This window comes from Primulina huaijiensis, chromosome 4 (genome assembly GCF_012295235.1).
Source record: "Primulina huaijiensis isolate GDHJ02 chromosome 4, ASM1229523v2, whole genome shotgun sequence".
Taxonomy (NCBI): Eukaryota; Viridiplantae; Streptophyta; class Magnoliopsida; order Lamiales; family Gesneriaceae; genus Primulina; species Primulina huaijiensis.
Window position 1 is genome coordinate 5,143,736 of NC_133309.1, and position 72,089 is coordinate 5,215,824.

Here is a 72,089-nt window from a genome sequence, read left to right on the forward strand (position 1 = left end):
TCAATCGCTTATCAAACCTAAATTTGCAATATTTCAAATATAAACCTAAATCTAACATGCTCTCAAAACCACTCAAAAGCATCATAAAAATCTTTAACGTAAACTTGAATCATAAACTTAATTTAAATTGCGGAAAACTAACGCTGGTCCTCGGGTTGTGTGCACCTTCAGTCCAACAAGATCAACCATTAAGTCCCTCAACAACATCACTATCATGCTCACCTGCATCGATCACACCTATTGAGTCTAATGACTCAGTATACCATAATCATAGTAACAAGTAATACATATACAATCATATGCAACAGCGAAAATAATTTTACTTAAAATAACATTTCTTGAACATACATAAACATAAAAATTTTCCTTTAATCATATATTTTCCTTTTCATTATATACGTATATGTTTCCTTTTTATTGAATTCGGATCGTTAATTGTGACTTTCGTATTAGCTGAAGGTCGATGGATCCATCTACGTGTAACCACAATACTGAGCGACGGAGACATTAGCAACACTCTCACCCGTCAACTAAGCTTTGGCCTTACATATCATCGTATCATCATAATCATCGTATCATCGTATTAGTCACAATCACTTCACCTCGTATTTTCATCAATTAAAAAAATTTAAGCATAAAATAATCATTTTTCTTTTAAACCATGCATGCAACATATCTTTTAGCATTATCGTTTTATCATAAAATTACATAAACATTTAAATTAAGCATATTATCATTATTTACAGCATTCATGGCACTGCCAAGACGTCTACTATTTTTAGGTGTAAAATGACCCTTTTACCCTTGGACATAAAATTTCTCGATTTTAATTTTTTCTTACTTTTGTTGAATATAAATCGTCCCAAATAATTTTTAAGTTTAAATTAAATTTATTATATTTTTTATTTAGATTAAATTCAAGGTTTTAGATTTAATTTTGTATTTATTAATTCATAGAGAGTTTTCATCCCGAATTAGTTCGAAATTTAATATTTTCTTCCCAAATTTTAAACATAAACTTTTTATACCTAAATTACCCTCGTGAACCATGATTCGACCCCCGTGAACCATGGTTCGACCCTTTAGCCAATTAACTCAAAAAATCAAACCCTAGCTACCTTCTCTCGAGCCAACTCTCGGTTACATCAAGCCATGCCCGAGCCACCTTGAGCCAGACCCTGACTAGCACACCTAAGAACCCTATTGGACACACTGAACTTGCCCGAAACCACGCTGCAGCTCCCTACACGATGCAAGAGTCGTGCATCACTTTATAGACCCTAGAACTCTTCGCACTCAGCTAAGACTCCTCGCCCTCGAGCCACCTCCGAGCCCTCACCCTCATGACCTTCCCTGGACCCTGTCAGACCTAGCCTGGAACCCCTAGCCAAGCTGCAACCTTCCTGCCCACAACTACTATTCTCGGTTGGCTTGGGAAGAGACCTATCTCGCATGGACTCTTCCTCACACCTAGATGCATCCAGCTCGAGCCCTGGTCGAGCCGTGCGCTGGTTTTCCGCCTAATCAAACCCAAGTACACCATAACATGCAATGTCGGTGAAGCCCTCTCCTATGCGTGTGCAGCCTTTAGCCATGGCTCATGTGACTCCTAACACACCGAAAAATCATCCCCTGAAGTCACCTTAACATGGCATCCTCTTCATGCAATAATAACATAAGTTTTGCACCATAAAAATTCATGTTATTGACAGATCAAAGCTTAAAAACGAAAATAATCATAAGGTAAACATTTTTCCCATGCAAACATAATTCAAACACGTAATATGATGTGACAGATGAGAAAAAAGATATTTATGGCCTGCCTTTGCTTAATTTACGTATGAATACATGTTGGCGATGCGAAGAACGGCGACGTAGAAACCTAGGCTGAATTCTTCCTCAAAAACCGTGGCTATTCTCTTCAAAAACTTTGTGTCCTGATGACGTCTCTAGTATGCCACCTGAGCGAGAGGTGGAGTTTTCTATTGAGCTTATGCCAGGTACGGTACCAATCTCGAAAGCGCCGTACCGATTAGCACCGACAGAGATGGCAGAACTGAAGAAGCAGATCCAAGAAATTTTTGACAAGGAGTTCATTCGCCCGAGCTTTTCACCATGGGGCGCGCCAGTTTTGTTTGTGAAGAAGAAGGATGGTTCGATGAGGCTTTGTTTTGACTACCGGGAGTTGAACAGGGTCACCGTGAAGAACAAGTACCCACTGCTGCGGATTGAGGATTTATTTGATCAGTTGCAGGGAGCTTCGATATTCTCCAAGATTGATCTGCGTTGCGGTTATCACCAGTTGTGGGTGAAAGAAGCCGATTGTCTCAGGACTGCTTTCAGGACTCGTTACGGCCATGTCGAGTTCCTTGTGATGCCGTTCGGTTTGACGAATGCATCCGCGATCTTCATGGATCTCATGAATCGCGTATTTCATCCGTTTCTCGATCAGTTTGTGATAGTATTCATAGACGACATTCTCGTCTACTCGAAGAATCACGAGGAACACGGCAAACATCTGACAACAGTTTTGCAGACCTTGCAGAAGCATAAGCTATTCGCAAAGTTCAGTAAATGCAAATTCTGGTTAGAGAAGGTGGCATTCTTAGACCACATTGTTTCTAACAGCGGTATTGAGGTAGACCCAGCGAAAGTTGCAGCAGTCAGAGATTGGGTTGTGCCGCAGAATGCATCAGAGATCCGCAGTTTTCTGGGGCTAGCAGGATATTATCGAAAGTTCATTCAGGGATTCTCTTCCATCGCAGTTCCACTCACATCATTGACAAGGAAGAATGTTAAATTCGTGTGGAGCAAGGAGTGCCAGAAGAGATTCGATACTTTGAAGCAAGCTCTTATCTCAGCACCAGTATTGGCCATGCCGTCAGGGGCCGGAGAGTTTGTTCTGTATACCGATGCTTCAAAGCTCGGTCGAGGCACAGTGTTGATGCAGCATGGGAAGGTGATAGCGTATGCTTCTCGACAGTTGAAACCCCATGAGAAGAACTATTCTACCCATGATCTAGAGTTGGCGGCCGTAGTTTTTGCCTTGAAGATTTGGAGGCATTATTTGTACGGGGAGAAGTGCCAGATCTTTACCGACCATAAGAGCCTCAAGTACTTCTTTACGCAGAAAGAGCTGAAGATGCGTCAGAGGCGTTGGTTGGAGCTAGTGAAGGACTACGACTGTGACATTAGCTACCACCCTGGTAAAGCTAATGTAGTTGCGGATGCATTGAGCAGAACAGTCGCAGTGATGGCTTATTTGATGATTTCGAGACCTCTTCAGTCTGAGATGCAGAGGTTTGATCTAGAGACTTATCCTCGAGGTAGAGTTCCCCGTCTATCTACTTTGACGATTCAGTCTTCTCTTCTAGATCGTATTCGCCGTGGGCAGTCAGCAGATGAGCAGTTGGCAAAGTGGAAGCAGAGAGATGAGGCCAAGGGCACTATCTTGTATACTGTTAGCGACGGTGTTGTGAGATATCGAGACAGAATGTGGGTTCCTAGCAGTGGTTCTATTCGAGCAGATATTTTATCAGAGGCCCACATGTCGCCGTACTCTATTCACCCTAGGAGTACGAAGATGTACAAAGATCTACAGTTGTTGTATTGGTGGCCCGGCATGAAGAAGGATATCAAACGTTGTAGAACCGAGTGTTTACCGCTTTACCAAAAGCTATAGCTAGTGGTAATGGTGCAACTCCAATCTTTTAAACCGCACAGCAGCACAAGCACCACAGTTCGATCGCTCTACCAAGCAGGGACAATTATTGCACCCAACAATCTCCCTCCCAATAATTGCACTCCTTGCAATCAATGAGAATCGAACCTGTGGCCTTGGCTCTGATACCAATTGTAGGACCGAGTGCTTACCGCTTTACCAAAAACTATAGCTAGTAGTAACGGTGCAACTCAAATCTTTTAAACCGCACAGCAGAACAAGCACCACAGTTCGATCGCTCTACCAAGCACGAACAATTATTGCACCCAACAGACGTTTTGTATCCGAGTGCCTGACATGTTAGCTTGTAAAAGCGAAGCATCAGAGACCAGCAGGTATGCTCAAGCCTCTTCCTATTCCCGAGTGGAAGTGGGAGAATGTTACCATGGACTTCGTGACCGGTTTGCCAAAGACAGCCAGAGGATCAAATGTTATCTGGGTGATTGTTGATCGTTTTATCAAATCAGCGCACTTGTTGCCTATTAAGACGACTTTCACCATGATTCAGTATGCAGAGTTGTATATCCGGGAGGTAGTCTGACTTCATGGTATTCCCGTTTCGATCGTGTCTGACCGAGATCTTAGATTCACTTCCTCATTTTGGAAGAGTTTGCATTCGACTATGGGTACGAAGTTGTCGTTTAGCACAGCTTTCCACCTTCAGACAGATGGGCAGTCAGAGAGAGTTATACAGATTTTAGAGGATCTTCCCCGTGCATGTGTCATTGATTTCTCAGGGAGTTGGGAGTCGAATTTGCCATTGGTAGAGTTCACCTATAACAACAGTTTTCAGTCGTCTATAGGTATGGCTCCGTACGAAGCACTGTATGGTCGCAAGTGCAGATCGCCTATTCACTGGGATGAAGTAGGGGAGCGAGCAGAATTGGGTCTGGAGATCATTCACCAGACTGCCGATATAGTAGTCAAGATCCGTGATAGGATGAGGACTGCTCAGAGTCGACAGAAGAGTTTTGCGGATCAGCGGAGGAGAGATCTAGAGTTTGCCGTCGGCGACCACGTTTTCGTAAAGGTAGCACCTACGAAGGATGTCATGCGGTTCGGAAAGAAAGGAAAGCTCAGTCCGAGATTCATTGGACCATTTGAGATCCTCGACAGGGTTGGGACGCTAGCTTATCGTGTTGCTTTTCCGCCGAATCTAACCGGAGTACACAATGTGTTCCACGTCTCTATGCTGACGAAGTATATGGCGAATCCTTCGCACGTCTTAAATTTCGAACTGTTGCAGCTCACTCCGAACCTGTCTTATGAAGAAAGACCAGTGCAGATCTTAGACAGACAGGAGAAAAAGCTTCGGAATAAGCAGGTGAAGCTAGTGAAAGTCAAATGGCTTAATCATTCGGAGGAGGAAGCTACGTGGGAGTCTGAGCAAGAGATGAGGAGTCGTTACCCCGAATTATTCGGTGAGTTTTAATTTCGAGGAAGAAATTTATTTTAAGGGGGGGAGAGTTGTAGAACCCGTTAAATAAGACTACGTATAAGCCATGCATAATTTCTAATATTTAAAATTAAAAATGATTTATTTATTATTTAAGGCATTTTAAAGTTGTTTAGTCATGATTATTTATTTTAAATCGCATAAGTTTAGTTTTATCTTTTCAGTTAAATAAGTGAGGCCAGACTAGAGTTGGAGTATTAAGATAAAATTTAATGATAAGAAAACATTCCTAGAATTTATTCATGATAAAGGATAATTTATTTTAATGTAAAAGAATGTTTAAGAATTTAATTAAGTAACTAGAGTTAAGTAGTAAATAAATTCTTATATGTCCAATAACTTAATTAAAAGCCTAAATTAAAATATGTGACCAATTGAGATAAGTTAATCTAGGCTTATTTTATTTAAGAAATTGTAACTTAACATGTTAGTGAATTTAAATTAAAAATTTGCCATGCATACAAGATAATCATTATCCTAAATTAATTATTTAATTCACTAAAATACTTAATGGGTAGATAAAACTCTAAAGATTTAAAATACAATATTTAAGCAATATTCCACCCCATTTTGATAAGCAAAATTCTGCCACCTCATAGAAGATATGAAAAATATTTGACAACTCACCACTTGATTCATTTCCTTAATCTTTTCTTGGTAGATAATTCCTCTACCTTTTTAATTACCAATAATTAATCAATTAAGCAATATTCCACCTTGTACCTAGACTCAATTTTCGGCCACATCCCATTTAAATTATCCCTCAAAATCATAAGATAGCAAACCATTTCCTTGTCTCACAAATTCAAAGAAAGCAAGATTGATCTTGCCATTTAATTCCTTTTTATCTTGCAACCTTCTCTTCATTTTCCCTATCCATTCTCCCCAACCCATTCTCTCGAAATTTCCAGTCTCTTTCAGCAAGAAAAATCGTGTGAGGCTAGAGGAAAAAAATAAGAGAGAAAAACAAGAAAGTGAAGCAACTCCGTCTCCGCTGCGCCACGTCGTTGTATTGATTTGTTTATCATTTCAAACAAATCCAAGGCATGTTTATACCATTCTTTTACTCTTCAATCAAGTCATATTATTATGTTAAAACATTTCATGTGCATAATTTAAAAGGCAAAAACCGAAATTATGTCAAGCCATTTCGAAAATTGTAGTGCAGAATTTTTTCGGCTTCACCCTATGCCCTCATGGTTTGGTTTTTTTTGTTGATTTGCAGGTTGGTTCGACTCCTAGGCTCCCAAGGCTGCACCTAGGCACGTGCTAGGGTGTGTCAAGACCATGTTGGTCCATTAGTTCAAGCCCCATGCATGATGGAATTGAGAAATGACAGCGACACCCACCTCTAGTGTCATATTGAGTTTCGATTTTCAGTTTGCTGTCAAGGGTGATGTTTCTGATCTTGGCTGCCCTAGGGGCTATAGCTATGGTTAGAACATCTCCTTGTTATGTCTAAGACGAGACCAAGTCGGCCTTTCAAGGCTTGATCCATGGTTGCATCGGTTTTCAAATAAAATAAGAACAGCCCCTTCGATCTCCTTCATTTTGTGCACATGTAATTTCGGCTTTATGGTGTTGGTGTGGATCTTGGCTGGCTCTTGGCGCTTAGCCATGGTTCACACCATACCTCTTGATGTCTAGATCATGCCATGGTCAATCAAATGCCCACACGAATGGTCCGTGACAGCAAGAACAAGCGAGACACCCCACGCGTGCATATGCGTTCTCGGGTGGGAGCTTCGAGTGGTTGCTGGTGTTGTTCGAATTGTGGCTAGCCTAGGGCCCTTAGCCATGGTTCAAACCACACCTTGGGATGTTTTTAAGAGACTCTGGTCGGTGGTTCAAGCCCCAATGGCCAATAGTCCGGAAAACGACGCAAGGAAACGCACCAACAGCTGCTGTATTTTTTTTTACAGCAACTGTACCTGCGGTTCAGAGGTGTGTTTCGAGTTCTTGGTTGGCTTTTAGCCTATGGCCTTGGATTGGAGAGTACCTTATTGAGTTAGGAAGGTCATGTTTTTTGCCGTTTGTGATTTGGTTAAGTTTAGAGGTCGTACGAGAATTTACGGTGCAATGTGCCAAAGTGACTCTCGAAAGAGCGTTTCATGTTTTGGCCTCCATTCACCAAAATTTAGACTTGTACAACTTTAGGAGCATTATTTCATCATTTTAGGTGTAATTTAATCATGATTAAATGAAGGTTCGGTGTTGGTTCGGGTTGACATGGAGTCATGGTTAAATACTAAGTCGTCGAGCGTAATTGTCTCGTTTTTGGGTTCCATTACGAAGTTTTGGTCAAGTTAAATCATTTGCATATTTTTCATGTTAGAATTAGGGCGCAGCGAGCCTGGGAACGATCCAACCCATTTGGTAAATTAATACAGAATGTTTAACTATGTTATTTAATTATATTACGTGCATAAAAATATAAAATATTCATTTTTTAGATTTATGCGATATTGCTTGTGGCCACCTCACTATCATGGGATTGCAGCTTATCATGGGATTATTACCTCACCCGGTGGTCACTAACCAGTTCATGTTCATTTATTGGTACGGATATCCAGTCCAAGGGTTGTGATGATCTCTACCGCCCAGTATACTGTGGTTTAATCTGATCACGCGATTCAGTTCAGTTCGTGGGCCACTTGCGTAGAACATAATCTCAATAGAAAATTATTACATGCTATTTCATGACAGGGCTCTACGGAGCAAACATTTTACTTATGATTTTCAGTTCAGTTATACACGTATTTATAATTATTCATGACACGATATTTCCACGTTACATTTTACGACATGATATCTTTACATGGCATGAAATTTTATGATATATGTATTTGTTATTTATGATATATGCATGCTGAGTCTTTAGACTCACTAGACTTATTGTTGTAGGTACTGATGAGGTCGGGACCGAGGGCGGGGACCAATGAGCCATCGTGGGTCGGCAGTAGTAGGAACCCGAGGACCTCATTTTCAGCACTTACTATTTTTATTCCAAACTCAGTTTTTATTTTGTCGAATTATTTTAAGTTGTTAATCTTAAAACATTATTTACTTCCGCTGCTACATTAAACATTGGATTTTTTTATCAGTATAATTTATGAATGAGGCATTTTATTTATTTAAAGAGAAAATTTTAAATTTTTCCGTAAATTTTCAAGTACGAAATACGGGCATCTACATATTCACTAAAAGGATTTGATCGATACAAGGAATTGCAAAGACCCACTTCAGTCTTGAACTTAACAATGCCAAACTGAAACTCTTAGTTTACAACTCTGTTCACAGTTTACAACTGGACTTACAAAAATACTTAGCACAACTGATCTCTGTAAGATCGAATTATACAACAAGAAGTATGTGCTAGAAGCTCTGAATATAGCATGAATGCTATTTGATAAAACAGTAAGTGTGAGCTTTGATTTCAGCAGAGTGATAGTAAGTAAGTCATGGGTTTCGTAAAGTATCGTAATTTTTCAGTTGCTCTTCTCTGATATTTATAGGCTTCTCTTCAATAGTAACAATTAATATATTTGAATCTTTTCTATCTGTTGATTGCCATGTCAACATTCTTCTGACATTCGTACACTGCAGCTTTTCTGAAATGCGGCACTCCCACTATAAGTAGCAGTTTGTTTTGTACGGTTGTCGGTTGGATGTCCTTGTTGTTGACGTGTACAGTTGAGAGATAACCTGATAAGCAACAGCTGATAAGCTAACAACTGTTTGTAGCAAACTGATCAGTCAGTTTTCTGCGTAGATTAGTCTCGCTTGTTCAGTTGCCTTAGATTTTCTTCACATTAATCTTCAGTTAAGGCAATCAGTTAGTACGCGTGTTTGATCAGTTACCTTCAGTTCTCTCGATCAGTTAGTTCGAATAAATACGTACTTAGTTTGTCAAACCACCGAAATTAAGTTTCCAACATTACTTTTGCTATTTTTAATATAAAATAAAGTAAGAGCCTTAACCTAGACCAACAAATATTGAAATTGTCACTTCTTAATTTATTTAAACTAGGAAAATGCACGTGTGTTACACGTGGTTAACAAAGGATCGAACCATAATTATGAAATTTAGATACTGTCTAAAATCGTTTGAGTAACATCATGTTTAAGAGTATTTCTCAATCTAAACAAGTCAAAACACAATAGATAAAATAACATGATGACCATAAACATATATATTCATTTGTTCATATGACAAACTTTTCAATCAACGTAATTATAACATAATAACAACTTTGTCAAACCAGAAAATATTTTTTTCATCCAAATATCATTCATAAAAGAAAAACAATAAAAATAAATTAATAGAGTAATGGATTTACTATGACCCATACCACATTGTACTTAAATGAAGCACACAAAATTATAAGCAATAATAAAAAAAAATATTCTCTTAATTAATTAAAATTAGCATTATATTGTTAAAATAAAACCACTAAAATTGTTATCAAGTTTAATTCAATTGCTTTTGTTAACTTTTAACCCTTTATAGATTTTGTTTACTTTTTAATGTTTGGTTTTTAGAATTACATATTTAGATAATTAATTTTATATCAGAATACATATTTTTCGGTGGATACTTTTATCTAAATTTCATTAAAAAATTTCTACATGCAAAAATGCTTCATAAAACAAAAATTTACATCTTATAGCTTTCGAACAATGGCGGTAAACAAAACATAGAGATTGCTTCCTCTAACATACATTTTAAGGAGAAAAGATTTGTAAAATTATTTTGAAAATAATCTCAAATTTAGCCAAAAATTCACTAACGATTGATAAAAAAAGATCATATGCCAAATCAGTAAATCAACTGCTATAACTATTAAGTCTCATTACAAAAAACCTGAATCACTTGCTATCATGAAAGATTTTCATTAACATGATTGTAATATAACAGAATAAGAGATGGTAAAAAATGAGAATGACTTGAACATTATCAACTATAATAGAGAGAATTTCTACATATTTAACATCATCTTTGGGACAAAACTAAGGGACAAAACTAAAAACTGAGTTAATATAAATATATATTCTACCTTTCTTCTCAAATGATAAAAAAAATGCCCTAACCAATAAAGAGACATCAGATAAAAATGGATCAAGAATGTCAAGCACAATAAGAGTACTTCAATTTATTTGTATCATCAATTGCTAGCTCTAGGGAAACATCAAATGTTAAACAAATTATATATGTGAACAAATGAAATGAAAAACAAAATGAAAACAAAATATTACAATCATCATAATAGAATGCAAAACTTCTTTCGACAAAGAAATGCGACAAAGTGGGAAAAAAGGTGAAAATAACAAAAAACGAATGTCACAAAGAAGAAAAAGAAAAGCATGGAGAAAACAATTTAAAAAAAGTGAAGAAGAATAATAAAACAAGTGAAAAAAGAATACAAAGGTAATACTAAAGGTCAAAAGAATATAATAAACACATGAACTAAAAAATAAATGCATAAGACATCAATTTCTACCAACATAAATATAATTGAATGATAACTACTAAAATGAATTAAATCCTATTAACCTTAACATGGATAATGACTAAAATAACCCTATCAACTATATAAAAATGCAAAACAAGAGGTCATAATAGTAAGCTCACAAATGAACTCATATATTTATAAGTATATAGATATAGATTGGTGTAGGTTGGACGGATTAATCACGTTTACTATTATTTTCAATATACCATTTGTAAACTTTAAAAATTTATCCGATTAGATTAGACTACATATTATTAAATCATAACACTGCATTTTTAATCGTTCCTATATCATCAGAAATAATATCTTTTTTTTAATAGGTCTCTTGTGAGACGGTCTCACGAATCTTTATCTGTGAGACGGTTCAACCTACCGATATTCACAATAAAAAGTAATACTTTTTGTAGAGGCCTAAAAATCCTTACTTGAAAATTTGCGGAAAATTTAAAATTTTTCTTTTAAAATAAATGGAGTGCCTCATTCATACCAAAAACTGATAAAATATTTAACGTTCAAAACAGCAGCGGAAGAAATTATTACTTGCCAAAATAACAAGTTAAAGTATTCAATAACTAATAAAATATTTGAGCATCAAAATGGCAAGTGCTGAAACTGAGGTCCTCGGGTGCCACTACTGCCGACTCGAGCTAGCTCACTGGTCCCCGCCCTCGATCCCGACATCATCATTACCTACAACAATCAAGTCTAGTGAGTCTAAAGACTCAACATGCATATATCGTAAATAACGAGTAAATATAGTAAAATTGCATGGGAGTAAAATTTCATGTCATGAGGCATATCGTAAAATGTCGTGTCATGATTAATTATAATACGTGCATAGCTGAACTGAAAATCATAGTGAAACTGTTTGCTCCTTGGAGCCCTGTACTGAAATAGCATATAATAATTTTCTGTGAGATTATGGTCTACGCAAGTGGTCCCTGAACTGAACTGAACTGAGCTGACCGATACTGGTGACCGGACCGATACTGGGGATCGGATTTACGTCTGATCAGACTACTGCCACAGTACTGGGTGAAACAACTGAACTGACCGGTAACTGGTGACCGGGCCGATACTGGGGACCGGACTTAAGCATGATAGTAAAGTGACCACAAGCAATATCGCATAAATCTCAAAATTTGTATTTTTGCACGTAATATAATTAAATAACTGAATTAAATATCCTGTACCCATTTTACTGCTTGGATTGGATCGCTCCCAGGCTCGCTGCAACCTAAATATGCCATGAAAAATATGCAATAGATTTATGGGACCAAACTATACAATAACCTTCAAAAATGTGACAATTACGCCTACCGACTTCGTATTAAATCATGACTCCGAGCCAACCCGAACCAACACTGAACCATCATGTAGTCATGATTAAAATACGTCTAAAATGATCAAATAATGCTCCTAAAATGGTGAGGGCCGAAATCTAGGTGAATGGAGGCCAAAACATGAAACGCTCTTTCGAGAGTCAATTTGGCACATCGCACCGTAAATTCTCGTACGACCTCAAAAATGATCCGAATCACGAACGGCCAAAAACATGACCTTCCTAACTCGATGAGGTACTGTCCAGTCCAAGGCCATGGGCTAAAAGCCAACCAAGAACTCGAACGAGCCACTGAACCGTCACAGCAAGTTGCTGTCCAGAAATACAGCAGCTGTGCTTTGGTTTCTTGCGTCGATTGCGAGGCTAATGGCCATTGGGGCTTGAACCACCGACCAAAATCTCTTACCAACATCCCAAGGAATGATTTGAACCATGGCTAAGGGCTTTAGACCAGCCACAATTCGAAATATTCCAGCAACGACCCAAACGTTACAACCGAGAACAAATTCTGCACGTAGGATGCATTGCTTTTGTTTTGCTGTCACGAATCGTTCCAATGGCCATTTGATTGACCATGACACGATCTAGACATCTAGGGGCATGGTATGAACCGTGGCTAAGGGCCATAGGCCAACCAAGATCCACACCATCCCACCAAATTCGAAATACACATGCTGTCAAAATGAGAAGCCGAAGGGGGGCTGGGGCTGTTCTTGCACTTTTAATTAAAAACCGATGCACCATGGACCAAGCCTCCAAAAGGGCGACTTAGTCACGTCTTAGACATGCTAGGGAAGTTATCTAACCATGGCTATAGGCTTTGGGGCAGCCATGATCAGATTCATTTCCTTTGACAGCACACGCAGAATTTTCGAAAACACAAATGGCTAAGAATGAGAAGCTGCTGTCATTTCTCGTTTCCAGCGGGTGTGGGGCTCGAATGAATGGACCAAAGTGATCCTAATACATCCTATTACATGTCTATAAGTCGCCTTGGGAGCCTGGAATCGAACCAATACCTGAAACCCACAAAACAAAGCAACCCGTGAAGCACAAGAGAAAAACCGAAAAATTCTGCATGTTGCATTTTCTGAAATCTCTTGATGTATTTCGGTTTTAACATGGAAATGATGATCATGTAATGAAAAATAATTGATAATAGGACTTGATTGAAGAGTCAAGGAAGAATATATGCATGCCTGGTTTCGTTTGAAAGAAAAACGAAAAGAACGAGACGATCCGGCGCGGAGGAGGTGGAGCGTTTTCTTTTCTTGCTTGCTACTCGATTTTCTCTCCTAATTCTTGCTAGGATGCTCACGGTTTTTTACACTATGAAATGCCTCTGAATTTCGGTCATGGGGGAGGGGAAGTGATGGTTAGGAGAGTGAGGGAAAATGAGTGCAATATAGGTGGAAAAAGCAAGACCAAGTCTCCATTTTATTTTTTTGAAATTTGAATTTTGGTTGCTAACAAATATTTGTTGGGGAGAGAAATGGATGGGGTGACCGATTCTTCATGCTAGACTAGGTTAGGATATTGGTTAATAATTAATTAATTAAGGTGGATAAAGAATTAAAAAGATTAGTATGCTAACTCAACAAAGAATGGGTCAAAAGGTGATGAGTTGGAAATGACTAGTCTAGATACTAATGACCGAAAATTCAATAATATATGGAGGGGAAATGTTGATTATTTACTAAATTTATAACCCTTATAAGCCTTACCTATCCTTTAATTAATTTAGTGAACTAACCCCTTAATTATGGAACTTAATTGAATTTACTTTCTACTCACCTCAAGTTGCTTAAATAAATCCTCAAACCTCCTTAATAATTTAAATTAACTTACTTGCTAGCTAAAATAAATTCCGGAAATATTTTCTAAATCTTAAATTTTATCTCTAAACTCCAACTCCAGCCCGGCCTTACTGAAATAACTGAAAGGATAAAAATTTAAACTACTACGTAAAATAATTAAATTTAAATACTCATGCAATAAAAATCATTTTAAAATACTAGAATTATGCATGGCTTATACGTAGTCTAAGTTACGGGTTCTACAATTCTTCCCCCCTTAAAAGAAATTTCGTCCTCGAAATTAAGACTCACCGAATAACTCGGGGTACCGACTCCTCATCTCTGGCTCTGACTCCCACGTAGCTTCCTCCTCTGAATGGTTGAGCCACTTGACTTTGACTCGCCTAACCAGCTTGTTCCGAAGCTTCTTCTCCTGCCTGTCTAGGATCTGCACTGGCCTCTCCTCATAAGATAGGTTCGGAGTGAGCTGCAACGGCTCGAAGTTTAAGACATGCGAAGGATTCGCCATGTACTTCCTCAGCATAGAGACGTGAAAGACATTGTGTACTCCGGCCAGATTCGGCGGAAGAGCCACACGATAGGCTAGCGTCCCAACTCTGTCGAGGATCTCAAATGGTCCAATGAATCTCGGACTGAGCTTCCCTTTCTTTCCGAATCTCATGACACCCTTCATGGGTGCCACCTTCACGAAAACATGATCGCCCACAGCAAACTCTAACTCTCTCCTTCTCTGATCTGCATAGCTCTTCTGTCGACTCTGAGCAGTCCTCATTCTATCACGGATCCGGGCTACTACATCAACAGTCTGCTGTATAATCTCTGGACCCAACTCTGCTCTCTCTCCTACTTCATCCCAATGAACAGGAGATCTGCACTTGCGACCATATAGTGCTTCATACGGAGCCATTCCTATAGACGACTGAAAGCTGTTGTTATAGGTGAACTCTACCAATGGCAAGTTCGACTCCCAACTCCCTGAGAAGTCAATGACGCAAGCACGGAGAAGATCCTCCAAGATCTGAATAACTCGCTCTGACTGCCCATCTGTCTGCGGATGGAAAGCTGTGCTAAACAGCAACTTCGTACCCATGGTCGAATGCAAACTCTTCCAAAACGAGGAAGTAAATCGGGGATCTCTGTCAGACACGATAGAAACTGGAATGCCGTGAAGTCGGACTATCTCTCGGATATACAACTCCGCATACTGAACCATAGTGAAAGTCGTCTTAATAGGCAAGAAGTGCGCTGATTTGGTAAGACGATCTACAATCACCCAGATAGCATTCGATCCTCTGGCTGACTTCGGCAATCCTGTCACAAAATCCATGGTAACGTTCTCCCACTTCCACTCGGGAATAGGAAGAGGCTTGAGCAAACCTGCTGGTCTCTGATGCTCGGCCTTCACTAACTGGCAAGTCAGACACTCGGATACAAATCGTCTGATGTCTTTCTTCATCCCAGGCCACCAATACAATAGCTGTAGATCTTTGTACATCTTCGTACTCCCTGGATGAATAGAGTACGGCGACATATGGGCCTCTGATAAGATGTCTGCTCGGATAGAATCACTGCTAGGAACCCATATCCTGTCTCGGTATCTCAGTATGCCGTCGCTGACTGAATACAAAACACTGCCCTTGGCCTCATCTCTCTGCTTCCACTTGGCCAACTGCTCATCTGCTGCCTGACCACTGCGAATACGGTCAAGAAGGGAAGACTGAATGGTCAAGGTAGATAGACGGGGAACTCTACCTCGAGGATAAGTCTCAAGATCAAACCTCTGCATCTCAAACTGAAGAGGTCTCGAAACTGCCAAATGAGCCATCACTGCAACTTTTCTGCTCAGTGCATCTGCAACTACATTAGCCTTACCCGGGTGGTAGCTAATGTCACAATCGTAGTCTTTCACAAGCTCCAACCAACGCCTCTGACGCATGTTCAGCTCCTTCTGCGTAAAGAAATACTTGAGGCTCTTGTGGTCGGTAAAGATCTGGCACTTCTCTCCATACAGATAGTGCCTCCAAATCTTCAAGGCAAAAACTACGGCGGCCAACTCTAAATCATGGGTAGGGTAGTTCTTCTCATGAGTTTTCAGCTGTCTAGAAGCATAAGCTATCACCTTCCCATGCTGCATCAATACGGCGCCAAGACCGAGCTTCGAAGCATCGGTATACAGAACAAACTCACCGGGCCCTGACGGCATGGCCAAAACTGGTGCTGAGATAAGAGCTTGCTTCAAAGTGTCGAAGCTCTTCTGACACTCCTCGCTCCAAACAAATTTCACATTCTTCTTTGTCAGTGCTGTGAGTGGAACTGCAATCGAGGAGAATCCCTTGATGAACTTCCGGTAATATCCTGCTAGGCCAAGAAAACTGCGGATCTCGGATGCATTCTGAGGCACTACCCAATCTCTGACTGCTGCAACTTTCGCTGGGTCCACCTCAATGCCACTGCTAGAAACAATGTGGCCTAAGAACGCCACCTTCTCCAACCAGAATTCGCATTTACTGAACTTTGCGAATAGTTTGTGCTTCTGCAATGTCTGCAACACTGTAGTCAGATGCCTGCTGTGATCCTCCCGATTCTTGGAGTAGACGAGGATGTCGTCTATGAATACTATCACGAACTGATCGAGGTACGGCTGAAATACGCGATTCATGAGATCCATGAAGATCGCTGGCGCATTCGTCAAACCGAACGGCATCACAAGGAACTCGTAGTGGCCATAACGAGTCCTGAAAGCTGTCTTCGAAACATCAGCATCTCTCACTCTCAACTGGTGATAACCGGAACGCAGATCTATCTTAGAGAAAATCGAAGCTCCCTGCAACTGGTCAAACAGATCCTCAATCCTCGGAAGTGGGTATTTATTCTTCACTGTAACCCTGTTCAACTCCCGATAGTCAATACAAAGTCTCATCGAGCCATCCTTCTTCTTAACAAACAAGACTGGCGCGCCCCAAGGTGAGAAACTAGGGCGAATGAACTCCTTGTCAAGAAGTTCCTGAATCTGCTTCTTAAGCTCTGCCATCTCTGTCGGGGCTAGTCGATACGGCGCTTTTGAGATCGGAGCCGTACCTGGCATAAGCTCGATGGAAAACTCCACCTCTCTCTCAGGTGGAACACCAGAGACGTCCTCAGGGAAAACGTCTACGAAGTCTCTAACAATCGGAACATCTGAGGCTGACTGACTGGGTGCCTCGGGGACAGATATAAAAGTTGCTAAAAATGCCCGACACCCTCTATGCATGAGCTTTCTAGCCTGAACATATGGAATAATGCGCGGTAAAGGAAAGTACCTGTCCGGCTCAAATAAGAACTGAGTCATCCCAGGCGGTCGGACTAGACTGGATCTCCGCTGAAAGTCGATCAAAACTCTGTTCCGTGATAGCCAGTCCATCCCCAGAATGATGTCAAACTCTGGCATCGGCAATAAGATGAGATCCGCATAAACAATATTTCCATGCAGCTCAAGGTCTATGTCTCGGATCACGCTGGTGGCGGTTATCTCCTCTCCCGAAGGCAATGACACCGAATAGGCTACATCTAGCCCGATGGTCTTAACTTTGAGAAAGTTTGCAAGGACCTCTGAAATAAATGAGTGGGTAGCCCCTGAATCTATCAGGGCTTTGGTAGCTGAGCCAGCTATGAAAATTCTCCCTGAAAGTTCGGAACACTAAGCTGAACCCAAATAATCACAAGAGCTAAGCTTATAGACATGCAAAGGTCACAGTTCTTCTAACTAAATCCCGAAAATAATACTGAGTAGAGCATGCAATCCTATCGCAATTCTAAGTTCAAAATCTTAATCCCGATTCCCAAAACATTGGAATGCAAATGTAACTTAAAGCTGTAAGGTACCTGTCATCAGCATGGTGTCAGGGTTCGTCTCCGCAGCATGGAGAGCAAAAACTCTGCCTTGGGTAGGCAGATTCTTCCGGGGGCACTGCCGTAGCATGTGGTCCGTGCTGCCACACTTAAAACATTTCCCTGAGCCAAACATGCATGCTCCCGGATGACGGCGTGAGCACTTGGGACAGACTGGGTGCTCAAAGGTCCTCGGGACGACACGTCCCTGCTGCTGCTGCTGCTGCTGCTCCTGCTGAGGTCCTCCTCTGTTCCTGGGCGGGCCGTGATACGGCCTCTTATGCTGATGCTGGTGCTGCTGAGGAGGAGGACGGCGGTGTGGTATCTGAACTGGTCGCTTTCCCAAGCGATCCCTCTCTATATCTCGCTGGTCCTGCTCTGCGGCCAGAGCTCTGGAGACGGCGACCTCGTAAGTAGTAGGGTCAGACACCCTAACATCACGGCGCAAGATCGGCCGTAAACCCACCAAGAAATGCATCAACTTGGCTTTAGCATCGTTCGCGATCAAGGGCACAAAGTGACAACCCCTCTCGAACTTACGGATGAACTCCGTAACCGTCAGATCCCCCTGTCTAAGGCTCATAAACTCCGTGGTCAATCGGGTGCGCACCTCATCCGTAAAATACTTGGAGTAGAATACCTCCGTGAAACGTGTCCATGACAGGGTAGCCAAGTTAAGGGCTACTGAAGCTCCTTCCCACCATAAGCGGGCATCTCCTCCGAACAGATAAGAGGCACAACGAACTCGATCTGCATCTCCAAGCTCCATGAACTCGAAAATAACCTCGAGGGACTTGATCCAGCCCTCGGCAACCATGGGGTCCGTCGTCCCAGAAAACTCCTTTGGACGCATCTTCATGAATCTCTCGTATACTGCCTCAGGCTCTGTCGGCCTGGTCGCCACAGCATTGTTCTCCGCAAACTGCGCGAAGAACCGAGTCATCCCAGCTAGCATCTGGGCATTCATGTCCGGTGGTGGTGGAGGTGGTAAGTCTCTCTCCTGCCTCTGCTCCTCCCTGTCCTCCTGGCGAGGCTCCTCATTTATAGTGCGCTCGAGAATGCGTCTAGGGGGCATACTGTTCCATACATAACCCATACGTAACTAACATGCATAATTCCATAATTTATTTAAATTTAAGTACTGAACAATAACATAAATATGGAAGTAAAACATTTCATGTAAACATGCTGTTAAATAATTCATGCTTTAAATAAAATGCGTAACTGTAAAACTTACAGACCGACGACGTGACTTCATGAGCTTCACGCGGTCAGTAGTAGTGCAACCCTTTACAGAACCATTGCTCTGATACCAGATGTAGAGGCCTAAAAATCCTTACTTGAAAATTTGCGGAAAATTTAAAATTTTTCTTTTAAAATAAATGGAGTGCCTCATTCATACCAAAAACTGATAAAATATTTAACGTTCAAAACAGCAGCGGAAGAAATTATTACTTGCCAAAATAACAAGTTAAAGTATTCAATAACTAATAAAATATTTGAGCATCAAAATGGCAAGTGCTGAAACTGAGGTCCTCGGGTGCCACTACTGCCGACTCGAGCTAGCTCACTGGTCCCCGCCCTCGATCCCGACATCATCAGTACCTACAACAATCAAGTCTAGTGAGTCTAAAGACTCAACATGCATATATCGTAAATAACGAGTAAATATAGTAAAATTGCATGGGAGTAAAATTTCATGTCATGAGGCATATCGTAAAATGTCGTGTCATGATTAATTATAATACGTGCATAGCTGAACTGAAAATCATAGTGAAACTGTTTGCTCCTTGGAGCCCTGTACTGAAATAGCATATAATAATTTTCTGTGAGATTATGGTCTACGCAAGTGGTCCCTGAACTGAACTGAACTGAGCTGACCGATACTGGTGACCGGACCGATACTGGGGATCGGATTTACGTCTGATCAGACTACTGCCACAGTACTGGGTGAAACAACTGAACTGACCGGTAACTGGTGACCGGGCCGATACTGGGGACCGGACTTAAGCATGATAGTAAAGTGACCACAAGCAATATCGCATAAATCTCAAAATTTGTATTTTTGCACGTAATATAATTAAATAACTGAATTAAATATCCTGTACCCATTTTACTGCTTGGATTGGATCGCTCCCAGGCTCGCTGCAACCTAAATATGCCATGAAAAATATGCAATAGATTTATGGGACCAAACTATACAATAACCTTAAAAAATGTGACAATTACGCCTACCGACTTCGTATTAAATCATGACTCCGAGCCAACCCGAACCAACACTGAACCATCATGTAGTCATGATTAAAATACGTCTAAAATGATCAAATAATGCTCCTAAAATGGTGAGGGCCGAAATCTAGGTGAATGGAGGCCAAAACATGAAACGCTCTTTCGAGAGTCAATTTGGCACATCGCACCGTAAATTCTCGTACGACCTCAAAAATGATCCGAATCACGAACGGCCAAAAACATGACCTTCCTAACTCGATGAGGTACTGTCCAGTCCAAGGCCATGGGCTAAAAGCCAACCAAGAACTCGAACGAGCCACTGAACCGTCACAGCAAGTTGCTGTCCAGAAATACAGCAGCTGTGCTTTGGTTTCTTGTGTCGTTTGCGAGACTAATGGCCATTGGGGCTTGAACCACCGACCAAAATCTCTTACCAACATCCCAAGGAATGATTTGAACCATGGCTAAGGGCTTTAGACCAGCCACAATTCGAAATATTCCAGCAACGACCCAAACGTTACAACCGAGAACAAATTCTGCACGTAGGATGCATTGCTTTTGTTTTGCTGTCACGAATCGTTCCAATGGCCATTTGATTGACCATGACACGATCTAGACATCTAGGGGCATGGTATGAACCGTGGCTAAGGGCCATAGGCCAACCAAGATCCACACCATCCCACCAAATTCGAAATACACATGCTGTCAAAATGAGAAGCCGAAGGGGGGCTGGGGCTGTTCTTGCACTTTTAATTAAAAACCGATGCACCATGGACCAAGCCTCCAAAAGGGCGACTTAGTCACGTCTTAGACATGCTAGGGAAGTTATCTAACCATGGCTATAGGCTTTGGGGCAGCCATGATCAGATTCATTTCCTTTGACAGCACACGCAGAATTTTCGAAAACACAAATGGCTAAGAATGAGAAGCTGCTGTCATTTCTCGTTTCCAGCGGGTGTGGGGCTCGAATGAATGGACCAAAGTGATCCTAATACATCCTATTACATGTCTATAAGTCGCCTTGGGAGCCTGGAATCGAACCAATACCTGAAACCCACAAAACAAAGCAACCCGTGAAGCACAAGAGAAAAACCGAAAAATTCTGCATGTTGCATTTTCTGAAATCTCTTGATGTATTTCGGTTTTAACATGGAAATGATGATCATGTAATGAAAAATAATTGATAATAGGACTTGATTGAAGAGTCAAGGAAGAATATATGCATGCCTGGTTTCGTTTGAAAGAAAAACGAAAAGAACGAGACGATCCGGCGCGGAGGAGGTGGAGCGTTTTCTTTTCTTGCTTGCTACTCGATTTTCTCTCCTAATTCTTGCTAGGATGCTCACGGTTTTTTACACTATGAAATGCCTCTGAATTTCGGTCATGGGGGAGGGGAAGTGATGGTTAGGAGAGTGAGGGAAAATGAGTGCAATATAGGTGGAAAAAGCAAGACCAAGTCTCCATTTTATTTTTTTGAAATTTGAATTTTGGTTGCTAACAAATATTTGTTGGGGAGAGAAATGGATGGGGTGACCGATTCTTCATGCTAGACTAGGTTAGGATATTGGTTAATAATTAATTAATTAAGGTGGATAAAGAATTAAAAAGATTAGTATGCTAACTCAACAAAGAATGGGTCAAAAGGTGATGAGTTGGAAATGACTAGTCTAGATACTAATGACCGAAAATTCAATAATATATGGAGGGGAAATGTTGATTATTTACTAAATTTATAACCCTTATAAGCCTTACCTATCCTTTAATTAATTTAGTGAACTAACCCCTTAATTATGGAACTTAATTGAATTTATTTTCTACTCACCTCAAGTAACTTAAATAATTCCTTAAACTCCCTTTTTAACTTAAATGAACTTACTTGCTAGCTAAAATAAATTTTGGGAATGTTTTCTGAATCTTAAATTTTATCTCTAAACTCCAACTCCAGTCCGGCCTCACTGAAATAACTGAAATGATAAAAATCAAACTGCTGCATGAAATAATTAACTTTAAATACTCATGCAATAAATATAATTTTAATTTAAATACTAGAATTATGCATGACTTATACGTAGTCTAAGTTACGGGTTCTACACTTTTAACATAAAAAGTAATACTTTTTCATGAATGACTCAAATAAGATATCCGTCTCACAAAATATGACCCGTGAAACCGTCTCACACAAACTTTTACCTTCTTTTTTATGAATCTATCAAGAATTGAATTAGCGGTTTACAATTTATTCTCTCTTCTTGGAGGATTTTTTTTCATATCAAACTCTAGGGAGTTATACAAGGATGTCTCGTTTGGACGCAACTTCATGATCTCAATTGAAATTATTTTCTGAAGTTAGGAGGACAAGAACCATTGTTAGGTCCGTATACGCCCAGATTTTAATGTGCCTTCCATGCTATAAGTACAATTCTTCCTTCACGTTAACCATGAACCTGCCTGAGGCGACCTGTTGTCGATACTAAGTAACAGTCAAAAATTTGTATCCATTTTTCATGATATAATGCATGGATCAGGTATATCATGGCGAATTCTTCAGAAAAAATGGTGTCTTCCACAATGGAATCTGATAAGTGAGATTTCGAGTAAGTGTTTCCATAATCTTCTTCTGTCCGAAGAAATGATTCATCGAAATAATGAGTCACCATTGATATCGACACATCTGAGATCGCCAAATGTTTGAGAGTTCCTCTATTCAATCCTTTTCCTTCTTCTTGTTGCTGGATATCTCGTTCGTACATATCTTATCTTTGTTGCCCGGGCCTCTAGTGAGTCACAGACAGAGTTCGAAAAGATCAAATCTTTGATGATTCCATCGGCTTGGAGGTATGGACGACACTCGTGTCAGCGTTCTAGTAAAATTGGAGTCCCGCAATATCCCCAATCCATTTATGTAACTTATAGGTCCATGAACAGCGCGTGCTCGTAAATCTGGTAACATTTAAAAGATTTAGGTGTTTTAGAGCACTTATTGAGTATCCATGTGTGGTTGGACAAGTTGCTTCTAGGATAGGAATGTACCTCACAAGAAAGTGCTACGAACCCATGGCTGCAAGGGACTATCCTAATCCGACCCTCGATTAATCACCAACGATTTTAGTATAATCATCCAGCAGTGGAATCCATCATATGCTGGCATGTACCGTAGGTTCTAAAATCTACCACAATGGAAAACCAAACTAGACTATGCTCAAGCAATATAAATTCAACATTTGCAAGAAAACTTTCCTAAAGGGTATAAATCTAGCCTTGTGGATTAGAAAAAATCAGTATTCCCTCTGATTTTCCAACCCAATATATACAAATTGCTCATGAAAGGAATAACTCACTGTAGACGTGAGGCACATGAGCACAACTAGAATATTGATTAACCGCGGTTGACGTTTTCTCTGTGCTCTTGTGCAATCAAAAGGAATCCAAATACAAGGGTTCAGCCATGGATTTAATGGAGACAAAATAATTGAAGGTTGAAGATCACCAAACTCTCAAAAGCATGGCTCTCTCTTTCTCTGCATGAACACGAAGTACATGATGCGTGTAGAATTTCAAAAACTGAGTTTGTATCAATCCGCCTAAGGTCACACCACACGTTCACAAGGACACCGAGATCTCGAGGTGAACTCTGCATTTCATTTAGCTATCCATACTCGATTTTATCCCGATTGTTTCCAAACCCTTTAAATAAACTTCACAAGATCTCACATTATGCAAATTAAGCTCATGACACAACTTTGGACAATTGAAACTGAAATAAACATTCAAGTCTCATGGCATTATATACTATCAACGGTAGGGGAACAGATTCTTGTCATTTTACAAATATTTTCTAGTGATAAGAAAAGTGATTCAAGTCTTTTGAATCATATATTAGTTCAAACGTCATGCTTCAGTCACTCTTTCATTAGGAGCAATTTTAAGTCCCTGGCATACATTTTATTGAACTTTACTTTTAAATTTAATTTCACAACTTACTAAAATGAAATAACCTAATTTTCTTCATTATACATAGACGAATATTATAATATATTGTCAACAAACAGGAAACAAAAAAAACAAATGCAAGGAAATATCAGCACAACTCACTCTGAAACTTACTATTTACAACAGCTACTGTACAATAGTTTATATAACCAAAGTGCAGAACAGGAGTACCCGTGATGCAGTAGCCGCTTGTATGATTCACCAGTCATTTCTTCTTGTCACTGTCATAGTATTTCTCATCACCATCATCATCATCATCATCATCATCATCATCATCGCAGTAATAATACTCGTCGTCGTCGTCGTCGTAATAGTACTCTACCTCATCATCATCTTCATTTTCTTGGCCATTCAGCAGCAAGCCCCTAGCTTCCTGTCCTCCTAAACTTTCTTGAATTCGATCCCTAATGGCTGTCCCCTGAAGAACACCCGTTTTTGAATTAAAAATTTCATCCAGATTATAATTTATATGCAAGGACAAATATCTCGAAGAGCATAAGCCAGCTATTCACCATTTTATGGCAACCTTCCTCGAACATTTCAAGAAATCCAGCGACCCAACGATCAGCATTTTCAACCCACATATTGCGTTGCACCTCAGCTGTTTTTGCGACAGTTTGTATCTGCAAGATGGGATTTTAGAAATGAACGTTCGGAACGAGAAATAGAAACACTATCATACTGTTATCTAACACTTTTACTGAACTCGGTGCTTAACCAATGGGTACTAGAAGTAAAAAATAATGATTAGCCAGCAGTAGACACCAAATCTTTGCTCACAAAAAATTGCAAAAAGCATGCCAACGAGTATCGAATTCTGGTTTCAAGGACTATGAATCAACAGTAAAAAAAATCCAGAAAGACTATAATCACACAATTTCTGATGTATTAATATCCAAACGTGCAACTCCACGTAGCAAAAGAAATTGCACAGACTTCCTACACCAAAAAGGGTTAGTAGAAACAAGTAATTTTGGTTTCAAAACGAAAGTGAACAAATTCATGACATCGTATAGGAAGCCATAGATATTAAAAAGAAGAATGATAACAATGAACTAGAAAGTTAGGACTTCATTAAAAGGTTTATTGAGCACGCATTCACCTAGCACCACAAGAAAAAGATGAGATCAGAAGACCACAATTTCATGGAAACAAGACCAAGCGGACAAAAAATTGTTGAGATTCCTCATCGCAAAATAGCTTCAAAATTCAGACCTTGCAATCTACCAAGTTTAATTACCACCTCTTCATATAGGGGATAGGACATGAGTGGGAGGGTTAGGAAAATATTGTTAGTTAAGAGTGTTCACTGAATACAGTGAGGGGTAAGGAGAGAGCAGCGTGGATTTCCTTTCCATTATATTTCATTCCCCGCAGGTGTTGTAACCATGGTTCGCTATCGCGGTCGCGGAGATCAGAACGGATGCTACCGTTCCAGTTACAATGAAATTTCGCGGAAAGGTCGCGGAACGGGTATTTAAAAAAATATTATAAATATATAAAAATTAAAAATTTTGGAAAATATTTAGAAATATAAAAATTAAAATAAATATCATTTAAATAGATTATTTGATGTAAATAAGAAATTTAAATATTTTTAAAATTTTATTAACAATTTATTGAACACAATTTATATCGTCATTATATTTAAAATATTTACAACCATATCAAAAATTAAATATACTATTAAAAATTATTTGTATTTAATTAATTAAAACTTTAAAATATTTTCGATTGGATATATATAAGTTCGCACAAATTTGAATCAATTTAGAGTGATGGACTAATAATAAGCATCAAATCTTATATAAAGTGATGTTACAAATTATTTAACATCAATTAAAATAGACGGTATTATTAAACCCGTCGCCGATGTTAAATCGGCGACGGTTGAATAAAAAACGTCGCTATTAGCGACGGTTTGAATAAAACCGTCGCCAAATTAAAATTGGCGACGGTGGAATAAAAACCGTCGCTACATACATAAAACTGTCGCTAGTAGCGACAGTTCAAAACAAAACCGTCGCGAATTGCGTTCCGGTTCCGTTCCAGCGTTATATCACCGTTTTCCACCGTTATATNAATTGACTAATAATAAGCATCAAATCTTATATAAAGTGATGTTACAAATTATTTAACATCAATTAAAATAGACGGTATTATTAAACCCGTCGCCGATGTTAAATCGGCGACGGTTGAATAAAAAACGTCGCTATTAGCGACGGTTTGAATAAANTGTAACTGACTCTTTCACGTCTTCTCCCTATTTTTGAGCCTTCTCGGTTCCCTAACATATATCCTCTTTGGCTCATTTTAACAAAAATAAATATAACAATCCCACTAAAAGAATGCACGAGTTTTCAGAATATCCATCTTATTTTGGAATTCCAAAACACTACTGTGTACCAATGACCATCAACTCTTGAAAACACTCGCAAATAAATTTTTTTACCAACTAATATCTACACATGATTCCTCAGAGTATTCACACTTTTTCTTCGACCCTCAGAAAAGATATCAGCATGATAGGTCATGAGTGACAGTGTTACATTTGTTTGTGCACTTGAAACTAACTAATACAAAAAAAAAGAATCGAGAACAAGATATCAACACGATGGGTCCTCGGCAACAGTTATAGATATGTTTGTGCACTTGAAATACTAAAAACAAAACAAAATTGACGTTAAGATAATGTCAAGGTTCCATCAAAAAAATAACCCACCTCCAGCTGCCTGATAAATTCACACATTACACTTTCGAAGTTCTATTACAATTGATTAAGACCAAGCAGTTAACATTTTTCAGGGAGTGTAGCAACTACTAACCAATTATTGGAATTGGATGAAGCAGAAGGTATCTCAAATTTTTTCGCTGAAGTAAGAACTAAATAATTGTCAACTTATAAGAACTAAATAATTGTCAACTTTAAGAGACAAGGATGGCCATGATTCCCACATGCTATGGTGAAGGTGGAGAAGCCAAATGAACTGAGCTACTTACATGGAATCACCAACTAGATTCCCAATATTTATGATTCCTTTCTCCATTCTTCTGCGACTTTCTTTATTTAACAAATAGTTTGTTAAGATGTAAGGGAAAAATATTTTAGAAGCCTTGCTTTTACCAAAGTTATAGTGCTTCAGTCAAGCTAACATGTTATTATGGGGCATGGTGAGGCTAATAAGAGATTTCCTCCATAAGAAAGTTTTACCTTCTCTCCCACTTTTTCTTGCTGCTCCTTTACTTTCTCTTGTAACTTCCTCAGTCTCATATTCACCCTTAGTCCCTTTTCCTGCGATTGTAAATAAATATGAGAAAGTTACCAGCTTCACTGATACCAAAAAACATACAGGATTTCTTATTATTTTTTATGAATGAGTTATATGAGAATCAATGCATGACAAACAACAAAAGAATAACTGGAACATCGTACCTTGACATAGCTAACGTTAAGCTCCTTTCTTGTATATCCACGATCTAAATTGCGCAACACATATTGGTTATAATCTTTGACAATTCTCATTATGATATCTGATGTTGAAATTCCCTCAGTCCTTTTAGTCTCCTTAAATCGTCCCACGGCTTTGACCTTTATTAGAAGTAGTAAAATATCGAATGTCAAAGAAAGTATAAGACAAAGGATAAGAGAGAGAGATCAAAATTAGACAAATCAATTACTATTGAAATTTTAAGAAGCAATTTCCTCTTACAAATTCATAAACATCCTTTCCAGCTCCACTTGTATCTGCATAACTGTATAATATCCACAGATATAATAAAAGAATTGCTTAAGATATATGCTCCATCATTAGCAAATATATGGCACAGATATCTATGAAATACGAGTGAAAATGGAACACAACACAGTCAGGCAATTCAAAATAAAACCTCCCTTTGCAATTTTGAAAACTCAATTGAAAACTCAATGACATGGCAACCAGTTTGTTTCTCAAAACACTTGGTTTAGATTGGATGGCTATTATCTATATGGTTCGGAGACCAAGCTTAAAGCTATTAGGTTGCTTTTAACACAAAAATAACAAATTTACTGGCCAAAACATGAATTTAAACCAAGGTTTGCCCCTAAAAATTTACACCACTTTTCATGTTCAATGTTTTACGAACACACAGAGTAATATGTGCATGATTTTGCATAAATAAGTCTATGATCTCATCCTGTTGATGAAACAAACAACTAGAGAGCTGACTTGATAAAAAAAAGTTGGAATCCCATATCGCGTAACAGTTTGTTCTGGATAATTGTAATATATCGAGTTGGATCTTAATTGATCTATTTTCGATGCTATATCCACATAAGTCAACATCCATATAGGACCTTTAGACAGCAATACCAAAGACACTATATTCTGATTTTCTTTCCTATGAATATCTTCCATCGTCAAATAATGAAGTCGAGTCTGAAGAATAAGAATCCTGAATAACTTTTACATCAAAAGAGGGAAATGCACTAATCATGTACTTTTGAGTTAAATGTGTGGCTTTGTTGGGTTTAGACATGTAGAATGTCGAATTCACCAGTAGTTAAATTCATAAAATCCAACTCAAAGCATGTTCTTTTCAAAGTTATGTTCGGCTTACAATCCAACAGTCAATAAACTCACGTCACATTTAGTTTAGAAGTCGAAGGACATTATATCTTCTGTGTCAGATAGTTATTGTAGAACACGTAACTTAGACTACGTATAAGCCATGCATAATTCTAGTATTTTAAAATGATTTTTTATTGCATGAGTATTTAAATTTAATTATTTTCCGTAGCAGTTTAATTTTTTAGCATTTCAGTTATTTCAGTGAGGCCGGACTGGAGTTGGAGTTTAGTGATAAAATTTAAGATTCACGAAAATATTTCCGGAATTTATTTTAGCTAGCAAGTAAGTTAATTTAAATTATTAAGGAGGTTTGAGGATTTATTTAAGCAACTTGAGGTGAGTAGAAAGTAAATTCAATTAAGTTCCAATAATTAAGGGGTTAATTCACTAAATTATTTAAAAGATAGGTAAGGCTTTTAAGGGATAAAAATTTACTAAATAAGCAACATTTTCCCCTTCATTTTATTGTTGAATTTCGGCCCCCTAGATGATTAAGTATTGCCTTGCCAACTCATCATCTTTGACCCATTCTTTGTTAAGTTTAGCATGCTAACTTTTTAATTATTAATCACCCTTAATTAATTAATTAATAACCAATATCCTAGCCTTGTAAAACATGTAGGATTCGGTCATTTGCATCTAACAAAACACCCAACAAATATTTGATATCAAACCAAAATTCAAAATTCAAAAAAAGAGTAGACTTGGTCTTGCATTTTTTTCCCTATATTTTGCACCTATCTCCCTCATTCCCCTAACCACCATTTCTTCCCCTCCCCATCACCGAAATCTGAGAGAAATTAAGAGCTAAAAGTCGTGAGCATCCTAGCAAGAATTAGGAGAGAAAATCGAGTAGCAAGCAAGAAAAGAAAACGCTCCACCTCCTCTGCGCCGGATCGTCTCGTTCTTTTCGTTTTTCTTTCAAACGAAACCAGGCATGCATATATTATTCCTTGACTCTTCAATCAAGTCATACTATCATCATTTTGATGTTTCATGATCATCCTTTCATGTAAAAACCGAAATATTGATGAATCATTTTCAAAAAGGTAGTGCAGATTTTTGTTGCCTTCACTCTATGCTTCACGGTTTGCTTGTTTTTGTGAGTACAGGTGGATGGTTCGATTCCAGGCTCCCAAGGCGACTTATAGACATGTAATAGGATGTATTAGGATCACTTTGGTCCATTCATTCGAGCCCCACACCCACTGGAAACAAGAAATGACAGCAGCTTCCCATTCTTGCCATATTGAGTTTCGATTTTTTTATGTTGCTGTCAAAGGGAAATGAATCTGATCTTGGCTGCCCTAAGGGCTTATAGCCATGGTTGGATCACTTCCCTAGCATGTATAAGACGTGGCTAAGTCGCCATTTTGGTGGCTTGGTCCATGGTGCATCGGTTTTTAAATCAAACGCAAGAACAGCCCCTCCCCTTCTCGGCCCTTTCGTTTTGACAGCATGTGTTGTTTCGAAATGGTGGAATGGTGTGGATCTTGGTTGGCCTATGGCCCTTAGCCACGGTTCATACCATGCCCCTAGATGTCTAGATTGTGCCATGGTCAATCAAATGGCCACTGGAACGACACGAGACAGCAAATGAAACACAACACTACCCACGCATGTATGAGTGTTCTCGGTTGGAGTTTTCTGGTGTTTGCTGGAATATTTCGAATTGTGGCTGGCCTAGGGCCCTTAGCCATGGTTCAAATCATTCCTTGGGATGTTGGTAAGAGTCTCTGGTCGGTGGTTCAAGCCCCAATGGCCATTAGCCTCGCAATCGACGCAAGAAACCAAAGCACAGCTGCTGTATTTTTGGACAGCAACTTGCTGTGACGGTTCAGTGGCTCGTTCGAGTTCTCGGTTGGCTTTTAGCCCATGGCCTTGGACTGGACAGTACCTCATTGAGTTAGGAAGGTCATGTTTTTGGCCGTTTGTGATTCGGATCATTTTTGAGGTCGTACGAGAATTTACGGTGCGATGTGCCAAATTGACTCTCGAAAGAGCGTTTCATGTTTTGGCCTCCATTCACCTAGATTTCGGCCCTCACCATTTTAGGAGCATTATTTGATCATTTTAGACGTATTTTAATCATGACTACATGATGGTTCAGTGTTGGTTCGGGTTGGCTCGGAGTCATGATTTAATACGAAGTCGGTAGGCGTAATTGTCACATTTTTGAAGGTTATTGTATAGTTTGGTCCCATAAATCTATTGCATATTTTTCATGGCATATTTAGGTTGCAGCGAGCCTGGGAGCGATCCAATCCAAGCAGTAAAATGGGTACAGGATATTTAATTCAGTTATTTAATTATATTACGTGCAAAAATACAAATTTTGAGATTTATGCGATATTGCTTGTGGTCACTTTACTATCATGCTTAAGTCCGGTCCCCAGTATCGGCCCGGTCACCAGTTACCGGTCAGTTCAGTTGTTTCACCCAGTACTGTGGCAGTAGTCTGATCAGACGTAAATCCGATCCCCAGTATCGGTCCGGTCACCAGTATCGGTCAGCTCAGTTCAGTTCAGTTCAGGGACCACTTGCGTAGACCATAATCTCACAGAAAATTATTATATGCTATTTCAGTACAGGGCTCCAAGGAGCAAACAGTTTCACTATGATTTTCAGTTCAGCTATGCACGTATTATAATTAATCATGACACGACATTTTACGATATGCCTCATGACATGAAATTTTACTCCCATGCAATTTTACTATATTTACTCGTTATTTACGATATATGCATGTTGAGTCTTTAGACTCACTAGACTTGATTGTTGTAGGTACTGATGATGTCGGGATCGAGGGCGGGGACCAGTGAGCTAGCTCGAGTCGGCAGTAGTGGCACCCGAGGACCTCAGTTTCAGCACTTGCCATTTTGATGCTCAAATATTTTATTAGTTATTGAATACTTTAACTTGTTATTTTGGCAAGTAATAATTTCTTCCGCTGCTGTTTTGAACGTTAAATATTTTATCAGTTTTTGGTATGAATGAGGCACTCCATTTATTTTAAAAGAAAAATTTTAAATTTTCCGCAAATTTTCAAGTAAGGATTTTTAGGCCTCTACATCTGGTATCAGAGCAATGGTTCTGTAAAGGGTTGCACTACTACTGACCGCGAGAAGCTCATGAAGTCACGTCGTCGGTCTGTAAGTTTTACAGTTACGCATTTTATTTAAAGCATGAATTATTTAACAGCATGTTTACATGAAATGTTTTACTTCCAGATTTATGTTATTGTTCAGTACTTAAATTTAAATAAATTATGGAATTATGCATGTTAGTTACGTATGGGTTATGTATGGAACAGTATGCCCCCTAGACGCATTCTCGAGCGCACTATAAATGAGGAGCCTCGCCAGGAGGACAGGGAGGAGCAGAGGCAGGAGAGAGACTTACCACCTCCACCACCACCGGACATGAATGCCCAGATGCTAGCTGGGATGACTCGGTTCTTCGCGCAGTTTGCGGAGAACAATGCTGTGGCGACCAGGCCGACAGAGCCTGAGGCAGTATACGAGAGATTCATGAAGATGCGTCCAAAGGAGTTTTCTGGGACGACGGACCCCATGGTTGCCGAGGGCTGGATCAAGTCCCTCGAGGTTATTTTCGAGTTCATGGAGCTTGGAGATGCAGATCGAGTTCGTTGTGCCTCTTATCTGTTCGGAGGAGATGCCCGCTTATGGTGGGAAGGAGCTTCAGTAGCCCTTAACTTGGCTACCCTGTCATGGACACGTTTCACGGAGGTATTCTACTCCAAGTATTTTACGGATGAGGTGCGCACCCGATTGACCACGGAGTTTATGAGCCTTAGACAGGGGGATCTGACGGTTACGGAGTTCATCCGTAAGTTCGAGAGGGGTTGTCACTTTGTGCCCTTGATCGCGAACGATGCTAAAGCCAAGTTGATGCATTTCTTGGTGGGTTTACGGCCGATCTTGCGCCGTGATGTTAGGGTGTCTGACCCTACTACTTACGAGGTCGCCGTCTCCAGAGCTCTGGCCGCAGAGCAGGACCAGCGAGATATAGAGAGGGATCGCTTGGGAAAGCGACCAGTTCAGATACCACACCGCCGTCCTCCTCCTCAGCAGCACCAGCATCAGCATAAGAGGCCGTATCACGGCCCGCCCAGGAACAGAGGAGGACCTCAGCAGGAGCAGCAGCAGCAGCAGCAGCAGGGACGTGTCGTCCCGAGGACCTTTGAGCACCCAGTCTGTCCCAAGTGCTCACGCCGTCATCCGGGAGCATGCATGTTTGGCTCAGGGAAATGTTTTAAGTGTGGCAGCACGGACCACATGCTACGGCAGTGCCCCCGGAAGAATCTGCCTACCCAAGGCAGAGTTTTTGCTCTCCATGCTGCGGAGACGAACCCTGACACCATGCTGATGACAGGTACCTTACAGCTTTAAGTTACATTTGCATTCCAATGTTTTGGGAATCGGGATTAAGATTTTGAACTTAGAATTGCGATAGGATTGCATGCTCTACTCAGTATTATTTTCGGGATTTAGTTAGAAGAACTGTGACCTTTGCATGTCTATAAGCTTAGCTCTTGTGATTATTTGGGTTCAGCTTAGTGTTCCGAACTTTCAGGGAGAATTTTCATAGCTGGCTCAGCTACCAAAGCCCTGATAGATTCAGGGGCTACCCACTCATTTATTTCAGAGGTCTTTGCAAACTTTCTCAAAGTTAAGACCATCGGGCTAGATGTAGCCTATTCGGTGTCATTGCCTTCGGGAGAGGAGATAACCGCCACCAGCGTGATCCGAGACATAGACCTTGAGCTGCATGGAAATCTTGTTTATGCGGATCTCATCTTATTGCCGATGCCAGAGTTTGACATCATTCTGGGGATGGACTGGCTATCGCGGAACAGAGTTTTGATCGACTTTCAGCGGAGATCCATTCTAGTCCGACCGCCTGGGATGACTCAGTTCTTATTTGAGCCGGACAGGTACTTTCCTTTACCGCGCATTATTCCATATGTTCAGGCTAGAAAGCTCATGCATAGAGGGTGTCGGGCATTTTTAGCAACTTTTATATCTGTCCCCGAGGCACCCAGTCAGTCAGCCTCAGATGTTCCGATTGTTAGAGACTTCGTAGACGTTTTCCCTGAGGACGTCTCTGGTGTTCCACCTGAGAGAGAGGTGGAGTTTTCCATCGAGCTTATGCCAGGTACGGCTCCGATCTCAAAAGCGCCGTATCGACTAGCCCCGACAGAGATGGCAGAGCTTAAGAAGCAGATTCAGGAACTTCTTGACAAGGAGTTCATTCGCCCTAGTTTCTCACCTTGGGGCGCGCCAGTCTTGTTTGTTAAGAAGAAGGATGGCTCGATGAGACTTTGTATTGACTATCGGGAGTTGAACAGGGTTACAGTGAAGAATAAATACCCACTTCCGAGGATTGAGGATCTGTTTGACCAGTTGCAGGGAGCTTCGATTTTCTCTAAGATAGATCTGCGTTCCGGTTATCACCAGTTGAGAGTGAGAGATGCTGATGTTTCGAAGACAGCTTTCAGGACTCGTTATGGCCACTACGAGTTCCTTGTGATGCCGTTCGGTTTGACGAATGCGCCAGCGATCTTCATGGATCTCATGAATCGCGTATTTCAGCCGTACCTCGATCAGTTCGTGATAGTATTCATAGACGACATCCTCGTCTACTCCAAGAATCGGGAGGATCACAGCAGGCATCTGACTACAGTGTTGCAGACATTGCAGAAGCACAAACTATTCGCAAAGTTCAGTAAATGCGAATTCTGGTTGGAGAAGGTGGCGTTCTTAGGCCACATTGTTTCTAGCAGTGGCATTGAGGTGGACCCAGCGAAAGTTGCAGCAGTCAGAGATTGGGTAGTGCCTCAGAATGCATCCGAGATCCGCAGTTTTCTTGGCCTAGCAGGATATTACCGGAAGTTCATCAAGGGATTCTCCTCGATTGCAGTTCCACTCACAGCACTGACAAAGAAGAATGTGAAATTTGTTTGGAGCGAGGAGTGTCAGAAGAGCTTCGACACTTTGAAGCACCAGTTTTGGCCATGCCGTCAGGGCCCGGTGAGTTTGTTCTCCGGTGAGTTTGTTCTGTATACCGATGCTTCGAAGCTCGGTCTTGGCGCCGTATTGATGCAGCATGGGAAGGTGATAGCTTATGCTTCTAGACAGCTGAAAACTCATGAGAAGAACTACCCTACCCATGATTTAGAGTTGGCCGCCGTAGTTTTTGCCTTGAAGATTTGGAGGCACTATCTGTATGGAGAGAAGTGCCAGATCTTTACCGACCACAAGAGCCTCAAGTATTTCTTTACGCAGAAGGAGCTGAACATGCGTCAGAGGCGTTGGTTGGAGCTTGTGAAAGACTACGATTGTGACATTAGCTACCACCCGGGTAAGGCTAATGTAGTTGCAGATGCACTGAGCAGAAAAGTTGCAGTGATGGCTCATTTGGCAGTTTCGAGACCTCTTCAGTTTGAGATGCAGAGGTTTGATCTTGAGACTTATCCTCGAGGTAGAGTTCCCCGTCTATCTACCTTGACCATTCAGTCTTCCCTTCTTGACCGTATTCGCAGTGGTCAGGCAGCAGATGAGCAGTTGGCCAAGTGGAAGCAGAGAGATGAGGCCAAGGGCAGTGTTTTGTATTCAGTCAGCGACGGCATACTGAGATACCGAGACAGGATATGGGTTCCTAGCAGTGATTCTATCCGAGCAGACATCTTATCAGAGGCCCATATGTCGCCGTACTCTATTCATCCAGGGAGTACGAAGATGTACAAAGATCTACAGCTATTGTATTGGTGGCCTGGGATGAAGAAAGACATCAGACGATTTGTATCCGAGTGTCTGACTTGCCAGTTAGTGAAGGCCGAGCATCAGAGACCAGCAGGTTTGCTCAAGCCTCTTCCTATTCCCGAGTGGAAGTGGGAGAACGTTACCATGGATTTTGTGACAGGATTGCCGAAGTCAGCCAGAGGATCGAATGCTATCTGGGTGATTGTAGATCGTCTTACCAAATCAGCGCACTTCTTGCCTATTAAGACGACTTTCACTATGGTTCAGTATGCGGAGTTGTATATCCGAGAGATAGTCCGACTTCACGGCATTCCAGTTTCTATCGTGTCTGACAGAGATCCCCGATTTACTTCCTCGTTTTGGAAGAGTTTGCATTCGACCATGGGTACGAAGTTGCTGTTTAGCACAGCTTTCCATCCGCAGACAGATGGGCAGTCAGAGCGAGTTATTCAGATCTTGGAGGATCTTCTCCGTGCTTGCGTCATTGACTTCTCAGGGAGTTGGGAGTCGAACTTGCCATTGGTAGAGTTCACCTATAACAACAGCTTTCAGTCGTCTATAGGAATGGCTCCGTATGAAGCACTATATGGTCGCAAGTGCAGATCTCCTGTTCATTGGGATGAAGTAGGAGAGAGAGCAGAGTTGGGTCCAGAGATTATACAGCAGACTGTTGATGTAGTAGCCCGGATCCGTGATAGAATGAGGACTGCTCAGAGTCGACAGAAGAGCTATGCAGATCAGAGAAGGAGAGAGTTAGAGTTTGCTGTGGGCGATCATGTTTTCGTGAAGGTGGCACCCATGAAGGGTGTCATGAGATTCGGAAAGAAAGGGAAGCTCAGTCCGAGATTCATTGGACCGTTTGAGATCCTCGACAGAGTTGGGACGCTAGCCTATCGTGTGGCTCTTCCGCCGAATCTGGCCGGAGTACACAATGTCTTCCACGTCTCTATGCTGAGGAAGTACATGGCGAATCCTTCGCATGTCTTAAACTTCGAGCCGTTGCAGCTCACTCCGAACCTATCTTATGAGGAGAGGCCAGTGCAGATCCTAGACAGGCAGGAGAAGAAGCTTCGGAACAAGCTGGTTAGGCGAGTCAAAGTCAAGTGGCTCAACCATTCAGAGGAGGAAGCTACGTGGGAGTCAGAGCCAGAGATGAGGAGTCGGTACCCCGAGTTATTCGGTGAGTCTTAATTTCGAGGACGAAATTTCTTTTAAGGGGGGAAGGATTGTAGAACCCGTAACTTAGACTACGTATAAGCCATGCATAATTCTAGTATTTTAAAATGATTTTTATTGCATGAGTATTTAAATTTAATTATTTTACGTAGTAGTTTAAATTTTTATCCTTTCAGTTATTTCAGTAAGGCCGGGCTGGAGTTGGAGTTTAGAGATAAAATTTAAGATTTAGAAAATATTTCCGGAATTTATTTTAGCTAGCAAGTAAGTTAATTTAAATTATTAAGGAGGTTTGAGGATTTATTTAAGCAACTTGAGGTGAGTAGAAAGTAAATTCAATTAAGTTCCATAATTAAGGGGTTAGTTCACTAAATTAATTAAAGGATAGGTAAGGCTTATAAGGGTTATAAATTTAGTAAATAATCAACATTTCCCCTCCATATATTATTGAATTTTCGGTCATTAGTATCTAGACTAGTCATTTCCAACTCATCACCTTTTGACCCATTCTTTGTTGAGTTAGCATACTAATCTTTTTAATTCTTTATCCACCTTAATTAATTAATTATTAACCAATATCCTAACCTAGTCTAGCATGAAGAATCGGTCACCCCATCCATTTCTCTCCCCAACAAATATTTGTTAGCAACCAAAATTCAAATTTCAAAAAAATAAAATGGAGACTTGGTCTTGCTTTTTCCACCTATATTGCACTCATTTTCCCTCACTCTCCTAACCATCACTTCCCCTCCCCCATGACCGAAATTCAGAGGCATTTCAGAGTGTAAAAACCGTGAGCATCCTAGCAAGAATTAGGAGAGAAAATCGAGTAGCAAGCAAGAAAAGAAAACGCTCCACCTCCTCCGCGCCGGATCGTCTCGTTCTTTTCGTTTTTCTTTCAAACGAAACCAGGCATGCATATATTCTTCCTTGACTCTTCAATCAAGTCCTATTATCAATTATTTTTCATTACATGATCATCATTTCCATGTTAAAACCGAAATACATCAAGAGATTTCAGAAAATGCAACATGCAGAATTTTTCGGTTTTTCTCTTGTGCTTCACGGGTTGCTTTGTTTTGTGGGTTTCAGGTATTGGTTCGATTCCAGGCTCCCAAGGCGACTTATAGACATGTAATAGGATGTATTAGGATCACTTTGGTCCATTCATTCGAGCCCCACACCCGCTGGAAACGAGAAATGACAGCAGCTTCTCATTCTTAGCCATTTGTGTTTTCGAAAATTCTGCGTGTGCTGTCAAAGGAAATGAATCTGATCATGGCTGCCCCAAAGCCTATAGCCATGGTTAGATAACTTCCCTAGCATGTCTAAGACGTGACTAAGTCGCCCTTTTGGAGGCTTGGTCCATGGTGCATCGGTTTTTAATTAAAAGTGCAAGAACAGCCCCAGCCCCCCTTCGGCTTCTCATTTTGACAGCATGTGTATTTCGAATTTGGTGGGATGGTGTGGATCTTGGTTGGCCTATGGCCCTTAGCCACGGTTCATACCATGCCCCTAGATGTCTAGATCGTGTCATGGTCAATCAAATGGCCATTGGAACGATTCGTGACAGCAAAACAAAAGCAATGCATCCTACGTGCAGAATTTGTTCTCGGTTGTAACGTTTGGGTCGTTGCTGGAATATTTCGAATTGTGGCTGGTCTAAAGCCCTTAGCCATGGTTCAAATCATTCCTTGGGATGTTGGTAAGAGATTTTGGTCGGTGGTTCAAGCCCCAATGGCCATTAGCCTCGCAATCGACGCAAGAAACCAAAGCACAGCTGCTGTATTTCTGGACAGCAACTTGCTGTGACGGTTCAGTGGCTCGTTCGAGTTCTTGGTTGGCTTTTAGCCCATGGCCTTGGACTGGACAGTGCCTCATCGAGTTAGGAAGGTCATGTTTTTGGCCGTTCGTGATTCGGATCATTTTTGAGGTCGTACGAGAATTTACGGTGCGATGTGCCAAATTGACTCTCGAAAGAGCGTTTCATGTTTTGGCCTCCATTCACCTAGATTTCGGCCCTCACCATTTTAGGAGCATTATTTGATCATTTTAGACGTATTTTAATCATGACTACATGATGGTTCAGTGTTGGTTCGGGTTGGCTCGGAGTCATGATTTAATACGAAGTCGGTAGGCGTAATTGTCACATTTTTGAAGGTTATTGTATAGTTTGGTCCCATAAATCTATTGCATATTTTTCATGGCATATTTAGGTTGCAGCGAGCCTGGGAGCGATCCAATCCAAGCTGTAAAATGGGTACAGGATATTTAATTCAGTTATTTAATTATATTACGTGCAAAAATACAAATTTTGAGATTTATGCGATATTGCTTGTGGTCACTTTACTATCATGCTTAAGTCCGGTCCCCAGTATCGGCCCGGTCACCAGTTACCGGTCAGTTCAGTTGTTTCACCCAGTACTGTGGCAGTAGTCTGATCAGACGTAAATCCGATCCCCAGTATCGGTCCGGTCACCAGTATCGGTCAGCTCAGTTCAGTTCAGTTCAGGGACCACTTGCGTAGACCATAATCTCACAGAAAATTATTATATGCTATTTCAGTACAGGGCTCCAAGGAGCAAACAGTTTCACTATGATTTTCAGTTCAGCTATGCACGTATTATAATTAATCATGACACGACATTTTACGATATGCCTCATGACATGAAATTTTACTCCCATGCAATTTTACTATATTTACTCGTTATTTACGATATATGCATGTTGAGTCTTTAGACTCACTAGACTTGATTGTTGTAGGTACTGATGATGTCGGGATCGAGGGCGGGGACCAGTGAGCTAGCTCGAGTCGGCAGTAGTGGCACCCGAGGACCTCAGTTTCAGCACTTGCCATTTTGATGCTCAAATATTTTATTAGTTATTGAATACTTTAACTTGTTATTTTGGCAAGTAATAATTTCTTCCGCTGCTGTTTTGAACGTTAAATATTTTATCAGTTTTTTGTATGAATGAGGCACTCCATTTATTTTAAAAGAAAAATTTTAAATTTTCCGCAAATTTTCAAGTAAGGATTTTTAGGCCTCTACAGTTATGGTTGGACACACAACAAGAAATGAGAAAAAAGAGGGAACTGTTGACTTACGGAAGAGAATCATGTGCCACATAGTCAATATTGTGCTTGTCAAGAAATTCTTGATTTATTACCCATGGAGCATCAGGGATAACCTCATCAACCCATCTGCCAAACAAAAAGGTAAAGATGAACTATATAATTCCCAAAATTGTTTAACAAGAGAAGAAGTAAATAAAGAAATCATACAAAATAAATCGTATAAGGCGAAAGTAAGGCTCCAAAATCCATTCCCCTCTCTGGTATGACTGATTTCATATCTTGTAACATTCTTCGAGGGAGTATCAATTTCAATAGTTTGAGAAAAATGGGAAAACTGGAGGGGAAATTGGGGAATTAAAATCAGGAAAAAGGGAGAAATAATGAAGAAACCTGGAGTAGAATAGATAAGGAAATTATTTTATAATCATCATAATCCAAAATTAAAGACATTCACATTTATAGATATATGTGTGTGTTCCTACTTCCTAATATCACTATCATATCACTCTGCCACGTGCACCAAAAAATGAAAATGTTCATTCTAGCTAACTTGCTCATATGCAAAGCATATGTCCATTCCAGCTACAACTAAAAGCTTAGTTCGAGAAGTAAACATCATCACAAATTGAACATTAACATCCGTACTTGCCAAATAATGGCTAAACCACATCAGGCTAGATTAAAACCCTGATCAAAGAGAAAGATAATCCACAAAGCATCAAAAAACATGGAAAGCTGCAGACAGAACGTACTTGCAATGTCGGAGGGATTCATATCGCTCGGATTCGGTCATAACAGTCTTTCCCTTGTACTTGTGTGTGGTCTCATCATTGCAGCATCCCACCATCAAGTACGTATTTGGGAAACTATTAGATATATAGATCACAAAATATTTATCAGAATGTATTTTTATCGAGGATATAATCAAGCTAGAACCAAATTATTACAGGTATATATAACATCAATTACACTTGATCCATCAAGAAATCATTAGAATGATGATATCAAGACCACAAGAATTCCAACACGCTAGACCGATCATCATGCCTCAAAAAGAAAAACCAATTTTTTATGCATAATACTCTTTTAGAAACTAAGTTTCAAAAGCAGATAAAATTAGCACACCATTGTCGAGCTTTCGACCAGATTCTTAGGTCGTCCTGCCAAGAATCAATTCATATTTTAAAAATATAGCTTTGATAAAACTTCCATAGGATAACACGAAATAGGTTAACTACGGAAGGAAAATAGAAAACTCGAATCGTCCGATGACAAATACATAAAACCAAACACCTCGTAAGCAATCAAAAGAATCTCTGCCAAAGCGTAAAGCTCAGAACACGTATTCACAAATTAAGAAGCGAGAAACAAAATTCAAAGAAGGCCCACAAAATCTCATCCAATTAGCAGCGACATACGCGATTTTGGCTTGTTCGAGAGCTCGAGCATGGCCGAAGTGGAAGAGATCATAGATCCCATCAGCGTACACACGAACAGGGCGGTCGGACGAGGAAGCAGAGTCCCTCGAGTTGCCTTGTACGACGTTCGTCGGGCCATTATCGCCGGTTTGCTTCTGCTCCTCCGCTATTACCACGCCACTCACCCCCATCGCCACCTTTCAATCTCTCTCTTCGTCGGATGTTTTCTCTTGATAATAATCAGTCACATAGATATAAGTGACATAAATGAGAGGCGAAATCTCCGTTGGTTATTTCAATATTAACCATTTAATTATTTTTTTAGTTTTAAAAATTAGTCTTGAACGGTTTATTCAATGTAAGAGATTTATTGATTTTTGTAAATTTTTAAAGTCTAGATGTATTCAATTAAAACTTTTATATACTCCATAAAAGTCTAATGATATTCAAAATAGACCTTCATTGAGTTTTAAAAAATCAAATGATATTCAACATTGATTTTTAAAAACTCTATAAAAGTCTATTAGTATTCAAATTTTCAATAGACTTTTAATAACTTCATGGAATTCATTAACATATAAACATTAAAACTTAAGGTACAACTATAAATTGTCAAAAATTGTATTTGGTTCAACCCATAAATTTGGATGGATTTTTAAAATTTCTAACTCATACATTGGCTATTTATTTCTCTTCCTGTCGCTTTACATCACTTCTCTTCTTATCTTCTCTCCATTGATCTATCTCTATCATTCTCTCAACTTTTCGAAGTGTATCTCTATAAACATTTTCATCTTTCCTTTTCAAATTTTTCATTTTTTGTCTGATTGTTCATTTAATAATTTTTTATTTTAATATCATAGAAAATTTTGAATTCTATAATTGATTTTGTGATTTTTAATTTATGATTTATACAAATTAATGTAATATTCAATAATAATAAAAAAATGATCCAAAAAATGTCGTTTAATTCTTAATAATTGAATAGTCTCACATCAACCATGATTTTTTAAATTCTTTTTAGCATTTTTCAATTAATATATAAACTATGATATTTTTATACAAAATTATATTCACACAATGCTAAATAAAGTTCTTTTCACATGTATATTATCAATTCAAAAAAAAGATTACATATTAATCAATTGATGTATTTTAAAAAATTTACAAACATGCATATAAACCCACATATATACACATATAAGAATTAAATGATTTAACGTTTAAATAAGTATATTTATTTATTTATTAATATAATTATTGAAAAATTATTTCAAACTGAATATGTTATATATGTCAATTAATTATTGGTTCAAAGAAATTAATAAAAAATAATATGTTATAATTAAGTACAAAATTTTATAAAATTTTTTTACAAAAGTCTATAAAAATATTGAAAAAAGTCTACATGAATCTACATAAATCTGTTTATAAATCTGTGAGAATCCATGAAAGTCAATAAAAATCTATCAAATCCATAAAATTTTATTATTTGAAAATGTCATTAAAATTAATCAAAACTCTAAATTCAATACATCCCACTAAATGTTTGTACTTTTTATATAAATTTAGCGTAATAAAAAAAACTACTTTTACACACTACTAAATAATATTTTTATTTTAATATATAAGAAACGGTAAACTTTTATATTGTAATTAAATTGGGTTAGAAAATTTTTTATATTTTTAACTAGCAAGGTCATCGACTTTCAGTGCACCACCAATCCAGAGAGTTCAATAAATCAAGTCTTCCTATCTCAACAAAAATATCCTCACATGTATCATTCACACCTAGTGAGTATAATGACACAATAAACTTTAATCATGATAACAATTAATATGTATACATCCACATGCAACAGTGAAAATTACATTTATAAAATAACTTTAACAAGAATATTTGCATAACCGTAAACATTTCCTTACATCATTATACATATACATTTCCTTTTTAAGGGAAATCGGTTTATTAATTTCGACCATCCTTCCATTTTTCGTTCGATTGATCAATCTCAGCTGTAACCATGGTACCAGGCAGTGAGGTAACAATAACCACTCTTTCGTTTTGTGCCTTGGCCTATAGTTGGGAGGACACCAGCAACCACTTTTTCGTTACTAGACCGTGGCATATGGAAATATGATGTTGGGTTCCCATGGGCTTTGTTATATAAACGGGTTCCACTAGGGATTTGTGTCTCACGAATCCGCATTTTCTTACTGTCACAATTAAATCACTTCATTCAAAACATTTTCATCATATCCATCACTTTATAAAAATACTTGCATAAATATCATTTTCTTTTAAACCAAGAATGCAATATGACTTTTTATCATTTTTCCATCATAAAAATTCCATAACCTTTCAAATCCATATTTTAACATTCATTACAGTATTCAGGATACTGTCAGGACCCCCTGACATTTTTCAGGTGTAAAATGACTGTTTTGCCTTTGAAACCTTAATTTTCCAATTTTAACCCTAGACCTTAAAACTTCCACCCGAACCCGTCCAAACTTACAATAACACCTTAAAACACACCATTAATCATTTTTAGATGTAAACTTATGCCCGTTGACTAACTCTCGTAATTTGTTTTAAAACTTGGACCGGAGTCTCAGTTTTAACCTGAAATTTAACAAAACTTTCCCAAACTTTAGTCAGAGCTTAATAACACCTAACAAGACTCGATACAACCCAATTCAACCCATTTAGAACCCTTAGCAAACGCCTGGAACCTTCTGAATTTTTTTGCGCATTATCGGCCTAACCCTAGCCCCAAACCAACTTCGATCCTAGCCCCAAACCAACGAGACCAGACCGTGACCCACCACCCTAGGACCATGACTGAACCCAAACCATGCACGCAAAGCCCCCCAACCCGTGCGCAATAATGGTCGCGCGGCAATGCTTCATGGCTTCAGCCTCTATGTTAGAGTAGGTGCCCGTCGAGCCAAGTGTTGGCCGAGTGTTCACAATGAAACTCTATGTATAAGCAATCTTTATTTTAATAATATTTGAAATTATTATTTTGGTACATCTTTATCTGTATACCCATGCTAGTTGTATAGATAAAGCCCTTGAATATACAATAGTAGAAAGAATATGAGATGCTCATATGATGAGTATCATGAAACTCATATTTGGAATACTGTATATTCTAAACAGTTCCTAATCGATTCAGCCGTCGCTAAGAAGGATATAGGCCGCTCGAGTTCGAGACTAGTATCTGCGATGTGAGTACCATGTTTCATTGGTAGGGGACATTGTGATGTCCGAGCATGCAGATAGGTGCTCCTGGTAGAGTGCACTGAACAACCCTCCATTAAAGGACTTTCCAAGTGGTTCTCACTTATCGAGTGGAAAAGTCCTAGTTTATGGTTGTACACCATTAGTCCTTATGACCCGGGACAACATTGAGACTCTATGTGCTAGCATTACACTTTGACTTGTTTACCGACTCTCATGGGGTCATCAGGTGGCAAGCTTGGGTGTTTTGACGAAACATATAGGAGTCGATGCATTGTAGTCGGGGATTCACCGCTTACCTTCGGGTATGGATATCCTATGTGTATGTAGTATGAAATCTCTGATCAGAGTATGGTGGTAATTATGAAAGGGGTTTCATAGATTACACCATCGATGCAACTACAACATGACACATAGTATCGATTCATTGACAACTCTCGATATACCAATGGTTGTCGAATCGGTCGGGATATATGAGATGAAGGGACCGTACTGTACGCTAACCATAATTGAATGGTTCTTGCAGGCACTATCATTTGATACCTAGGGAATCATGTAAGCGATGCTGCTAGGCGTTTAACATGATTGGTTGGGTACTATCAGACTTGAGTTCTGACGTTCTTGTTATCAAGGAGTTGATAAGTAAGAATGGAGCAATTGAGGTATGCTCAAATAAGGACATGTTTAGTCCGAATCACATGGAGATGTGAACCCACGGCTAGTTGTATCAATGAACCGTTGAGGACCACACAAGTACTAGCTTTCTAGATCCCGTTGAGAAGTAAAATAGTTCAATGTGTTGAACGGCTTATAAATGAGTTTATAAGCGTAAGGGAAAATAGAAGTATGACTTCGATGAGAGAAATGTAACTTTTAGTTTGTGGAAGTGTTCCTAAATTAAAAGTTGGCCAAATAAATAATGTATTTGAAAATTGTGATTTTCTTAAACATTATTATGGACTAAATTAAATTAATTCAAGTGTTGAATTAATTAAACACTAGTGGGCCTAGTAGAGTCCAAATAATTAATTTAATTCAAGTGTTGAATTAATTAAATATTATTGGGTCTTGTAGAGCCCAATAGAAAATAATTATTTAACTAATGGGCTTGAGTAAAATCAAATAAAGTTTAAATAGTATCAAATGTGTTTGAGATATTTAAAATAAAAGTCCATGGGCTTTATAAATGTTACATGCCCAAATAATATAATATGCATGGGGAGGTGAAGGGTTGGGAGACAACCTTTTTCAATTAACAAGGCATGTGTCTCTCATGCTCACTTTAACTTTTTCAAGGACCAAGAAACGTCATCCTCCACTTCACTCCTAGCATGATGGCCGAAAATTTGAGTCATTCTCTCCTTCATTTTTCTTTCCTTTTTGTTCTTCAATTGTTGAGGAAACAATATTCTTCTCCTGGAAAAATCTTCTTATTTTTCTAGTGCAAAATAAGAAGGGTTCTAGCTAGTAGGTGGTGGGCTTAATTTTGAAGGAAAGAAGAAAGCTTGTAGATTGTCTACCTTCAAGAGCTAAGTTGTTTACAACTTAGTTGGAGCCAAACATCAATCTCAAGAGATTGATAGGTATATTTCTATAAACACCCTATGTATGACATTTTGGTGTTTTTGTATTTGCTACACATAATAGTTGAGGTGCTCAGTTTTCTTGATGAAAAAATAAATTTTGAAACTTCCGTTGCGCACTTGGGCACCTTATTCGATCACCTTCCAAGTGGTATCAGAGCTAAGGATACTATTTTGTGTAGCAAAATACATAATATTATATTGAGGTCGATTTCTAACCGCATGAGATAATTTGTTGCATCAATTTCAAGGCCGGATTGGGGAAGACTTGTTGCCCATTTCGGGCAGCTCGGGCTGCCCGAGGGGCTGCTCGAACAGCCCCTTGATTATAATAATAAAAAAAAATATTTTTGGCATGTTGGCCGGAATCCGGCGACGGAGCTCCGGCGACGGCGATGACGACTAGGGTTTCCAAAAGTGTTTTGGATTATCAAAGTTTCATGGGCCTTGATGTTGTTGGGCCATTGGATGACTGACATATTTGTGAAATTTAAATGGGCCAAAATATTTTTGGTGAAAAATGATTTTTTGGGCTCTAAGTTTAAAATTACAAAAGTTGAAAATATTTTCTCATTAAATAAATAATTTAAGTTGGACTTTAATTATTTATAGTAAATGGTGATTTACAAAAAATTCGGTTATAAATAAATTAATTGGAAAGTAGACAAAGGAGTTTGTATGCTTTGTTAATTTAGTTTATAATCGTGGCGGTTAGTGATTGGATCAAGATATATAATATTGGATCAATTAATTATTGTGATAATTAATTGATGGTGTATGATATGTGATATTATGCATGAAGGATGATCAAAAGCCCAAGCCCAATTTGCTAGGTGTATGCTAGGATATTTTGTGTTGAATGATTGTAATAATTATCAAATTTATATTGGGCTTGGTTTATGGCCCGTTCCCACCCCATGAGATGTATCCCTATTTGCCATGGATATTTATTTGTAAATATTAGTATAGTGGATGATCAAGATTGGAAGATGGTGGNATTTTGTTTATTGTTTATAATATATACATGATATGTTATAAATAATGACTATGTGCGTTATTATTATGATAATAACAAAGTTGCAAAAATCCGGCAAACATACGATCAAACATGGCGAGCTTTTAAATAAAATTAATGATGAGAGCTTTCAAAATTAAAAAACCTTCATTTTGAATAAGATTCAAAATTAATATCAACCCCGAAAAGGAGAATTATAAATTTGTTTATAATTTCCATGTCTTCCATCGACAATGGGTGCATAATGAACGCTAGCTGTGCTCGGGGCTCGGCTCATATTATTGGGGGGCCTTGGGTGCCGGAAAGCTGTTATATCCATTGACATAGTGATGTGAACTACGTGGAACTCCCATGATTTTGGCTCATATTATTGAGGGAACTCATGGCGACCGTCCATTAAGGCTCAACATCGATGGGTAAGGCTTGACACGTAAAGATGAACGACGTCATATTATTGGGTCCTAATCAAACGTGAGACAAAAGTTTACGTAGAGGGTTGCATGGAGATGCAATTGGAAACTACCTTTTAGGAATTGTGATTGGCTGATATTATTTGGAATCATAATTCGCTAATTGGACCTTGCGTACCTACTGAGAAAAGGAGTTTCCTATTTTTACTAGAGGGTAGTGAAATATGTCAAAACAGTGGGAGCGAAAATTTATAAAGTAAAAGTCCATACTTTATATCTTACCAAATATTTTAAAATAGTCATCAACATTTATCTGTTCTCACTTTTCAGTACAATTTGACAATGTCTTCGATTCGCAATCTGCTATCTGGAATACTCGACAAATACATAATAACTGGACCTAATTACCTCACTTGGCTAAGAAACCTGAAAATCGTCTTGAATTCGGAAAGGATAGCGTATACACTTACTGAGTCGCCCCCTATTGAGGCTCCGACTAGCTGCACTCCTGAGGAATTGCCGACTTACAAGGAATGTTGTCAACATGACTTGAAAGCCAAGTGTTATATGCAGGCTTCTATGAATGATGAGCTGCAGAGGTGTTTTGAGGATGCAAAGAGTGCTGCTGACATTCATTTGCATCTCAAGGAGATCTTTGGAGAGCAAACACGTCCTCTTAGGCATGCGACCGTCAAGGAGCTGATCACTTTGTGCATGCGAGAAGGGGCCTCGGTCCATCAGCATGGCCTAAAGGTGATTGGGCTCGTGGATAAGCTTGTTGGCATGGATTTGATGTTGCCTTCGGAGTTGACCACCGACGTGTTGCTCTTATCACTGCCTAGCTCATTTGATCCTTTTGTGGTGAATTTCAATATGAACAAGATGGAGCCGACCCTTGAGGAGTTGCTGAACATGCTTGTGACCTTTGAATCCACCATCAAGAAAGAGAAGCCGATTCTTTATGTGGGTTCTTCATCTGGTACGAAGATTGATCCACATGGGAAGGGAAAGAAGCGTTCTTTCCAACGTCCCAAGAAGAACGTGCCCTTGATGAGGCAATCTCTGAATCCCGTTGTGGCAGCCACACCAGTTAAGGCTGACAAGACTGCTGATGTATGTCATCACTGCAAGAAGCCTGGACATTGGAAGCGTAACTGCTGGGAATATCTTGCCCAGAAGGGTTCTGGAAATGGTATGTTCTATATTGAAGTAAACATTTCAATTAACTCTACTTCTTGGGTATTNATGAATATTCTTGTTTATTTGGCAAAGGTGTTTGCAATATTTACAAGAATGAATGTTTGATTGGTACTGGAGAACTTGAAAAACGATCTCTATAACTTAAAATTGAAAGATATTCCACTAAATGTCCATTTAAAGGCAGACTCCATATGAGATATGGATGGGTAAGCCTCCCAGATATTCTTATCTTAAAATATGGGGGAGCCCTGATTATGTGAAGCAGGTAGTGGGACATAAATTGGATAGTCCATCCATTTTATGTTACTTTGTGGGAAATCCAAGGAATTCAGTGGGATACTATTTCTATTATCCCCAAGAAAAAAATGTGTTTGTTTCTAGGAATGCAACCTTTTTGGAAAAGGAATTTATATTGGATAGAAAAGGAGAGATGATAGAACTCGAAGAGGTTCGAGAGACACCCACAATTGTAGAACCCACACCCGAAGAGCCAAGAGAGGAGATACAAGCTCCTAGAAGATCCGAGAGAGTCTCGAGACCACCTATGAGGTATGGTGTGCTTCTTGAAAAGGGCCATGATGAGCCTATCCATGAATGTGATCCAAGGACCTTCAAGGAAGTGTTATCTGAAATTATTATTTTGGCACATCTTTATCTGTATACCTATGATAGTTGCATAGATAAAGCCCTTGAATATACAAATAATAGAAAGAATATGAGATGCTCATATGATGAGTATCATGAAACTCATATTTGGAATACTGTATATTCTAAACAATCCCTAATCAATTCAGCCGCCGCTAAGAAGGATATAGGCCGCTCGAGTTCGAGACTAGTATCTGCGATGTGAGTACCATGTTTCATTGGTAGGGGACATTGTGATGTTCGAGCATGCAGATAGGTGCTCCTGTTAGAGTGCACTGAACAACCCTCCATAAAGGAGTTTCCAAGTGGTTCTCACTTATCGAGTGAAAACGTCCTAGTTTATGGTTGTCCACCATTAGTCCTTATGACCCGGGACAACATTGAGACTCTATGTGCTAGCATTACACTTTGACTTGTTTACCGACTCTCATGGATTCATCAGGTGGCAAGAATGGGTGTTTTGGCAAAACATATAGGAGTCGATGCATTGTAGTCGGGGATTCACCGCTTACCTTCGGGTATGGATATCCTATGTGTATGTAGTATGAAATCTCTGATCAGAGTATGGTGGTAATTATGAAAGGGGTTTCATATATTACACCATCGATGCAACTACAACATGACACATAGTATCGATTCATTGACAACTCTCGATATACCAATGGTTGTCGAATCGGTCGGGATATATGAGATGAAGGGACCGTACTGTACGCTAACCATAATTGAGTGGTTCTTGCAGGCACTATCATTTGATACCTAGGGAATCATGTTAGCGATGCTGCTAGGCGTTTAACATTATTGGTTGGGTACTATCAGACTTGAGTTCTGACGTTCTTGTTATCAAGGAGTTGATATGTAAGAATGTAGCAATTGGGGTATGCTCAAATAAGAACATGTTTAGTCCGAATCATATGAAGATGTGAACCCACGTCTAGTTGTATCAATGAACTATTGAGGGCCACACAAGTACTTGCTTTCTAGATCCCGTTGAGAAGTAAAATAATTCAATGTGTTGAACGGCTATAAATGAGTTTATAAGCGTAAGGGAAAATAGAAGTATGACTTCTATGAGAGAAATGTAACTTTTAATTTGTGGAAGTGTTCCTAAATTAAAAGTTGGTCAAATAAATAATGTATTTGAAAATTGTGATTTTCTTAAACATTATTATGGACTAAATTAAATTAATTCAAGTGTTGAATTAATTAAACACTAGTGGGCCTAGTAGAGTCCAAATAATTAATTTAATTCAAGTGTTGAATTAATTAAATATTATTGGGTCTTGTAGAGCCCAATAGAAAATAATTATTTAACTAGTGGGCTTGAGTAAAATCAAGTATAGTTTAAATAGTCTCAAATGTGTTTGAGATATTTAAAATAAAATTCCATGGGCTTTGTAAATGTTACATGCCCAAATAATATAATATGCATGGGGAGGTGAAGAGTTGGGAGACAACCTTTTTCAATTAACAAGGCATGTGTCTCTCATGCTCACTTTAACTTTTTCAATGACCAAGAAAAGTCATCCTCCACTTCACTCCTAGCATGATGGCCGAAAATTTGAGTCATTCTCTCCTTCATTTTTCTCTCCTTTTTGTTCTTCAATTGTTGAGGAAACAATATTCTTCTTCTTGAAAAATCTTCTTATTTTTCTAGTGCTAAATAAGAAGGGTTCTAGCTAGTTGGTGGTGGGCCTAATTTTGAAGGAAAGAAGGAAGCTTGTAGATTGTCTACCTTCAAGAGCTAAATTGTTTACAACTTAGTTGGAGCCAAACATCAATCTCAAGAGATTGATAGGTATATTTCTATAAACACCCTATGTATGACATTTTGGTGTTTTTGTATTTGCTACACATAATAGTTGAGGTGCTCGATTTTCTTGATGAAAAAACAAATTTTGAAACTTCCGTTGCGCGTTGGGCACCTTATTCGATCCCCTTTCACTCTACCCCCGAACCAAGCATGGCTACGCCCCTCTAGGACCACAACACAGCCCTCCTAGGTCTTCTGGACGCGCCTCAACCGCACCTCACGGCCTGCACCCTCCAAGAGCCACCAACCGAAACCTTAGCCCCTTACAATCCACAATTTTGTTCCACCTCTTCTCCCTTCCCTTCCCTTCCTGACCCGTCCAGCACCACCTAGGACTCTTAGACAGCCCTTAAATCATGCGAGTAACCCTAACCTGGCAGCCCCTTGTGCAACATAAAGATCGCGAGTTTCATGGCTAGAAATCCAAGTTTTCCATGCATAAACCATTGAAAAATATTATTACGCTAGTAGTCCAGTGAGGGTCAGGAGGGTTCGGGCTCGAGTGGTGGCTCGGGTGAAGAGTTCTCGTCGAGTTGGAGTCCTAGTTTGCAAGTCTCGGCCGCGGCTCATTCTAGAACTGGTGGCATGGGCTAGGGGCTGGTTAAATGGGTCAGGGTTGGCCAGTAGGGTCCCTAGGTGGTTTGGTTAGGGGTTGGCTCGAGATGGCTCAGGTTTGGTTTGAGAAAAACGAAAGATGGTTCGATGGAATTAGCTTAGGTTCGAGTTAAGGCTAGGAAAAAAGAAAAAGATCGAGCCATGGTCCACGGGGGTCGATTCATGGTTCACGAGGGTGGGTTAGGTAATAAAATTCTATGTTTAAAATTTGGGAAGAAAATATTAAAGTTTGAATTAATTCGAGAATTAAACGCTTCACGAATTAGTAAATAGAAAATTAAATCGAAAGCCTCGAATTTAAGCTAAATAAAAATATAAAAAATCAAAGGATCATAACGCATGTTAAATGATATTTTATGAAGTTTATGATGAAAATATTGTATTTTATGATTTATGATAAAGCTGTACAATTTTTACTGTTAAATTGCTATTTTTCCAATGTGGAAAGGACACGATATTTTATGATTTAAAAATGAAAATAAAAATATTTTGAAGAAGGTGAATTGACTGTCATAAAAAGGATATGATATATGATTTTTGAGAATATCGTGAGGGAGAAGGGCCAGAGAGTGGGAAAAAGCCGCAAAGAAACCCGACGATCGTATTTCCATTTTTACATCGGTGCCTAGTGCCCATCTTCATGTGCAATGGTGAGCTAAGACTGATCAGTAGACCAGAGGATAAAGGTTAGTCATTTTCAAATATCAAACTTCACCCAAAATAATAAATGATTGACAGCTTTACGATGTTACGATTTCACGATTTATGATGTATGATTACAAGCTTATTTTAAATAAAAATATGATTTTAATACAAGTGCTTGTATATGTATTATTTGTTACTCATGTTTAAGATGTGCTGAGCCATTAGGCTCACTAGGTTTGAATGCTGCAGGTGATGATATTGAGGGAGGCGCTGATGCTTGAGTGAATCGAGTCCGGCAGTACACTCTTGAGAGACATTTATTTTTCGCATTAGCTTGATAGTCAAAGTTTCAAAAGATTATGTTAATGATTTTATTAAAGACTGTTGGGGAATGATATAGAGTTTAGAGGGGGTGAATAAACTCTCTCCTTTGTTGATCTCTTTTTCAAAGGGTGCTAAAATCCTGTTAGAGATTGTAGCTGATCTTGTTCAAATATATAACCAACAAATAACAAAATAGTGCGGAAACGATCTGATGGTTTGAGGGGTGAAAATGATAAAAGCAGTAGGCAATAGACAATGGTTATTTCTGGAAGTTCGAAGATAAAATCTTCTACGTCTCCCCTTCTTCTGTTTCCAGAAGGTATCACTAAAAGACTATGGATTTTACAGTACAACACTTGTACACACCCACTTCAGCAGGACTTAACCTTTGCCTACTGAAACTCTTAGCTTCTCAACACAATGTAAATAATTACAACAAGGTTCTGCAAAAGACTCTTTTCTAGATTACAAACTCTTCTCAACAAGATATAAGTAATGTGAATAGCTTTTGGAGAGTGTGAGAAACATCAACACAAGATGATCTCAACAGATAAGATATATGAGATAAGTAGTTTTGAGTGCTCAAATCAACGTTTGTATAATAGAAAATGTGTTCGTTGTTGAGTTCATGTGGGGTAACGTATAAACGTCGTTGATCTTGTATATTTATAGAAGTCTTGATTCCAACGTCTATAAACAAAACGTCTTCTCAGATTTCTGATAAAATCATCTTTAATACTTGAAAAACATCCTGTAGAAAGCTTTGATACAGTCAGTCTTGTTTTCATACTAAAACTGGTAAGTAGTAATAAATAACTTCGTATAGAATTAATGGTGCAATTAATGCTAGTACTCGGTACAGTAATGGTAACATTTAAAATTAGTTCCGTTTGCACAAAAGATGTTAAGTTACTCTTGTTTAGACTGAGTTCTGCTTCTGGTTTTCTAACCCGTTGAAGCTTAGCTCTGCTTCTGGTTTAGTGAGATGAAGACTTCTGCTTTTATATTGCCTGCTGATTTTAATTAATGACCTGCTGGTTTGGATTCTTATTGCCACAATTTAAGTCTAACAATTTCTCTCTTTGTGGTGATGCCAAAACCTAGACGTTAGCAGAGATAAATAATGGCAATATAAAGCATATGACAATTATATATTAAGATAATTAAACGATAAAAGTTTTAGTCATCAGTGCCAATGTCCCTGAAAATATTTGCGTCATTCTGAGCATCTTGATCTTTTCTGGCAGAGGATTCTGCCATGTCTCCAGTTCTTCTTTCTTCTGCTTGTCTTCCTTCTGGTTCTGCTTCCCCTTTTATGGCATCCACGACCATAACTTGAGCAATTAAATCATCCATGCGTCCAGAGAGATTTAGAATTCCATTGTTCAGCATCTCCAGATATGGTGCCTGATGAGAAACTCGTTCATTGAGAGCAATAAGAGATTGAGATTGAGACTCAATCTTGGCATCCATAGATTCAATTTTGGTGGAGACGGAACGAATAGATTCATCATGATTGGTGAGTCGTTTGATCATGTCAGCTTGTTCGACCAAGATGGTACCTTGGCTTCTGGAAGCAGCTTGTCTAAAAACAATGGTCTCAGCATACAGTTTACTCAAAGATTCTGCCATGTGAGTGACTTCTTTAGATATACGGTCACGGAAATACTTTGATCCACTGAATTCTCCATCATGTTGACGAGATAGCTGCCTCACTATCTCAGAGAGATTGTTGAGATTCTTTTGCAAAGTATCTATCTCAAATTTCATATCAAAACATTCTGGTTCTAGAGGTGGAGTCCTTGCGAGCATACGCTGCTTGATTTCAGCAGTACGAGCAGTATGCGTAGCTGAGTCAGAAATGGATACAAACAACGCAGTAGACGTTTCAAGTTCTGGTGGAGCAGTAGGAAGGATCGCATCTGTCTGATCAGCAGAAGAGCTAGGTTCAGCAAAGCTTACTTCTGGAGCAGTAGAAACAAGAGGTTCTGCAGTAGTTTCCTCAGCAGCTGATGGAGCAGTAGAAGTTCCTTCAAAAACAGTAACTGGTTCAAGAGCCGCACTATCGTCTATGTGAGCAGCTTTAGTGGCCTCCGGTGGTTGATCCGTAGGAATAAGTTCAGATGACCTATTCAATAGATCTTCCATTTCTGCTTGATGTTCAGCAAAAAATATCTCTAGATTTGGCAATGGGTTCACATCTGATGCTTCCATGGGTTGAGGTTCGAGTGGAGCTTCTGAGAGTACCACATCATTAGCCTGAGTTGATTTTGGTGCAGTAACAGAAGTGAGAACAATGTATTGAATAACTTCTTCTACTGATACCAACTTTCGGACAAAAATCGGGGACGATGATTGAGTAGGCAGTTCTTGTGATGTAGGAGTACTAGAGACCTTTTCTTCTGAAGGAGTTGTGGTCATTTCCTCAACTGGCTGTATCTATAGAAGTTCAGGGACCATGCCTAGCATGTATGGAAGAGGCTTAACAAAAGCCTGCTCTTGAGCTTGAATCCGCTCAATCAAAGAATCCATCTGATAAGTTATAAGTTTGATAACATCCTGATCATGAGGAGCAGTAGGACTCATTGGATCAAAATTAGACTTTAAAGTCTTCAACACAGCGTCCATCTCCTTCTGTTTCAATTGATCAAGGATGTAGTTTCTGCGATTTATTGCTTCTATGTCGTTTTCGATTTTTGCAGTAGCAAAAACTTTCTTCTCATGTTTCACCATTTGTGCAAATATGCCTTGAGTGCGTAAGTAAGTAAGAGGGTGAAAAGCTCGCACCTTCAACCATTCATCAAAGAATGACATGTCTTATTTGGCAGATTTTTCAATTTCTTCAAGGTGAAGTACAATGCCAGTTTGCACTGTGGACTTGGTGCGTTGAGCTTGGGGTTCTTCAAACAACTTTCCCTTTCCTTTTCCTGTAGGAATAGGTAGCACGGACCGAGTAGTGGAGGATCAGGCTAATGATTCTCGAATGACAACTCCAGTAGCAGGCCTGAGACTAGGCACTGAAGTTGATGTTGATGAAGCAAAAACAACTGCTGGATCTTTAGAGGAAACATATTTTGGTTTGGATGGGTTGGATTCTGGAAATACTTGTCTCAAGGGGACAGTATCCAAATCAGCAATGGCTGATGTTTTGTTGATGCGGATGGTATTTCTGGGCTTCTTTTTGCTTGGTGTGGCTTCTGGGAGAGAAGCTTGAGTAGGTGCAGCCGATTCTCCTGATATTGTCTCATCTGAATCAATCGAAACAATTACTCTCTCCCTCTTGATTTTCTTCTGAAGATCTTGGCCCTCGCCTTGAGTATCCCCAGTCTCCTTTTTCGTTGTAACAAATTCAGCCATAGTTGGCTTAGGCCGTAGAGCAAGCACGTTATCAGCATCAGCCATAGTCACAGGAGAAGCATCATGTTCAGTAGTGAACGGAAAACCAGCATCCTTCAGCATCTGGCTAATTTGAACAGCAAAACCAGTAATCTTCCGTAAAATCATTTCCTTCATGACCTTGAATAGAAACCGACTCCAATCCACCTTAATATCCGAGGTGATTGCCACCATCACCTGAAACTTCTCCTTGGTTAATCGGTCAAAAGTACCAGCTTTGACAAGGAGTGCCTTCACCACAATGTCAGTGAGCACTTGGTACTCCATTTTCAGAAGTTTCTTGAAACAAGAAGGAGAGAGTTCATCTCCAGAAGCTGAGAAAGTAGAAAGAGCAATTGACATTTCTTCCTTCGTAATGCCTGACAGTTCAGATGTACCTGAGAATGGGAAAAATAAGGTTGATCCAAGTAGTGCAGCATCAATGGAAATAGATTCCTCTCCCTGGGAATGAATGATCTTTCCTTCTTGAACAGTTGCTTTGGCAAAGAATTTCAGAAGTGCGGTCTTATAAATAATAGTAGGTGCTTCCAAAAACTTTCTAAGACCTGATTTCTCAACAGCTTTAAACATTTGAACAAGTCCTTCATCTTTGATGGTAAGCACTGATGCAAAGCTGACTTGATAAGCATTGAGATTGTAAGATCCAGCCATTTCTTCTCCTGTAAATGAGATAAATTTGAAGTAGATTATGCAATGAGGAGTACGAGAGAAAGCAGTAGCTAGAGAGCAAAAGTCTGGAATCGTAAAGGTGGAAAGAAAATAAGAGGCAGTTAATATTCAAAATGTACAGCCGTCAGTGTAAACACAAGGACACGTGTCAATATGTTTACGGTTGAGTATTTTAAAAGTTGTGCAGAGTGTCAGAAAAGCTAATTTTCAAAATCCATGAAAAGAGCTGGCTGTCCTATGGGTTACTAAAAATAACCAGAAGGGGATTTGTCGTTTTATGATAATATCTACTAGAAGTCATAAAGTACTGAGGTATTTTCAGCATCTTGACAAAAACCAGTAGATACTTTGTTTTATCGAAAAGACAAAACTCTCTTCTGCTTCTGACAGAACAAGAAAATAAAAGTCAAAGGACGATACAGTTCTCCCTAAATTAATGCAATTAATAAATGCGAAGATTTGATATCTGAGGGAATGACAGAGGATTCTTGGTATTCGTGTAAACAGATAGCCGTCTCTTTAAGCTTCCCAAGACTCTATAAATACCTGCAAGTTCACAGACTGAGTCATTTTTTCTTTTATCAAATCAAAACAAATGGGTAGCTCAAACATTATCTTGGAGTCTTATCCAGAGACTAAATCAGCAAAGGAGTTCCAAAGGCAACTTCCGGCGTCTCGTAAACAGATGTTTGAAGGGATCCTTTTTCAAGATATGAAGGCTTGGAAGAAATTCCTCGGCATATAATCTAAACAATCAGTTAGATTATTCAACATTATTAGGACTAATCTGTGGAATAATCCCTTTCACAAATCACGACCATGCAAAGAGAGGGGATTCCAGCAGTCCTTAGTTAGATTCCTGTTGAAGTACTCAGTGCTACTGAGATACCTCAAATTGCTGATATCAACAAATGTAGTAGATAAACACAATGTAATGCATCTGGTTTTATGAATGAAAAATCTCATTTTTTTATATTTTGTTTATCTACTGCTTTCATTGAATGATATAAAACAAAGGATAAGAAAAACTTAGTCTGGGTAAATCAGAAGAATCAAAAGACGTTTCGGTTGACTTGAGACTCTTCAACTTCTTCAACATTAAGTGTCGCCTGTCTATAAATAAGACAACAAAAATGTCAGATAATAACAATTCGATATGTCTAGTTCAAGCAATTCTAATGCCTGTAGCAGTACGCATGTCATTGTCATAGATGACATGTTTCCTCATCTGGAAAATCTGAAGAAGACTATTGAGGAATATGTGTGGGTAAAGGTCATGTCTTCATGGTTCAAGGTTCAAGATCTCGAGAATATGTATCAACATGGTTTGGCTTCAACTCGCGCACAAATACAAACAGCAATTTGACGTCAATTATGTTACAGAGCTAGCCACTGATCAAGTTATGCTACATGTGATGCTGTGGAAGGAATGACATCAGCTAAATAAGATATCCACTGCCGAATCCTTCACTAGTCTTCGAATCCATGAACTAAATAATTGGATAACTGAGTGGTAATATTCTGTAGGTTCGGAATTGGCTAATGTAACATGGTATCAATTTTATTCTAAATGAAATATTGATTCCAATTCATTGTCGTCTCTTTATTTTTCTGCAAGCAAGCTGATTGTTAGTTGAATAACATATAACAAAATAATAACAATAAAGTCAAGTTAAGTCGATTAAGCCAAGTATATTTTGAAAATAAGAAAACTTATTCTCAAGCAGAGGTTTCGTAAAGATGTCTGCTGCTTGTTGATCGGTAGGGACATATTCCAGACGAATGTCCTTTTTCTGCACATGATCTCTGATGAAATGATGTCTAATATCAATGTGCTTCGTTCTGGAATGAAGTACTGGATTTTGAGTGATTGCAATAGCATTTGTATTGTCACAGAAGATGAGTGATTCAGAAACTTGAACTCCATAGTCCTTTAGTTGTTGTTGTATCCAAAGTAATTGAGAGCAGCAACTTCCAGCAGCAAGATATTCTGCTTCTGCAGTAGATGTAGCTATGGAAGTCTGCTTTTTACTGAACCAGAAGATCAACTTATCACCAAGAAATTGACTAAAACCACTTGTGCTTTTTCTATCCAGTTTGTAACCTGCATAGTCAGCATCTGAATATCCAATAAGATTGAAAGATGAATCCTTGGGATACCATAGGCCAACATTTTGAGTACCCTTCAGGTATTTCAGAATACGCTTAGCAGTAATAAAATTTGATTGCTTAGGGTTATACTGAAATCTTGCACAAATACAAACATCAAACATAATATCAGGTCTACTGGTAGTAAGGTATAACAATGAGCCAATAAGACCACGATAATGAGTTACCTCTACTGAGATTCCACTCTCATCTTTATCAAGTTTAGTAAATGAGCTCATTGGAGTAGAAGCAGCAGAGCATGTTTCCATGCCAAACTTTTTCAGTAGTTCTTTTGTATACTTAGCCTGATTTATGTAGATTCCTGTATCCAGTTGCTTGATTTGCAGTCCTAGGAAGAATGTTAATTCTCACATCATACTCATCTCAAATTGATCCTACATCATCTTAGCAAACTTTTCACACATTTTGGGGTTAGTTGACCCAAAGATAATGTCATCAACATAAATCTGAACGAACAAAATGTGCTTATTCTTAACAAATGTTAATAAAGTCTTATCTACAGTGCCAATGGTGAAATCATGATTAACAAGGAATTTTGAGAGAGTGTCATACCAAGCTCTAGGTGCCTGTTTCAAACCATACAGTCCATTATGTAATTTAAAGACATGATGAGGTAAGAAATGATCAATAAAACCTGGAGGTTGTTCGACGTAAACTTCTTCTTGCAGTAGGTCGTTTAGGAAAGTACTCTTCACATCCATCTGATAGACTTTAAAGTTCTTGAAGGCAGCAAAGGCTAAGAATATTCTAATAGCTTCAAGCCTTGCTACTGGTGCAAATGTCTCATCATAGTCTATTCCTTCTTCTTGTATAAAACCTTGAGCCACCAGTCTTGCTTTATTTCTGACTACATTGCCTTCTTCATTCAACTTGTTTCTGAATACCTACCGAGTTCCAATGACTGCTTCATGAGTTGGTCTAGGTACAAGAAACCGTACTTCATTTCTTTTAAATTGATTTATCTCTTCTTGCATTGCTTCAATCCAACTAGGATCAAGAAGAGCTTCTTCAATCTTCTTAGGCTCAACCTGAGAAATAAAAGCAGCATGCATATATTCATTAAGTATTTGCCTTCTGGTTCTTAATGGTGCTGTTGGATTACCAATGACCAAAGATGGAGGATTAGATTTTCTCCAAATAAAAAGGTTTAAAGGGAATTCTTCCTGATTTGAGCAATTTTGGTCATGCTCAGGTAAAGCAGTAGAAGGTTCTGGAATGTTCATTTCTGGTTCTGGTATATCATGTGTCTGAACAAATTGTTCTACCAGAGGAGTGTCTAGTTTTGGATTTTGGACGTCTTTGACACTAGGTACTGCATCATCTTCACTAACCAGTTCCAGATGAATCTTGTCTATCCTGTTACTTAGATTTGAAATGTTAGAAAGTTTCAGGAGCACTACTATGCTCATCAAAAACAACATGAATAGATTCTTCAACATTAAGAGTTCTATTATTAAAAATTCTGAAAGCTTTGCTTACTACTGAATATCCAAGAAAAATTCCAGCATCTGATTTTGAGTCAAACGCAGACAAATAATTTTTATCATTATTGTGCACAAAGCATCTGCAGCCAAACACATGAAAATAAGATACATTAGGCTTATTCCCTTTCCATATATTTTACGGAGTTTCATTGTGTCTTTTGTTGATCATGGTTCTGTTTTGCGTATAGCAAGCTGTGTTGATTGCTTCTGCCTAGAAGCGCTGAGAGATGTCTGCATCTACTAGCATTGTTCTAGCAGCTTCTTTAAGAGTTCCGCTCCTCCTCTCAGCCACTCCATTTTGTTGAGGCGTTCTGGCAGCTGAATATTCATAATGAATACCCTGTTCATCCAAATAAAACTCAAGAACTTTGTTAGTAAATTAAGTGCCCCGATCACTTCTGATTTTTATGATGGAAACTGATTTTTCATTTTGAATCTTTTTTAGAAGTTTAATCAGGAGGCTACTGGTTTGATATTTTCCAGCAATAAATATTACCCAAGTAAATCTAAAAAAATCATCAACAACAACAAGAGTAGATTTCATTCTCCCTAAGCTCGTGATAGGGATTGTACCAAACAAGTCCATATGCAGTAATTCCAAACACCTTGAAGTTGATTTACTACCTTTATTCTTGAAGCTGGATCTTACCTGTTTACCAAGTTGACATGCAGAACATATGTAGAACCCGTAACTTAGACTACGTATAAGCCATGCATAATTCTAGTATTTTAAATGATTTTATTTCATGAGTATTTAAATGATTTTTCCTTAAGTTAATTATTTCATGCAGCAGTTTGATTTTTATCATTTCAGTTATTTCAGTGAGGCCGGACTGGAGTCGGAGTTTAGAGATAAAATTTAAGAGTCAAGAAACATTCCCAGAATTTATTTTAGCTAGCAAGTAAGTTCACTTAAGTTAAAAAGGGAGTTTAAGGAATTATTTAAGTTACTTGAGGTGAGTAGAAAATAAATTCATTTAAGTTCCTTAATTAAGGGGTTAGTTCACTAAATTATTTAAAGGATAGGTAAGGCTTTTAAGGGTTATAAATTTAGTAAATAAGCAACATTTCCCCTCCATATATTAGTGAATTTTCGGCCCCTTAGTATCTAGACTAGTCATTGCCAACTCATCACCCTTTTGACCCATTCTTTGTTGAGTGAGCATACTAATCTTTTTAATTCTTTATCCACCTGAATTAATTAATTAGTGAGCATTATCCTAGTCTAGAAAACATGAGGATTTCGGCCACCCCATTCTAGAATCACCCAACAAATATTTGATATCAACCAACAATTCAAATTTCAAATAGAGGTAGACTTAGTCTTTATTTTGGTTCCCTATATCTTGCAACCATCTCCCTCACTCCCCTAATCATCATTCTCCACCCCTCATCACCGAAAATCAGAGCCATTCCAGTGTAAAAAAAAACGTGAGCACCATAGCTACAGGCAAGAGAGAAATCGAGCTAGCAAGGTAGAATAGAAAGCACTCCACCTCCTCCGCGCCGGATCGTCTCTTCTTTTCGTTTTTCTTTCAAACGAAACAAGGCATGCATATATCCTTCCTTGACTCTTCAATCAAGTCATACTATCATCATTTTGATGTTTCATGATCATCCTTTCATGTAAAAACCGAAATATTGATGAATCATTTTCAAAAAGGTAGTGCATATTTTGTTGCCTTCACTCTATGCTTCACGGTTTGCTTGTTTTTGTGAGTACAGGTGGATGGTTCGATTCCAGGCTCCCAAGGCGACTCATATACATGTAATAGGATGTATTAGGATCACTTTGGTCCATTCATTCGAGTCCCACAACCACTGGAAACAAGAAATGATAGCAGCTTCCCATTCTTGCCATATTGAGTTTCGATTTTCTCATGTTGCTGTCAAAGGGAAATGAATCTGATCTTGGCTTCCCTAAAGGCTTATAGCCATGGTTGGATCACTTCCCTAGCATGTCTAAGACGTGAGTAAGTCGCCCTTTTGGTGGCTCGGTCCATGGTTACTCAGTTTTCAACTAAAACATCAAGAACAGCCCTTACCCCATTTCGGCCCTTCATTTTTACAGCATGTGTCATTTTGGTTTGGTGGATGGTGTGGATCTCGGTTGGCCTATGGCCCTTAGCCATGGTTCGAATCATTCCTTGGTATGTTGGTAAGAGTTTATGGTCGGTGGTTGAAGCCCCAATGGCCATTAGCCTCGCAAACGACGCAAGGAAACCAAAGCACAGTTGCTGTATTTTTGGACAGCCACTTGCTGTGACGGTTCAGTGGCTCGTTCGAGTTCTTGGTTGGCTTTTAGCCCATGGCCTTGGACTGGACAGTGCCTCATCAAGTTAGGGAGGTCATGTTTTTGACCGTTTGTGATTCGGATCATTTTTGAGGTCGTACGAGAATTTACGGTGCGATGTGCCAAATTGACTCTCGAAAGAGCGTTTCATGTTTTGGCCTCCATTCGCCTAGATTTCGGCCCTCACCATTTTAGGAGAATTATTTGATCATTTTAGACGTATTTTAATCATGACTACATGATGGTTCAGTGTTGGTTCGGGTTGACTCGGAGTCATGATTTAATACGAAATCGGTAGGCGTATTGTCACATTTTGAAGGTTATTGTATAGTTTGGTCCCATAAATCTATTGCATATTTTCATGGCATATTTAGGTTGCAGCGAGCCTGGGAGCGATCCAATCCAAGCAGTAAAATGGGTACATGATATTTAATTCAGTTATTTAATTATATTACGTGCAAAAATACAAATTTTGAGATTTATGCGATATTGCTTGTGGTCACTTTACTATCATGCTTAAGTCCGGTCCCCAGTATCGGCCCGGTCACCAGTTACCGGTCAGTTCAGTTGTTTCACCCAGTACTGTGGCAGTAGTCTGATCAGACGTAAATCCGATCCCCAGTATCGGTCCGGTCACCAGTATCGGTCAGCTCAGTTCAGTTCAGTTCAGGGACCACTTGCGTAGACCATAATCTCACAGAAAATTATTATATGCTATTTCAGTACAGGGCTCCAAGGAGCAAACAGTTTCACTATGATTTTCAGTTCAGCTATGCACGTATTATAATTAATCATGACACGACATTTTACGATATGCCTCATGACATGAAATTTTACTCCCATGCAATTTTACTATATTTACTCGTTATTTACGATATATGCATGTTGAGTCTTTAGACTCACTAGACTTGATTGTTGTAGGTACTGATGATGTCGGGATCGAGGGCGGGGACCAGTGAGCTAGCTCGAGTCGGCAGTAGTGGCACCCGAGGACCTCAGTTTCAGCACTTGCCATTTTGATGCTCAAATATTTTATTAGTTATTGAATACTTTAACTTGTTATTTTGGCAAGTAATAATTTCTTCCGCTGCTGTTTTGAACGTTAAATATTTTATCAGTTTTTGGTATGAATGAGGCACTCCATTTATTTTAAAAGAAAAATTTTAAATTTTCCGCAAATTTTCAAGTAAGGATTTTTAGGCCTCTACATCTGGTATCAGAGCAATGGTTCTGTAAAGGGTTGCACTACTACTGACCGCGAGAAGCTCATGAAGTCACGTCGTCGGTCTGTAAGTTTTACAGTTACGCATTTTATTTAAAGCATGAATTATTTAACAGCATGTTTACATGAAATGTTTTAATTCCAGATTTATGTTATTGTTCAGTACTTAAATTTAAATAAATTATGGAATTATGCATGTTAGTTACGTATGGGTTATGTATGGAACAGTATGCCCCCTAGACGCATTCTCGAGCGCACTAGAAATGAGGAGCCTTGCCAGGAGGACAGGGAGGAGCAGAGGCAGGAGAAAGACTTACCACCTCCACCACCACCGAACATGAATGCCCAGATGCTAGCTGGGATGACTCGGATCTTCGCGCAGTTTGCGGAGAACAATGCTATTGCGACCAGGCCGACAGGGCCTGAGGCAGTATACAAGAGATTCATGAAGATGCGTCCAAAGGAGTTTTCTGGGACGACGGACCCCATGGTTGCCGAGGGCTGGATCAATTCCCTCGAGGTTATCTTCGAGTTCATGGAGCTTGGAGATGCAGATCGAGTTCGTTGTGCCTCTTATCTGTTCGGAGGAGATGCCCGCTTATGGTGGGAAGGAGCTTCAGTAGCCCTTAACTTGGCTACCCTGTCATGGACACGTTTCACGGAAGTATTCTAGTCCAAATATTTTACGGAGGAGGTGCGCACCAGGTTGACCACAGAGTTCATGAGCCTGAGACAGGGGGATATGACTGTTACGGAGTTCATCCGTAAGTTTGAGAGGAGTTGTCATTTTGTACCCCTGATCGCGAATGATGCTAGAGCCAAGTTGATGCATTTCTTGGTGGGTTTACGGCCGATCTTGCGCCGTGATGTTAGGGTGTCTGACCCTACTTCTTATGAGGTCGCTGACTCCAAAGCCTTAGCCGCAGAGCAGGATCAGCGGGACATCGAGAGAGACCGTCAGGGCAAGCGCCCAATCCAGGTACCCCACCGCCCTGCTCCACAGCAGCACCAGCATCAGCATAAGAGGCCGTATCACGGCCCGCCCAGGATCAGAGGAAGACCTCAGCAGCATCAGGAGCAGCAGCAGCAGCAGGGACGTGCCGTCCCGAGGACTTTTGAGCACCCAGTCTGTCCCAAGTGCTCACGCCGTCATCCGGGAGCATGCATGTTTGGCTCAGGGAAATGTTTTAAGTGTGGCAGCACGGACCACATGCTACGGCAGTGCCCCCGGAAGAATCTGCCTACCCAAGGTAGAGTTTTTGCTCTCCATGCTGCGGAGACGAACCCTGATACCATGCTGATGACAGGTACCTTATAGCTTTAAGTTACATTTTCATTCCAATGTTTTGGGAATCGGGATTAAGATTTTGAACTTAGAAATGCGATAGGATTGCATGCTCTACTCAGTATTATTTTCGGGATTTAGTTACAAGAACTGTGACCTTTGCATGTCTATAAGCTTAGCTCTTGTGATTATTTGGGTTCAGCTTAGTGTTCCGAACTTTCAGGGAGAATTTTCATAGCTGGCTCAGCTACCAAATCCCTGATAGATTCAGGGGCTACCCACTCATTTATTTCAGAGGTCTTTGCAAACTTTCTCAAAGTTAAGACCATCGGGCTAGATGTAGCCTATTCGGTGTCATTGCCTTCGGGAGAGGAGATAACCGCCACCAGTGTGATCCGAGACATAGACCTTGAGCTGCATGGAAATCTTGTTTATGCGGATCTCATCTTATTGCCGATGCCAGAGTTTGACATCATTCTGGGGATGGACTGGCTATCGCGGAACAGAGTTTTGATCGACTTTCGACGGAGATCCATTCTAGTCCGACCGCCTGGAATGACGCAGTTCTTATTTGAGCCGGACAGGTACTTTCCTTTACCGCGCATTATTCCATATGTCCAGGCTACGAAGCTCATGCATAGAGGGTGTCGGGCATTTTTAGCAACTTTTATATCTGTCCCCGAGGCACCCAGTTAGTCAGCTTCAGATGTTCCGATTGTTAGAGACTTCTTAGACGTTTTTCCGGAGGACGTCTCTGGTATGCCACCTGAGAGAGAGGTGGAGTTTTCCATCGAGCTTATGCCAGGTACGGCTCCGATCTCAAAAGTGCCGTACCGACTTGCACCGACAGAGATGGTAGAGCTTAAGAAGCAGATTCAGGAACTTCTTGACAAGGAGTTCATTCGCCCTAGTTTCTCACCTTGGGGCGCGCCAGTCTTGTTTGTTAAGAAGAATGATGGCTCGATGAGACTTTGTATTGACTATCGGGAGTTGAAAAGGGTTACAGTGAAGAATAAATACCCACTTCCGAGGATTGAGGATCTGTTTGACCAGTTGCAGGGAGCTTCGATTTTCTCTAAGATAGATCTGCGTTCCGGTTATCACCAGTTGAGAGTGAGAGATGCTGATGTTTCGAAGACAGCTTTCAGGACTCGTTATGGCCACTACGAGTTCCTTGTGATGCCGTTCGGTTTGACGAATGCGCCAGCGATCTTCATGGATCTCATGAATCGCGTATTTCAGCCGTACCTCGATCAGTTCGTGATAGTATTCATAGACGACATCCTCGTCTACTCCAAGAATCGGGAGGATCACAGCAGGCATCTGACTACAGTGTTGCAGACATTGCAGAAGCACAAACTATTCGCAAAGTTCAGTAAATGCGAATTCTGGTTGGAGAAGGTGGCGTTCTTAGGCCACATTGTTTCTAGCAGTGGCATTGAGGTGGACCCAGCGAAAGTTGCAGCAGTCAGAGATTGGGTAGTGCCTCAGAATGCATCCGAGATCCACAGTTTTCTTGGCCTAGCAGGATATTACCGGAAGTTCATCAAGGGATTCTCCTCGATTGCAGTTCCACTCACAGCACTGACAAACAACAACGGTTTTTGAAAACGTTGCTATATATATAGCGACGGTTATTTAAATTAACCGTCGCTAATTTAGCGACAAGTTTGTCAAAATCGTCGCTACTTTTAACTTAGCGACGGTTTTGAATTAACCGTTGCTAAATTTAGCGACATTGTTTTGAAACCGTCGCTAATATTAGCGATTGTTTAAATCCAAACCGTTGCCAAATAAAAATATGCGACGAATTATCATTTACCGTCGCTAATTAACCAAAATCCGTCGCAAACTGTCTATAAATATCTCTATTTTCGTTCCATTTTCCTCCAAAACACTTCACAACACTTAAAATTTCTCTCTTTTACACCATTTTATCACTTCACACAACACTTAAAATTTTTTACACCACTTCATAACACTTAAAATTTTTCTCTCTTACACCATTTCATCACTTCACACAACACTTAAAATTTTTTTATCTTACACAATTTTATCACTTTCACACAACACGTAAATTTTTTCTAACCACTTTATAACACTTAAAATTTTTCTCTTTTACACGATTTTACTACTTCACAACACTTAAAATTTTTTTTTTACACGATTTTAGTTTGGATTATTAGTTTCTTTTAGATTTATTAAATTATTAAAAGTATTTTTTTTTTATTTTTCGAAACAAATTAGCGACGGAACTCTTGAAAGATGACCGTCGCTACAAATAGCGACGGTTGTGATTGCAACCGTCGATAATGTTAAATTAGCGACGGTTTATATAGCCGTCGCTGATTTAAATAGCGACGGTTAATGTAACTGTCGCTAATTTAAAATTAGCGACGGGTAGAAATAACGACCGTCGCTATTTTTATTTGCGAAGGTTTTAAAAACCGTCGCAAATTCGATCTTCCACAACGGATAAAAACCGTTGTCGTTGAACGGAATTTCAACAACACCTTCAGTTACAACAGTTTTTAAATGGCTACGACAATGTGTAAAATCCGTTGTCGTTTGCCGTTTTTGTAGTAGTGGCGGTAGTAGCAGCAGCAAGAGCCTTGGTAGGTTGATTTGACGAGGGCTCTTCTCTACTTCTTACTTCCAGTTCAAACTCATAGGCTTTTAAGTCTACGAACAAGTCATGCAGTTAGGGGTGTTAATCGATCGGTTCGGTTCGGTTTTCAGTTTTTTATTTCAGTTTTTTCGGTTTTCGGTTTTAGCAATATATAATCCGATATCCGAACCATTTTTCTTCGGTTCGGTTCGGTTTTCTACCAAAACGATTCGGTTATTTAGGTCGGTTAATTCGGTTTTGGTATAATTATTTAAATTAATAATATAAATATATTGTAAAATATAATGTTAACTTTCTACATGTTTTCTTAGTAATATATTTAAATATAAGGTCAAAATTAATTAAACAATCAATAACCAACTAAAAATTGTTCAAAATAGTTTTTTATTATTCACTAAATATCATATCAAAATATATAATATAAATAAAAATATAAAAAATTTTATTAATTTAATGAAATTTCGGTTTTTTCGGTTTTTTCGATTTTGACATATATAATCCGAAACCGAACCAAATAAACTTTGGTTTTAACATTTATATCCGAATTAAAAAATTCGGCTTTCGGTTCGGTTCGGTGTTCGGTTTTTTCGGTTTTTTCGGTTTTATCCGAAGTTTGAACACCCCTACATGCAGTTCCAACTTGTTCAGATCTTTAGATACTCTCATAACCATAGTTTTTAAATCCCATTCTGTGGGTAGAGCTCTCATTACTTTGAGTGTTATTTCTCTGTTGCTGTGCTCTTTACCTAGAGCTACCAGTTCATTTACCAGGCTGCTGAAACGTTCAACAAACTCACTCAGAGTTTCTCCGGCTTTCATTTTGATATTTACAAATTTTTGCATAGCCACATATAACTTGTTTTCTTTAGTCTGCTCATTTCCTTCACATATTTGAATGAGCTTTTCCTAGATTTCCTTTGCAGTAGAGCACATCTTAATCTTACTGAAGGTATTTTTGTCTGGGGTTTTGTATAAAATGTCCTTCGCAACATTATCAAGATTAGCTTTCTTTTTGTCTTCGCTGGTCCATTCACTCATGTGCTTCTCAACCATCTGAGGAGCACCATCAGTAACAGCTACATGTGTATTATGCTTTAAAATCTTCATGAGACCATCTGTGATGACAAACCACATGTCATCATCTTGAGCTGCAAGATGAGCTTGCATCCTGATCTTCCAGTCGTCAAAATCTTCTTTTGAGAACATAGGAACTTTGCTGAAATGTGCCATATCTGTTATAAATTTTCAGTACAAGAATAGCCTGCTCTGATACCACTTGCTGGGGATCGATATAGAGTTTAGAGGGGGGTTGAATAAACTCTCTCCTTTGCTGATCTCTTTTTAAAAGGGTGCTAAAATCCTGTTAGAGATTGTAGCTGATGTAATATCCCAACCTTTTAGCATTTTATTGTTTATGATATTATTTTTGGTTGGGTGTTTAGGATATGTGGTTATTGGATATTTATGGTTTATTATGGTAATGGATATTTCATATGGTTTGATGGTTGAGATTATGTGTAATGGTTATGTTTATTGGAATGGTTAAAATATGGTCATTGTTTATGGTTATTGTTTTGGTATTATGTTCATAGTTGGTGATGATTAAAGAAATACATGGGTAGAATAGAAAGTTGATTTTGAGCCAAATAGGAAATAAAAGTGCAGAAACGGTATGAAAAATGTGGCAGTTGTTGTGGTTTTTAGTATAATGTTTTGTTTATCGCTCCAATTGATGTGAGGCAAATTCCATTGGAAAGATAAGGTATAAGGCTATAACTTCCATGTTTTGAGTTTTGTTCAAATCATTAGGAAAGACGAGCCAAAAGTGGCCCGAAATGTGTCGTTTGTTTCGTTGTTCCTGCACTGACACATGTTGGGAGAATGAGCATAACTTTTTACTCAGACCTTCAAATGACATGAGGCTAATTGGAGATGCAAGACAACACATAGGACTACAACTTTCATGTTTACCACTTTCGCAAATTCGGAAGTTAAAAATGAGTTTTTGGCAGAATGAGGCGCGCCACCGCGCCAGAACTCGCGCCATGGCACGCGGGGTGCTGAATTTTTGGGTTTTTGGCAGCAAGGGGCGCGCGGGTGTGCCAGATCTTGCGCCACTGATGCGGTTCAGATTCAAAAACATGTTTTTGAGAGAAATTAAGACTTATAATCCATTTTCTAGACTCTTCTACCACTTCTTTCGTTCTTCCTTTATTTCCATCGGTTTATGCCCTTCTCTTTTTTAAGTTTTTCTCTCCTTCATTTTACATTTCAAGGTCAAGGATTATAGTGATTTCTTAGCTTCTCCCACTAAGATTTCAAACTTCAAGGTATGAACTTTTATATTCTTGGAGTTCAGAAGGGTTTGGAGTTTTGAAGTGTTAAGTTGAATTCTTGATTTCTTGGATTAATGTTGATGATTGTTGGTCATTATTGTGTTTATTGTTGTAGGAAGCGTTCAAGATTATCACCTTAGCCATCATTTACTTGTTGGGTTGTAAGTAGAAGCTTCCTTTCAAGTGCTCACATGATTTTATTTGTATCAAGCCATGTTATTGCTAATTAGCTCCTTTCATTGGTATATAGTTTATCTATATATTGTTATATTTTCATTGTTCAAGCATTTCCATTGAATTCATTGATCAAGGAGCTAATACACCATTGTGCCTACCAAGTGTTTGTTAAAATGCCTCAATGAAGTTTCCTATGATTAAAGCCAAGAAATGATAGTAATTCATGCATGTCATTGGCCAATCATATGATTATGAGTATCTCTCACAATTTTGATATATTTATATATCAAAGAGATACTATACACAGGTCACAGGTCACAGAACTATCATTTCTTTTCTTTTCCTTTAATTCATGCCATGAAATACCATCTCTATTGCTTTGTTATCTATTGTTCATTGAAGATGGTATTATTCATTGTTTATTGCTATTGATTTTTTGTCCATTGCCACTGATTCATTGTTCATTGCCATTGCTATAACCATGTTTCAAGCCAATCCTATGTATATGTATTTGTTATGTACAGCTTTTTGCTTACTGAGTGTTATCTCATTCCAGTTAATATCATGTGATGCAGGTGATAAAAAGGATTGAAGTGGATTGTCTGAGGCCGGAGAAGTCATATAAAAGGCAATGGGAAAGATTTTGTTTGGTCATGTCACTTTTGTTTTGGGTTTAGTGAACATGTGAAGTTTTAAAATATCATGTATTTTGCTAAATGAATGATGGGGAAAAATTTATGTTGGCTTTTGGCTATGTGTGAAAGATATGATTGTGAATAGTTACGTATATTAGTTTGGACATGTTTCTGTGGTACATGGTATATTGTTCTTTCCCTTTTAAATAAAAATGCTTCCGCGTATGTCATTTATTTTAAATGTTATTGTCATGGGAGTGGGGTTGTTTCAATTGGTATCAGAGCGAAAGTTCTTAGGACCTTATATGACTTCTTCTACCTAGGACAATCTGGTATGTTTTTGTTCCTGCATCTATTGATTTTAACATTGAGAATTGATTCCATTTCATTGTCATTGATGTACTATTCCTTCCTATCTATGTTAAAGTGAGCATATGTGTAGGATATGCCTCCTAAGAGAAAGAATATTGAAGGGGTTGATAGGACCTCTACGACCGATAAGCCTGTGAAGGTTGTAGATGAATTCAGTAAGTTATTGAAGGAGCAAGCAAAAGTACATGGTGAGCAAATCCAATATTTATTGAGCATGCACACCTCGACTCAGGGTCGTGGTCGTGGAAGAGTTCAAGGCACAATGGAAAGTTCTGAAGATGGTGCTTACGATCGTTTCAGGCGTATGAACCCTCCTGATTTTATTGGTGGTCCTGATCCACTAGTGGCTCTTGAATGGGTCAAGTCATTGGAGGCCGGCTTCGATTACTTGAAGTTCACTGATCAAGAAAAGGTTAGTTGTGCTGTGTTTATGTTGGTCAAAGCTGCTCGTATTTGGTGGGAAGCCACCAAAGTTACTGTCAATGTTCGTGAACTGAAGTGGAGCGAGTTTAAGGAGTTGTTTTACGCCAAATACTTTTCACGTGAAGTAAAAGCCAAGAAGGTGAAGGAATTTCTGGAATTGAAGCAGGATGCTTTGTCTGTTACTGAATATACGTTGAAGTTTGAAGAAGGATGTGTTTTTGTTCCTTTTATTGCTAAGAATGATAAAGATAAAGGAGAACACTTCCTTCGTGGGTTGAAGCCAGAAATTCGATGGGATGTGCATATGTCCAAGGTAGTCACGTATCAAGATATCGTGGAGAGAGCTTTGCTTGCGGAACATGATGAGCAAGAAATTGAGAAAGAGAGGCAATTAAGAAGGCAAGCTTTCCATGCTAAAGGACAAGGTGCAAATGCAAATGTTCGTGGTGGCCACAAAGGTAAGGGTAAGATGGAGCAGCGCTCTAAATCTCCTGTGCCTTCTTTT

General features: G+C 39.2%; 2 protein-coding genes across 3 annotated transcripts; both read right to left on the bottom strand.

Annotated features, from left to right (window-relative positions):
• Positions 1-11,157: 11,157 nt before the first annotated feature.
• Positions 11,158-18,957, bottom strand: LOC140975281 (uncharacterized). Its single transcript, XM_073438906.1, has 2 exons — positions 17,711-18,957; positions 11,158-11,380 (listed from the first exon to the last, which is right to left on the bottom strand). Exons 1-2 carry the CDS (start codon positions 18,810-18,812, stop codon positions 11,343-11,345), a joined length of 1,140 nt encoding a protein of 379 aa, XP_073295007.1. The 5' UTR covers positions 18,813-18,957; the 3' UTR covers positions 11,158-11,342.
• Positions 18,958-23,303: 4,346 nt separating this feature from the next.
• On the bottom strand, positions 23,304-41,297 carry LOC140975282 (choline-phosphate cytidylyltransferase 2-like). Of its 2 annotated transcripts, XM_073438908.1 has the most exons (9): positions 41,001-41,297; positions 40,335-40,448; positions 39,613-39,708; positions 27,646-27,688; positions 27,369-27,524; positions 27,147-27,227; positions 24,448-24,558; positions 24,107-24,353; positions 23,304-23,463 (listed from the first exon to the last, which is right to left on the bottom strand). In XM_073438908.1, the coding sequence occupies exons 1-8, from the start codon at positions 41,189-41,191 to the stop codon at positions 24,141-24,143; spliced, it is 1,005 nt and encodes a 334-aa protein (XP_073295009.1). In that variant the 5' UTR covers positions 41,192-41,297; the 3' UTR covers positions 23,304-23,463; positions 24,107-24,140. The 2 variants fall into 2 exon arrangements, with proteins under 2 accessions (XP_073295009.1, XP_073295008.1); XM_073438907.1 differs by lacking the exon at positions 23,304-23,463 and having other exon boundaries at positions 23,927-24,353; positions 41,001-41,296.
• Between the last annotated feature and the right edge of the window lie 30,792 nt (positions 41,298-72,089).

Excerpts from the sequence above, each read along its gene's own strand:
- LOC140975281 (XM_073438906.1), bottom strand. The coding sequence starts at position 18,812 with ATGGGTTATGTATGGAACAGTATGCCCCCTAGACGCATTCTCGAGCGC. Across the intron at positions 11,381-17,710 it reads TGACACCATGCTGATGACAG|GTAATGATGATGTCGGGATC; the intron begins GTACCTTACAGC and ends TGATTGTTGTAG.
- LOC140975282 (XM_073438908.1), bottom strand. The coding sequence starts at position 41,191 with ATGGGGGTGAGTGGCGTGGTAATAGCGGAGGAGCAGAAGCAAACCGGC. Across the intron at positions 40,449-41,000 it reads CTCGAACAAGCCAAAATCGC|TTTCCCAAATACGTACTTGA; the intron begins GTATGTCGCTGC and ends TATATCTAATAG. Across the intron at positions 27,689-39,612 it reads GTGGCACATGATTCTCTTCC|TTATGCAGATACAAGTGGAG; the intron begins GTAAGTCAACAG and ends GATATTATACAG.